At 47.7% G+C, this 62,234-nt stretch overlaps 1 protein-coding gene and 1 long non-coding RNA gene across 2 annotated transcripts; one reads left to right on the forward strand and one right to left on the reverse strand.

Annotated features, from left to right (window-relative positions):
* Window positions 1-6,869: 6,869 nt before the first annotated feature.
* On the reverse strand, window positions 6,870-36,237 carry LOC119106891 (glycine receptor subunit alpha-3-like). Its single transcript, XM_037230234.1, has 9 exons — window positions 36,210-36,237; window positions 32,209-32,282; window positions 30,775-30,974; window positions 30,287-30,369; window positions 24,593-24,724; window positions 10,050-10,125; window positions 8,477-8,581; window positions 7,613-7,727; window positions 6,870-6,887 (listed from the first exon to the last, which is right to left on the reverse strand). The coding sequence occupies exons 1-9, from the start codon at window positions 36,235-36,237 to the stop codon at window positions 6,870-6,872; spliced, it is 831 nt and encodes a 276-aa protein (XP_037086129.1).
* A 3,214-nt stretch (window positions 36,238-39,451) lies between these two features.
* LOC119106892 (uncharacterized) lies at window positions 39,452-43,033 on the forward strand. Its single transcript, XR_005095171.1, has 3 exons — window positions 39,452-39,525; window positions 41,490-41,550; window positions 41,844-43,033. It is a non-coding gene; the product is annotated as an uncharacterized LOC119106892 (long non-coding RNA).
* The last annotated feature ends 19,201 nt before the right edge of the window (window positions 43,034-62,234 follow it).

A 62,234-nucleotide genomic window follows, 5' to 3' on the forward strand; every position in this document is an offset into this window, starting at 1 on the left:
ACACCGTGCCGGTTATTCGACACTGCGCGCTCATATTTTCACCAATTAATTAGGTTTTGCGCGCGCTTTAAGAAAAGAGAAAAAGTTGTCGCACTTCAAAGCCCGAATCATTACCACAAATGCACACAGCGCGGGAAATAGCACTTACGAAACGCTCAGGTATCTGATGTGTTGAAGACAGGTGAAAGCGTTCAGACTGGAGTGAACCGCTTACGGTTCATCACGTCATCCAGTCATGCCGGCACCTCGGTGACGAGCGGCAGCATCATTTCGGGCGGTACGCCCCGCCACGGAGGTGCCGTGTTGAGGGATTTTCGGGCGTGACAACACGGACAAATTTTTCGCATCCCTCAAGCCAATAGGAGCCTAGGAGCCTAGGAGCCCTAGGAGCCTCAAGCCAACAGGTAGATCTACATATATATATATATATATATATATATATACATATATATATACATATATATGTATATATATACATATATACATATACGTATATGTACATATAGGTATATCTATACACACACACACACACACACACACACATATATATATATATATGCATTTTCTTATTCATTTATATAATAAATACGGAAACCCATTTTACCGTGCACAGCCTTGTAAAGCTACGCGTGCTACGCATGCATACGCCTAAAGCTCACTCATTTTCAACACGCCACGTCAAGTGCTGTGATTTTGACGCTAAGTGTTTCGGAACAACAGACAAAATAGAATTGAGTTGACTGCTAACAAGCACCAAAACGAAGTATGGGCTTAATTCCCAATTTATGTATTTACGGCCAGCCGGCTGTGCGATGTAATCAGCTGATGGCTGATGACTAATGCATAATTTTCCTTTGTTATAAAGGAGTACAACATATCCTAGCATTTAAAATATGTTAAGAACGTGATGCACTAGTATAGTAAGTGTAACACAATCAATAGCCAATGGAAATGACACATACGACGTCGGCGGCACGTCAAATTACGTTCGGCAACTGCGCGCAAATATTCATCGGCGCATATCCGCCTGCTGCTCTAAGGCGAAGGCACCAGGGCTAATAGGGGCGGAACCTGAGCGATCATGGGTGCCGCAGGAGGCCAACAAAGTGGCTCTCGTCAACAAGTATAGGGTCCTCAGAGCAAGTGAAAGAGACCCAAGACCAACGTGGTGGCCCCTAAACAATGGTTAGTGCCTCGGCAGGCTGACATATAGGCCCCGGCCATAGCGCAGGGCCCTTTGAGCAAATGGGAATTATCGAAGATAATAAATTAATACCCCTGTGCGATCAAGAGTGCACGGGCTGGTTAACAAGATTAGCCTCGGTAGGAGTGAAGAGTCCTCCGCAAATGAGACCAAAGAGAGCACTCAATCAAAATAGAGGGTCCCTGGGCTTCGATTGTCTCCCTGCCTTACCTTATAGGAGCCCTAGCAACAGCACAAGGCCCTCCAAGCCAGTCGAAAAAACCCGAGACTTTTATGAAGGGCCCCTGAGCAGCTGAGTGTACCCTGGCTATGGGGCCCGGAAAAAAGTGTATGGAGCCTTTCGGGCGAATGGGAAGAATCCGTGGAGGAAAACCTGATCGATGAACAGTGCTCAGGCATGGAGGCAGATAGCATCCCAACAGCACATTGGGCCCTATGAGAAAATGCAGAGATCAAGGGCACCGTGGAGAGCTCATTAGCGATCAGATCGACCCGGCGAGTGGACAAATGAGGCCAGGCAACAACGGCGTAATGTCTCTAGACAGCGTAATGAGCCACACAATTTCCCCAAACACTTTTTCGATCAGCGAAGAATAAACTTCGTTTGCTTATTTGCTAGAAATGGTTCTCGGTCGCCTGTATGCTCAAAGGCATCCAATTTTATTGTGTTTTTGTTGTAAGAAAACTGCATCCGTCCGGCCAGTTATAGACCCCTTCGGAGCCTTTAGGTCACCTCGGCATGGTCCATGGGCATAGTTCCGCGTCTCCCCCCCTCCCCCCCCCCCCCCCCCCCGACTCTCTGCATCCGCCGCCGGCTCGAGCAGCTGAATAGATGCGGCTCGCCAAGAAAGTAGGGCCATCCATTCAAATGAGACATGCTCACAACGCAATGTGTAGGGCTCTGAACGATAGAGTGCGCCCGAGCAGGTTAACATATAGGGCCTCCGTCAAGAGCGTAGGGCCCCCATTCAGATAGGAGGTACCCAAGACCCAATGTAGAGGGCCCCCAAATGATCGAGTGGACCCGAACAGGTTAACAGATAAGGTTCCCAAAAAGATCGCGGGGCTCTCCATTCAAATAGGAAGTATTCAAGATCTAATGCAGGAGGACCCCCGGATGATTCAGTGCGCCAGAGCAGGTCAACATGTAGGGCCCCCGTCAAGAGCGTAATGCCCGCCATGTCGACCAATCCACAAACAGTATGGAAAACTCCGCCTCGAAAAAAAGCCGGTTGATCCGGTTGACCCGCCGAGATGGCTTTGACGCGTCAATATCGTGTTAGCAGTTTGAAAGACAGAAGCTCGCTGATGCCCGTCGTTGTTATCGTAATTATGATATTTTGAAGGTATGGTGAGGAGATTTCCACACGATTCTCTTGTATTATGATTATTTATGGTGTCTTATTTACTACAGACATCAGTTGGTGAACAATTTAACAATTCAGCGTTAGGTACCAATGTGAACAATGACCGGCTTTAGGATTCCACCTCAGGCTGACCCCAATATGGGAGCTACTCGAGCCGAAAGTGGGCGTATCGCTGTGTGGCATTACGGAACAGGACATACTCCCAGGTCACTTCCGAGCCAAGGCTCTAGAACTCATTGGCTCATGTTCAGAACATCAGACTACTGACACGGATGGTTCTAATGTCTGCTGTCTGGTCGGCACTTTTATATGGCACCGCAGTTGAGACCTCATTACCAACACGCGCTTCGGTGTACACAACGAAACTGGCTGCTGCCATTAAGGCGCCCTCCTCTATTGAGGTTGGTGACAAGGCACAACACCTAATTTCATTTGACTTTAAGCAGCTGTTGGGTGCTCAAGAGGTTTTATTGGCAAAGTGCCTCCTTACAGCATATTCTAATGCGCCTTATTGACCTTGATGGAAAAACGATTGTACTCTCTGGATCCCCAGTCACGTGAGTGTTAAAGACAACGAGCTTGCCGAGGAGGCGGCGAAACGGGTGGTACACGCAACATGAAGACGATCTCTACCTCTGTCGAAAATAAATTTGTACCCACTCAAAACGGCTTACGTTAAAAGCAAATGGCAGCTTTGATGGAATGTCGAGGGAAATAACAGCATGACAGATGCATGACACGGTGCGGGAGCAGAGTGACTGCTGAAGTCGACGCGCACCCGAAACCCAATTATCATCGACCTCTCACGAAGAGTATATTTGGGATGCACGTATCCATATCCACTTGGAGTGCGGCATGCCAGGCTTGTCTGCATGCCCTGACTGGACATAGTTGTACCGTTGTATGTTTCAAGAGACCGTATGGTAGATTTCATCTCTTCATTGGTGCACAGACTAACAGTACGTACAAATAAGTAGCGTATATATATATATATATATATATATATATATATATATATATATATATATATATATACATCTCTGTGCCGGCGTAGCCATGTGAAAGCCTGGCCAAAAATGTGGAAACACAAAAACAGGTCGGTAGAAAAAACACAAACAAGCTGTCACACGATAAGTAGACACAATTCCTGTACACGAGCAAGTACCGCTAACGTCTCGCGCCACAGAACAGGTTATGTACGCAAATCTGACAGCTGAGGGCCTTTCAGCCGTCAAACCAGGAGCGCTAAAAACAGCACACAGGAAGGTAAAAGGGGCGAAAGCTCTGGAGCATTTTGGCGAAACGCAAAGTTTATTTTCACCATCTTCCTTCTCATTTGTGGTTGGAAAACTGTTACCACAGTATTTAAGATCTACTCCGGTGCATTATAAATTCCTTTGTGCAGGTTCTGTGATTGCTGCTCTCTGAGCAGCATCACTGGTGTTAGCCAAGCAATGCTATGTATGAGATGATACTTGCATGCCATTTTATGAACACCTTAGTGTATAGGTATAAATATAAGGTAAAATAATAACATGCATATTGCAATAAATTAGTTTCTCCGGATTAATGGGGGATCAGCATTGTAGCATAGGTTTTTCTTTGCGGGCTGGGTCACTAGCTAGGCAGAGCGGGCTTGAGTGCGGGCTGATATTTTGGAAAAAGTTGCGTCTCTAATTCCCACACACCGCGGTCACAAATCGCGGCTACTACTGCCCGCGCGAACATCGCACGCGGCGCTGCGGCTTCGGGCGCCCAGCGTCCTGGTCAGAGGTACCTGACGCTCCAGCTCCTCCAGACACCGCAGCACCTGCTCCATGACTGTGCCTTCAGTGACACTCCCCTGGCGCTCAGAAGAATCCTGAATGCCCTCACTCCGAGTGATATTTCTGACTTTGTCCACAGCCAAACATGAAGACGAGCTGAACCTCAGAGGACAGCCGCCTCCCGCCATCCGTTGCCAATCGCCAGTATGAAATTCGAACCACCTCGGATCTTTATTATTTCTAATTTGTTTAGTTACCAACCTTGACTTTTCTTGTTATTAGCACGGCAGCAGTTAGCACACACTATTTACACGACAGAGATTTCATTTTTCGGCACCCTTGCGGGAGTCTTGACCACGCGCTTATGTCAGACATCCCAGGTGGCACCACTGGCGCGCACCCGGGGCTATCACCGGGCCCGCTCTGGCGTGCCCGGTGAATCAGAGGACTGCTCCAGTGACATGAAGTGAGGCTGTGCCCTCGGGACATGCACCAGACAGAAGAATGCCTAAGAACGCCCTCTCTCAATGCCGCGGTGCTGGTCGGAACAGCATAGTTTTCATGACAAAGCGAGCACTCACCAGTTGCTGTCATCTCCTGGATAGAAGCCGGTCGATGTTAATCCAGCCGCGTGTCACTACTGAACCAAAGAACTCCAACGAAACAGTGACGCCCGACTTTGCCAATCGCCCAATCGACTATTCCACCGGGGTGGTCCAGCCACCTTGGATCCGACTGCTCCACCGGGGTGGTCCAGCCACCTTGGATCCGACTGCTCTACTGGGGTGGTCCAGCCACGTGGGATCCGACTGCTCCACTGGGGTGGTGCAGCTACGTTGGATCCGACTGCTCCACTGGGGTGATCCAGCCACCTTGGATCGGTGCCATATCAGTGAAGCATTACAGAAGGACGCCGTGGCTTACACTATCGAAGGCACGAATCAGGTCATTCGAGGTGACGGCGGCGCAATGCATGGTGCATTCCATTTTGAAGGTAGCAAGGGTAGTAGTGTGATAAAAGTACGCTGTTTTCTGGTTATGGGTGGTGTTACGGGCTGTGCAGGAGCCGTCTTATGTTGGCAGCTTTATCCTGATCGGCGGGTAAGAATTTCAGTGAACTTCCGATATGAACCACGCGTCTTGCGTCACGCGTCGGGCGGCGCATCACTGACAGGCGTGTGCATGACAGCAGATGGTGATTGGTGATTTAGGAGAGGCGGAGAGCAGCCTCTCAGTGTTGGGCCAGCCGAGTGGCGCCGACCGTGACGAGTGCACGACGGTCTCGTTCGTGCGCGAGATTCTGCACGAGAGAGACGCATGTGAACTCTTGTTAGCAGTGGTCGTCCTGAGGCGGCCACACTCCATGAAAATGCACCAATGAAGGCCGTGATACATTATTGAATGCATACGAAAATCGCAGCCCAGAACTTTCACGCTAATGTGGCTTTATGCGCTGTCACCGGCGAAATTGCACTAAAAAGCCTAATAACATTAGCGGTCATAGCTATCATAACTGTTGTTGCCCAGCAAATAAGGTGAAGCGAGCCGGTCTCTGCCTTATAAATTAAAGAAAGCGCGTCGCATCCGGCCAGTGCGCGAAAATAATGCACTGACAAAACATATTTTTCAAAAGAGAACCACTCTTCCCTGCGATGCTGCCCAATGCGTACCAGCAAGCATATGTAGTTGACTAACACGCGTTTGGGTAGAGCAGGTCAAGTTTACCCCAATCCGAAGGTTTTCCAGAAAGATTTCCGAACGGTTAACTCTGCACGACTGTAGGCACTGAACAACGAATCTTCTGGTTTACAAAATTAGGTATACCTTTTAAGGCTGCTGACCTATTGCAAGTCAAAGTCAGAACATGGCTGTCAGCGAATGCATCTAGGGAATCTTTAATTCCGACTCGACAGCAGAGTGTTGGATGAAGCCATGCATCTCTGAGATAGTTGCTTAGGCAATACAAAATTCAATTTAGAATCACAACAAATTTCGTTGATTTTAGGTCAGGTATGTAGGTCATCCCTAAGTCGAAACTAAGCTGCTTTTTCCTCCAAAACTACTGCAAAGGGTAGTTTCTGGTGGTCATTTAGAATATATTAATAACAGGGATCACAACAGACATGTTTCATAACCTTCTTAAGTCAAAGTAGGTCGCTAACCTAAACGATCCAGGCCAGCATTTTGCTTTTTTTAGAAACATACCGCCTAGCGTTATTTCTGTTGTTTATTCAAATGAAAAATATAAATAATCTTATAGGTTTTGAATCACCTTAACCTTCAACAGATAAAAAGGCTACTGAACTTAAATGAAGGTAGTGAGTTTTTGCCTGGAATAATTGTCTAGGTTCAAAGCGGCTGCATGGAAGGTCCAGGAGCATTTTGGACACCAACCTGGAGTGTGACCTCATTTGACCTTATTTAACCCCAATGCCACGTCTTAGCAGATAACATTTTGAGACAAGTTAGTCCGCATACAGTGTAACCCATCCTGTGAATAAGGTCCATCTAGCTCTCCTAGTTTTTGACATCTTAGGGGTCAACCTGACCCTCCAATAGAGCGAGAGACACTTAACCGGCTACCCGGGCGCATGTTAAAACCAGAAACGGACAGAGCTGTGTTCAAAACCAAACCAGAAGCAGCCCTCTTTCACCGAAGTGAGGACAATCGAAACTTATCACATTTTTGACAACTGAACCAGATTATGGGCGTGAGCACGTGCACGTGCGTTTAGAGTAGGCGAGCCAACTCATAATTTTAGGGAACAGTTTTGATGGATATTAGATATTACGAATTACCATGGAGCTTTTCGTCGCACCATTTTCACAGCACGTGTAACACATTTGTGTTGTGCATTGTAAAGTTAAGTCATATTAGAAAGCAACACTTATTATGGCCGGGCTGAATTGCCACAAAACAATGACAAAAAACGCAGCCTAACACAAAAATCGACGCTTTTTTACGCATTCAGACCAACAAGCCGAGCTGGGCATTTTGAGTAGGGCTAACCCAGCCCAGCAACGTAGGCGTGTTGTTAAAATTCAACTTCGTTGTCACAATTTCCCGTCCACCTGTTGCACACAGCACAGCGCAAACACATCCTAGCACTACCACACCGCATCAAATGCCGCGTGACCCTCGAAAGCCTTTAATCACTTCCATAATATGCCCAGTAGACCACATTGAAGGTAGCAAACAAGCAGGCGTAACAGCGAATGGACCACTTCTCAATGTTCCTGGCTAGTCTCTGGCTGTCCCAGGAGCAGGGCCTGACGCTCTGGCCCAGCGGCTGGACCTTGACCCCCCTGACACCGGTGGTGCTGGCACGGGCGGGCGCGGACGGAACTGCGAAACTCTCTTTCAGCTTCTCCTCCTGGCTCAGCCCCAGTCTGCGGTCAAGGGCATAACTCAGGCCCATTGGTGACACACTGCAAATGGGAGTCTAACCAGGGAAGCTTACAGATGATGAACAGTATATCTGGATATGTCTACCCTAGTGGCCCTCAAGCAGTGGATCGCCATCCAGGCTCGGGTCGTTTGGCGTCTTTAGTGCGGCCGCGCGGGATTTAAACACATTACAGGAACAGCCATGGCAAAATGGTGTGTGCTATTGGCCTTTACAATGAAGTTTCCTGCTTCGCAACTTACCCGGAAGGGTGTGCACCACGGAGAATCGAACACCGTGCCTTCGGTTCACGGGTGTCAATTTCTCAAAATGAGTGGGGCACACCTGCTGTCGGGTCGTCTGCACACCTGCTGTCGGGTTGTCTGTACACACGCTGTCGGGTCGTCTGTACACCTGCTGTCTGGTCGTCTGTACACCTGCTGTCTGTTCGTCTGTACACCTGCTGTCGGGTCGTCTGTACACCTGCTGTCTGGTCGTCTTTACACCTGCTGTCTGGTCGTCTGTACACCTGCTGTCGGGTCGTCTGTACACCTGCTGTCTGGTCGTCTGTGCACCTGCTGTCTGGTCGTCTGTACACCTGCTATCGGGTCGTCCGTACACCTGCTGTCTGGTCGTCTGTACACCCGCTGTCGGGTCGTCTGGACACCTGCTGTCGGGTCGTCCGTACACACACTGTCGGGTCTTCTGTGTGCCCGCTGTCGATAATCTGCACGTTTGCTGCTAGCGTCGCACCTGATGACCAAGGCGTATTCCACGGTGCTGTAGAAGCAGAACACCATGCAGCCGATCATCCACACATCCATGGCCTTGATGTAGCTAACGCGAGGGCCCGCCTGCCTGAAAACACGCCGCGTAACATGAGTTTTATGGAACCTCCAGTTGTGTTGTCCCTGCTCTGTCAACGAGTGTGAGCTGATGCGATCAGTTCAGGTGTGATATGTAAGCATAACGCATGTCCTTCAGGGCCTCAGGCTTGTGGCGCAGGATGGCTACAAAGTCACGTAGGTTCAGGGAGTGCAAAGGTAAGTTAACGCGCAAAGATGACTGCGTTTTAAATCACATCTAGTTCCACACAACATGCTCGCAAGACGCTCAGTTAGAAGGACGATCACCACCCGGTTGCTAACGGGTGCACAGAAATGACCTCGATGTCTCCCCGTTGTGAGTGACGGGAGAAAGGCCTGTGCCACTGCCCAGAACAGCCAGAACAGTATTGGGCACAACGGACAACAGCAAAATCTACATATCTCCACTGCAGACGACAGTCATGGAAAACGTCACAACAGCCCATGGCACCGTGTTTCGTCTGTTTGATTGGAAATGGTATGCTGAAAACGCTTGAGGCCTCGCGTGTGGGAAAACATGATTTAAAGACCGAGAGCCTTAAAGCATAGCTCATTGAAATCCTGGAATACCATTAAGTCCGAATAATGATTGACGCAACTGCTATTAGATAATTCACCGCCACTAATCCTTTGGATATGCATTGTAGCGGGTGGCCGAATTTGACCTTCAATATGTATTATACTTCCCTATTATGTTTTAACACCTGCGTTAACGTCCTCCTACCCGCATTATTTTCTGCCCTGGCTCAACATAACTGCTGCTAATTAGCATCGATTAAAAGGACACATGAATTGTGTACGTTTGCAGATCCGTTGTTTTCCTGCCCTAGCACTTGAAATACGAGGGATGTCTACGGTTACCATTACGGCTTTAAATCAAAGGCCGCATGCGACGCCAGTGTCTATAATTTATGACAATCGCCAGTCAGAAATGCGGAACAGCGGCTGAAATCCACTTACTGAGCCACACTGCCAGGTACGATTGCTTTCTGATTATGTAAAAGGGCCCCGCTTCTGCATGCTAGTTTAAGTAAAAAGGAATCGTAACAGAATGCATTAGATGACTGGCGCAGAAATTACATAGAGCAGGATGAAAACACTATCAGACAGCGTCGTTAGAACATCTGTATCCATGTATCGCAACGGAATATCAAGAAATTGTGAATGGTCGTTTTATTGAAGGAAATGTTCCAATAGTTGAAGATATAGAAACAAACAATGTGATGTAATAACCTCAGTTATAACCATTGGTTAACTATTTAGCTATTTTACTGACGTTTTCAGTTAAAAACCCAAACCACTATGGAACAATCTCTTTAACACATGTGGTCCTGTACCTCTCGGCGGCGAACATGGTGGTGACGGCGAGCAGGGTGGTGATACAGAGCACCATGCGGCCAGGCACTGCTGACGCCGGCACCAGGAACGACACACCGGCCACAGCCACGAGCAGCGCCGACGGCAAGTACGTCTGCAGCAGGTAGAACTGCACCTTGCGCTGCAGATTAAGCCGGAATCCGACCGCCGCGTACGTGCCTGCAACAAGGTCGGACACGGGACGATCAATGCCTCATGTTCGGGAGCAACAACACGACGCTGAGCATGCGTGGCGAGAGGGTGAGTCATGTGTAAACATTTCGTTGTCGTAAATAAACGGACAAAGCTTCAGTCCCGCCTCGTCCGCTCCATCGTCCGCGTATGGCTTAATATTCATGTCAAAGTCAGCCAACGCCTACTTGACGACGTTGCCTATCATGGCTGACGCACAGATCCATCGAAAATGTTTGATTTTGAACTGGCCGCCGCAGAGAATGAGCTGGAGTATTCGCTTATGCGAGCCAAACGATGGGCCTCGGTCGTAACAAAGAGAGTGAGCTGGAATATCCGTGTCCGCCCATGTGAGCCAAACGGTGGACAGCGGTCATAACATCCGGACATGAGATCATACCGACGGATGTCTTCAGAGGCTTCGCTAACATCAGATAATCTCCCAGATGCCCAAATGAGGCTATGGTAACATCAAGGCTCAACGAAAATGAAGACCTTCACGATATCAAAGGGAGTTTTCTTATTTATATGGGGTTTTGAAATGAAACAGCCGTCTTAACAATCATTTGCTGCAGATCACAGCCCTGCCCCTCTTAAAACCTAAACCACTCTAGTTGTTTAGTTACACGACCGCGAACATGTGCTGACTATTTTGGGAGACTATTTCAGGGTCAGCCAGGCATCTATGACGCCATAATAACGTCATTCAAACTCTGAAATTTCATAAGCCTTGTGGCGACCATGGCCAAGAGAAATATAAGTGTTACTCGTTCATATCTGGCGTTCGTAAGCACGATTTCCAAACATAATGGCCGTCAATTAACTCTCAATCAATGTCGTGCAGGGTGCGATGACATAGCCAAGCAATGCTATATTGAAGAGCCCAGCCACAAAACGAAGAAATTTTGATGTCTGAAGCATCTTTTCAACTAAAAGTATATCGATAGTTGTAAGTGAGCTTATTTCATCATATCTGACGCTTGTGTCAATATCTTCAAAGGCGGAACATTGCCTTTATGTGTCAAACCACGCATACTGTCGTTAAGCCTGCAAACGAACTAAGTGCTTAGCTAAGTGAAGTGAGCGCCGTCCAATGTTCGCTTTAAGTAGTGCATTCCCGAGTGTGTGGGCCTTGCTGTGCTCACCACACACACACACGGCGCGTGATTACTCAGTGAGTGTCAAAAGCCAGTGGGCGAGGGCGACCGAGTCGCAGCCTTACAGCAGCTTTCGCGCACGGCATAGACAAGAACAGATTGCAATCACCAAGGGTCCATGGCAAAGGTGGCTTTAGGCCTGGAACATCATGATCATATAACACAGCAACTGGAAAGGCCTGGACATTGCCTCCGCCAAACGCGCCGTACACACGATGAATACGAGCACACATAAAACACTTCAGTGACACCTAGAAAATACTGCACTGTTAAGGCTGACGCAAAATGACGGATTATGAGAATCAATATTGGAACGGCTGAACATTGCGACTCTGCCACTACGCAGTTGGCTTGCAGCCCACCGGCGCCGGCTAGAGCGCCAGGCTGCGATGAATGGTGCGTTTGCCGCATATTGTGGTCAAGTTCTGTTGTAATGGCATTGCAATGCACTGGTGGACGTGGGACCACCTGTCGCGAAACATGCCGCGCAACGCACACGGTATTCTACTAGTTCAGTCGCTTGCTTCCTACCGAAATGATTGGTAACAGCAGAGCTGTGGTCAAGGTGGCACCTACTGCGAACGATGTTGGCGCAAAATTTGGTGATATTTTTGCACTTGTAGGATTTAAGCAGAACTGCAGAACACATTTTTATTCATTAATTCCAGCGTTTTCGCAGAAAAGGTGTCGGGCGAGACTGAGAGCGATAAGAATGTCTGCGCAATTTGTAGTCGTGAGATCTGTGGTGTCACTTTCTTTAATTGGTAAGGGGGGGGGGGAACTAAACTGAGACGTCGACCTAGCTTACCCCCGCAACCTAATTCATCCCCGGATTTCGGCCGCCCTAATTTGCATCCTAAATGTAAATATCATTAAAACAAGCATTTGGTCGATTCTAAGATCGTTATGCTATTGAAAGCTTCCGTTTTAGGCCAATGGAAAGATGCATTAAGTGAAGGCTTGTGATGGTGCATAATCACGGAAAAAAACGTCTTGGCAAATCGCCTGGCTGTGATCAGAGAAACGATAGTGTTTTTCATTCAATAATGGCGGCCAGAGGCGCAGAAAGGATGGTTTTATGCAGAATGACGTAACCTGGCCGTACATACTACGCACTATAGTAAATATTTCGTGAACACCACCAGGATGTTCTTATATATAAAAGTAAAAGTGAGCTTCCCTAAACCGACACAGAGCTATTCGCTATTGATGATTCCTAACCGACACAGACGACCTCATCGACTGAGGGGTCCAATGGGCGTAAAAGCTCCTCGATTGGCCTTGGAAGGCCCGATACCGCGAGCAGGGCGGCCCCTTACTACAACCTCCTGTCACCCTTTCGGGCCCTCAGGAACACTGCCCCTGGCCGACTCGGGGCTAATGCCAACACAGGACCCCTGCCAGGCACGATCAACAGACGAGGTGTCTCATTGCCTCATTGGTCCTGACCACCGTAGATCGTGGGCTTCTTCCTTGCCCATACTTGTGAAATGGGCCTCAACACGCGGCCGGGTGACCGGCTAAATACCCTTTGCTCGGGTGGGGGGGGGGGGGGGGTCAGTTATACCCCCCTCAGGTCTCGGTGTACGTGAACTCACTTAGGTCAAAGTTTGAGATCACTAAGTCAGGACCTTTGGGTCAAATAAGGTCAAACAAGGTCAGATTTCAGGTTGGTCTCCAAAGTGACCCCAGAACCCAGATAACTGCTTCTTAGCAGGTCACAAGCTCATTTAATGTCAGTGACCTTTCTTGACTTTTTGAAGGTCATGGTGACCAAAATCATGCTAGACCGCTCTGAGTTTTGCATTTGAATAAGGGACAAAGATTACGCTCGGCAGTATGTTCTTTAAAAATGTTAACCTGGGTCATCTTAGGTCAATGACCTATTATGACATGTAAGAAGTCAACTGAATTTGTATAATCCGGTTCCTGCTATCAATGAATTCAAAATGAGCACCGGAAAATATCCCATACAGCAAGCCCCAGAGCAATAAAACATGTTGGTTTTGACCTTGGCCTGACCTTCATACCTGACCTTAGGTCAACTTAAGTTGCTCATTCAATGCTTGTGTTGCCTAATAAAGCATCTCAAAGATGTATAGCTCCGTCAAACACTCTGTTGTTGCATCAGATTGAACGATTCCTTAGAAATTGACTTTGCTGGAACCATGACCTGACTTTGACCTGCCATAGATCAGTGACCTTACAAGGTACACCTGAATTTATTACACCAAACGATCTGCTATTCAATTGTACATAGCTATGCAAACGTTGGTGCGGCTACACCGCACCATTCGGAAACCATTCTGGAAAAACTTTCGGGGGGGGGGGGGGGGGTCCCCACCCGAGCGCGCGTTAAGGCCCGGACCGACAGGAGCCGCTGGTCCGTGGTAGTGGTGCCTGACCGACAAAGACGCCCTCCCCGGCTCAGGTGGGCCCGGTTGGAAATGTCCCTGCGTTTGGTACTGGTAATGTCTGGCCAAGATAGAGGCCCTCATCGACTCAGGGCCCTGTCGGCGCAAAATGCCCTCTGTTAGGCATTTCAGGGTCAGGCCCCGCGGACCGGAGCCTCCTAATACGACCTCCGATCAGCCCTGCGGGCCCTTAAATCGGGCTCTTGATCGTCTTTCGTGCGGGACCGTTCAAAACCCTCGCGAACTGAGGGAAGGGGGCACTGCTCCTTGTGCCCCTCCCCCTGCCTGCGCCACTGGCTCAGAGACTTACATCACAACCGCTCTGATGACTCTCTGGACGGCCCCGAACCGACTTGACGCGATCGAACGGGACGGAGTGTGATTCCCGCAGAACGGGGTGACGTCACACACGGCACGGGCCGCATTGAATTGGTTGGAGGAGTATTCCCTTCGAATGCACGTGAGCATAAGACTGCCGTGTTTTGGCTTCTAACTCACCCGGCCTGTCGCCTCTGGGTTTAATGTTGTAGGGTAACCTAAAAACCCCGTCCACGTGGATAAATCAGCGAGCCTTCAAGAGCTCAAGACCATCTTCTTCAGACTTGAGATGGGAGTCTCATCTCATCATGTCTCATCTCCCACGTGGTGCTTTTGTGTCTATCACTAGAGCTTGCCGTTTTGTCATGTTGTCGTGTGGGTTTTTGTCATTTGAACAGGTAGCCATTTTTCCACGTCGCCATTCATTCAATCAAGCCCCTGAAACAGATCTCCGTTTAACCGTTCATCAATTTGGCAGGTCGAATTTGTCATGTATCGCCATGCTGCAGTTCACCACGTAGCCGTTCAACGTTTCGGCATGTCGGCCTTTTGGAATATGGCCATTTTGCAATTCACCTTTCAGCTGTTTGCCACTCGTCCATGTCACCATTTTGCAGTTCGCCACTGGCCGATTCGACTGCTCCGGCCGGCACGCCAACTTTTTTACACGTCGCCAATGTGGAAGTTGTCAAACAGCAGTCGACAAAAAGGCATTTGACAAAATGCGAGTCGACTTTTTGGCCGGAGATCTTCCGAGACCATTGATCTTCTTGGTGGCACCTGAATTACTTGTGCTACATCGCACGGATACCGAACACATCACTCCATCGAGACAGCCCCTAGCACCGTCACTGGTCACGTCCTCAGTAAAACAAAACGGGATTGTTGGCTATTCTGAACTTTTCGTAATGTGTCAATGCCGTGCCTCATTACGACTTCGGTCAGACTGTGTGGTGTTGATACCGCCTGGTTTGGTGGCTGTTTGGCAGGACACAGGCAGTAGGTGCCAGTACTAGGTGCTGATATTCCACACCTTTTGTCTCGGCCGAAGGTGGAAAACTTCGCGATATTTCGAAAAGGGAGCCTGAACTGCGTATTGTACGTGCTGTTTGTGAACGACCTGAGTTTCCACAAGCCCGATGGCGTTCCATGGGTCAGTTGGCTGACGACACTCAGATTTGGTAACCGGTGAACAGCAGATAAGGACAAATATGCATCTTATGATAATAGAGCAGGATTCTCTCCCCAGTGGTTTTCGCACAACGGAACGAAGGTCAGCATCACAGCAATCAAATGCTGGTACTTGACGCGCCAGCTACGTTGAGAAGCCCCCCGTCTCGTCCCCCCCCCCCTCCCCCGCCCTCCCGCACTGTAACTTTTGTGATACCGTGCCGCAGAATCTCAAAATGGCCAAGATTAAAGCCCTCCAAATGGATCGCCACCTCCATTACTAGTACACATTGATCTCGTCCAGGGCAGTGTCGCCTCTCAGATTTGATCAAGGAGAGGGGCACGCCATGTTGTGCCCCCCCCCCCCCACCGCCACTGCTTGGAATTTGGGCTTCCCACAAAAGTCATCCTACTGTGACCATTCAACTTCAAGATTCTTATGTATGGTGTTTGTGATACCAAAACCTACAATCCTGTGCGCAGCTCAAGAAAACCATGCATGATACGTATGTACAAGCATGGGGCATGCTCATTTTTTCCAGATGATGGTGGTTCCCGTCATTTTGAAGCTCAGCATTTCGGAGAATGTATGGCAAGACCAACTAAAGACAGCTGCTGATAACCATCGAAATAAAGAGCCACTCTTGATTTCAAGGTCAGTTACGGCTAGCCAACTGGTCGATGTGAACAGCTCATGGCTGACGACTAATGCAGTTTTTGCTTTGGCTGTTTTGAAGGAGTACAAATGTCCTAGGATTCAAAATGTGCTAAGAAAGCAACGCACAAGTAAGATAAGTGTCACAATTTCAATAACTAAGGACAATGACATAATATATGACAGCAATGACAATAGCACGACGTCGGTGGCGCGTGAAATTAAATTTAGCAATGGGCAATGGCAAATGCGCCTAAAAATTTGTTGACACATGTCCAGCTGCTGTTCTAAGGACAGTTTGCCAAAGGAAATCGTCATCGCTTAGATCTCGGAAGTGTGTGCATAACATAATCTAGCCGGACCCATACACACGAACAGATAAAACGTCTTTGCGCTCGCAAGCACATGTGGGGATATCGACAAGAGAGCAAGGTCTTTCTGACTTCATCACAAGAGCTTACGACCAATGTGGTGGGCCCGGAGCGATCAAAGAGTAGCCTGGCCGGTAGACATTTAGGAAGCCGTCAGTAACGTAGGCCGTTCAGTACATTAGCGAGGAACATTATTCAATTAGATAAGACAATACCAATAGCCTGATTCCTCGGTGACAAGCCAGGAGAATGGAAATATAGTTGGGTTGAAATTTCGGAGAGCGGTTGCCAGCCATTACCACGATACATTGCCTAATAATTAGAATGCACGGACACACGTGTACATGCAAACGAATTCAAGCAAAACGAATTTGCTTGAATTCGTTTCTACGTACACGTATATGCGCGCATGCTAATTCTTAGATAGGCACTGTATCGTGGTAATGGCTGGCAATCGCTGTTTGTTTAATCCCTGAATGTTGGTGCCCAGTTAAAATTGTGGCTTGTTTAAAAAAAAAAACTGAAAAATCGAGTAGGATCATCGGCAGGTAATGTTGAATTCACTTCTGATATGTTTTCGATAAAGGCATGTTGCCGAAATATCAACCCAAGTTTATCTCCATTCTCCTGGTTTTTCTCCGAGGAATAAGGCTAACACTGCTGTCTTATCTATGTCAATAACGTAGGCCCTTTCATATAACGGGAAAAGTAAAGACTAATGGGGACGACACCTGAGCGATCGAGGGCGCCGCGGAAGACCAACAAAGAAGCCTCTGTGAACAGTGCAAGTTTTCAGTTAGTAATTGTTAGTCATTGGGTTTTAAGGGCGCGTCAACTGCATTGGTTATTTGTGCCAACGGCGAGTTTCTCAGAGCAAGCGGGAAGAGCACGATACCAGTATAGTGGGTCCCTGAACGATTGGGAGTTTAACAAGTGATAGGAGGTTTTTTAGGGTTCTAGATCAATGATCAAATGCCCACGGGCACATTGCGAGTGTAAGGGAAGGTTGACCGAGATCAATGTGAAAGGCCCCTGAGCGACCGTGATCATCCTGGCAGCCCCCGGGGCCCCGGGTTCAGCGTATAGGGCCTCTCGGACGAGTGGGAAAAATCCGTGGATGGCCCCTGGTCGATAAGAGTGTCCCAGTAACAGCGTTAGGCCCCTAGACAGTTAAATGGGCCTTAAAACCTCCCCAATCTCCACCCTACCAATCAGCGAAAAATTGTTTTTGTCTGTTCATGTGACTTTTACCTGCGTTTGTGACTGTTCTTGGTCGTCTGGAGGCTCAAAGACGTCCAATGTGGTGGCATTTTGTGTAAAAAACTGCGGCTGTTCAGCCGGCTTTTGACCCCATCGGAGCCTACTATGGCCCCCTTCGGGACCCAAGGGGAGCCATGGCCCCGTGGTCAGGGCTCACACAAGCACTTCTTAGTGTGAGCTCTGATCTTAGAAGTCCATCCGTCAAAAAGGGTGTGGAAAAACTCTTTGAAAACCCTTTCTTAAGTATGCGTTGAAGAAATTTATCATTCTGCCTGACACCATTGAGGTAGGGTGCGCTTCGGCACGGCCGCCTTAGCTTTCCCCTTGCCTTCGCCTTCGGAACTGCATGGAAACACACCCTTTAGCTATTGGTATAGCTAAGGCGTGTTTCCACGCAGTTCAGACGAGCCGGGACTCATGCTGTTGTTCACAATGTCAAGAAGGGTGGTCGAAGCCGAGGTGGATTTTTTGCAGCTTTGTTATACTCATGCCATCTCACGCCGTTGGATACCGATGGCTTTATGCTAAGCAGTCACATAAAAATTGACATTATCTGTTGACTGGATCTAAAAAAAACACGTGGATACTGATGGCAGCCTGACTGCAACAGGTGCTATTGGCGCCGGTACTCTGGAGACCGTGGTTGATCCTGTAATGACGCCTTAGTCACGAAGTGCATCAGGTGGAACTCCCCCTGGTGACCAGGCGCCGTACTCTGCTCCCCTGGTGAACAGACGTCCTGGCCGCTCCCCTGGTGATCAGGCGCGATAGTCCGTGCCAATGGCCGCCCGGCACAGCCGTTTAACGCTTTGATACACGTCGCGTGACTCGCAAGCTAGCGTTTTGCGGCGGCTCCGCCGTAGTTCGCGTTGTTAGCCGATGCATGAGGTGCCGTTAGATGTCCAGCCGCCATTCGACCCCCAGACGCAACAGTTCCAAATCGGCAGTCTGACCATTGGTGTTGCATGTGCCTTTGACCTGGCTGCGGATCCTTGAAGCCATACCGCAATAAACATGCCGGTAGGCACGGTACCACGCCAAACATGCTGATGTTGCCATGGCGATCAGACCAGGGAGTATAAGCGAAGCCCCGTCAAAGGGAGTGGTAGAGCATCGAAGCCCAGTAGCGCGTGCATTTGTGTCCGACGCGTGGAACGGGGCTCTGGCGAGGCTCGCAATCGATCTTGCTGGCGTCGGCTGCAGAACTGGCTTAGTAACGTCGCTCGCGCGAATCTTTAATAAGGTCCAAGGAAACCACTGTTCCTTGTTATCAACAGCATGCAAATCTGGACCTCTTGAGAAGAACCTGACGGTGGCTGGCCACAGAAGCAGACGTAACCATCAGGTGTGATTTTGTCGGGACTTGACAACTTATTACAAAGCTTACTGAAAAATCCTCGTCCGTGAGGTATGAATAATTAACAGTACATTACTGTTTACGGTCTCGCCAGTGTGGCAGAGATCAGTGAATTCTAAAACGAACACTAACGGCATGACAGCGATGACGTACGATACCCAACTGGTAACTGCAGAGACAGATCCAGCATGCCGTCAAGGGAGGGACCACGCTTCATTGTGGTGACGTCTGAAACTTGATGCACACCACAAAAAGTCCACGAATTTCAGCTCATTTACTGATAAATTCCCATTGTAAATCGGTCAACTATCTTCCGCTGGAATGGTCCGCCGGATTTGGCTCCTTTAGTCTTAAAGGGTAAGCTTCCTTTTATATTTATGTCGCGCTTCTTTAACTGAAAGAGAAGCCAGACTAAAGCTACTAAAAGATATCGCTAATCACGTATCAAGAAGGAAATAAAATGAGATTAAGCAAGAATTCAATGATTGCATCAAGTAAACAGTGGACGTTATTCACCTTACAATGGTTCATTCGTGCCTTTCTATCAACAATCATAGTCAGGGGCGCTGCTGGATTCTCTCTGGGTTTTCCAAAAATGTTGGGGAGGGACGAAGGGGAGCTATGGATTGAACGCCAGCATGCATAGAAACAGGGTTCAAAAATGTTTGTTTAATATGCCCATCCTGTTTTGCCTGGGGAAGCTCATCCTTTCTTTAGAATGTTTCAGCGAATAAATATATACCAGTGCCCGAAAAGCTCTAAAACGGCATGTGTGATACGATTTCTGAAGCCAGGTGACCCAGCTGTGCCGTCCAACAAAACGCCCATATCCCTTCTCAGTGTGCTCCCTCAGATGTTAGAAAAGTTAGCCTACACACAGCTAACGGAATATTTGAACGCGACAGAGCTGTCTCATCCATCCCAGTTTGCCAATAGACCACACCTCTTCAACTGAGGATGCCGTGCTCACCGCTGTCGAACACCTGGTCACCAACACCGACGACGGTCTTTTATCGCCCGTGACGACGATCGATTTGCCAAAGGCGTTTGATAGCGTTGACCCAACAACCTCTCCACCAAACTGGATGGGTATGGCGTTACCTATGCGGGATGGTTCAGGAGTTATTTGAGTGGTTGAGGCCACGTGGCGCGTGAAGGCCGGCTCACTCTCCCCATGTCATGCCGTGTGCCCCACGGCTGGACCATCCATCCTATTTTGATCATTTTGTTTACCAACATTTTGTATGGATACTTGACTCATGGTTGCCTCATCCCCTACGCTGACAACATCGCGCACGGGTCTGTGTCTCGCCGACGTCAAAACCCGACTGGCGCTTACTATACGTGAGAGATTCAGGGCTGGTTCAGCGGCGATTCGCTCCAAATGAACGAACCAAAATACCCGACTGGCGCTTACTATACGTGAGATTCAGGGCTGTTTCAGTGGCGATTCTCTCCAAATGAACGAACCAAAAAACCCGACTGGCGCTTACTATACGTGAGATTCAGGGCTGGTTCAGTGGCGATTCGCTCCAAATGAACGAACCAAAAAACCCGGCTGGCGCTTACTATACGTGAGATTCAGGGCTGGTTCAGTGGCGATTCTCTCCAAATGAACGAACCAAAAAACCCGACTGGCGCCTACTATACGTGAGATTCAGGGCTGGTTCAGTGGCGATTCGCTCCAAATGAACGAACCAAAAACTGCTTTAAGCTCGTTGGGTCAAAGTAGAATTTAACAAGTCATTTGACTTCCACTTTGGAATAGCGGTTCGATTGTGCATGCCTAAAGTGACATCAAAATTATTGGCGCCATGGTTGATTCTATTCTGCTCTGGCGTGCCCATGCTTCAAGCGTCGTGAAAAGTGCAGTATCCTTGTTTTGTTGCACAAAATTCGTCATTACTTCACTTCAGACCTTCTCAGATTCATCCAGGCGTATGTTTTCCCTCATATCACGCACTGTTTGTGCGTATGGGGTGGGTGACCGATAGCCAACCACGCGCAGTTAAAACAGCAATCAGCTTTACTGCTTAGGTCATTGCCGGCCCTAAAAAGCACCATCACATAACTCCGGCACTAAATTCCCTTGGGTAGCCGAAGGTCAAGGTCGCGGTGGCGCACCGCGACGTAATTAAAGTGTTTAGTAAAGTGTGTAAACACTGAACGTAATTTAAGAGTTTATGACGCTGAGGGAAGCAGGCGCGCCTCACGATGTGCGCGCGCTTTTTGCCCCACGCGCCGCTATTTCGACCCGTGAAACGCGCGCCTCGGACAGAGGTAGTCTGCACCTGCGCAAACACCGATTGACCGCCACGCAGCAGACGTTATCGCTTCGGGCCGCAGCTGTCTGGAACCGTCTGGGCATCGCACGCCGATGATGCCATAACAATGAGGGCGTTTAGCACCATGCGTGATGTGATTTTGACCACTGACTACTGACTACTGACCACTGACCACCGACCACTGACCACTGACCACTGACCACTGACCACTGACCGCTGATATGATCCGACTCATAGTGCATAGATAGGCCTGTTTTAACCCTTTTACCATTGCTCGCACCATTTCATCGCATGCTTCTGGTTTGTACCTTTGTATACTGCATCTTTCTGGTGGATGGTTTTTAATATACCGATACTGATACTGATGCTTTTACGCATGTGCGCCCGCCGTAGACGGAACATCGATGCTCGGCGTTGCAATCTCCATGGGCCGCGCGGTGTGGGTCACATAGCCACACCTAGCGGCGGTCAGTGAACGGACGACAATGGCTACGCATTGGAGCGTGGCACTTCTCACTGCTTTCTGAAATCCATTGCGATGCGTGTAGAAGAAGAAGAAGAAGAAGGTACCCCGGTCCGCGCTTTTCACCTGTGCGGCCTTCAGACTGACACTCGGAGGTATTACCACGTACAGCACCACAAACTCATTACGCAATGGCGTAATGTTTCATGCTCGTGTTACTGCATCTGCTAATTTCGTTCAGAGCATCAACTTCGAAATTACGTCGGAAGCACGCTCTGACCTGTAGCTGAAGTTCGTTTTGTCTCATCCCGGGATCCCCAGAGACTATCATCCTCGCAGGACGGGAACTGCGGCCCGTGGTTGGTTGGAGACTCTCAGAGGGATGCATCTCACACCGGCCCTCTCCCTGATGTGGCAGGCCCTCTGACTTGGACATATGGCGCCTAATCGGCGCAAAAGCCCTCACTGAAGCCGAAGGATCCCTCACCGGCGCGGGGAGTCCAATGATTAGTGCTGAGACACCAGCTCGGCTCATCGGCCCCTGGTTGTAGCGGTGCAGAAGCCCTCCTCCAATACTGGTGCCTCTGACTGACGCGGGGCCTTCCCGCCGTCTCATTGTGAATGTGAGCCCTTGCATCGTCATTTCCTTTCCCTTCATTGCCAAGAGGGTCCCGACCTGCGCAACAGGCCCTTCGACATTTGGGATCCCATATCTGTCCCTATTCTGCAAATGTGCTCCTAGACGACCTGGGGCTCATTGCCGACACAGGATCCCCTGTCAGGCACTACGGACCTTGACCGACACATGGGGTCGTTCACTGTTTCAGGGGTCCAAGTCAATACAAGAGGCCTTCTGCTTGAGCTCTGCATGCCCAGCTTTGCCCCTGCTTGGGAAAGAGGCCCCCTAAGGCCCAGACCGGCACGAAACGGTTGGCCCCAAGGGGCCCAAAGTACCACCCAGGACTTTCGGGCCTAAGGGACGGGGGAGGAGACGGGGCTTGTGTGTCCCTGTGCCCCCCGCCCCCGCCCTCTACGTGCGCCCGTTATGGTGACGCCCTTGAAATTTTGTTCCTTGTGAAAATAAAAATATTGAGATCATTTCGGGTGCCCCGGAATTTACAGCTTTTTTAAATCAAGGTTTGGAGTTATATGTGGTCCCGCCTCCACCACATGTAATTTGTTGCCGCCTGAAAACCAATATTATGACGCCCCGAAATGGAAGTTTTTGTGCTCTATTACCCCAGAGTCCGATCCAGGACTTCATCAATATGAGAAGATTTCATTTCGAATGTATAAAAATCAACGTTTGTGTAGCGTCATGTTACCAACAAGGTCTTCATACATTTTCGCATGGAGTGCTGTACCTGAAATGTCCATAAATCACAAATTTACGAAGGCACATGCCACTTAAGAGCACCTGCTTAGAAAGCGTGTAATGTGTTGTTGCTTGAGGCAGGGCATGCTGAGATTCTAAGATTCCCGACGACCAATAAAGAAGCCGTCAATGGCTCCCCGGCGAAATGAGACGTCAAGCAGCGAGCCGAAAGCAGGCAAGACACCTCCAAAATTTCCCCATCTGTGCAAAACGGACTCGTCCAAGCGATCTGACGGCAGTGGTCGAGCTAAACAACCTATGAGCGAGCTCTGATAGTTTCTCAATACTGGAAAAAAGCCATGACTTGGGAGCTACAACATAGATGTGCTGCTTAAGTTCATGTCCATTAAAATGAAGGCTCGGAACCGTTTGTGTACTCTCTAGCATTAGGTGCTTGCTGAAAATAAAGGATGTGGCCCCCGAAATAAAGAGTTTGGTGCTACCTCGTCGAATAGACAAATCCAGGATTTCGTCACGGTACATGGAAAGGACGTTGTGGGCTTCTAAGACTTGGGGAGTCAGAAATGAGGATTTGGGGCCATTTGTAGTGTCCCTTAGATTTAATGCTTCATGAAAATAAAGGTTATGTAGTTCCAAAATGAAGGTTTTAGCGTCCCTTTACTCTTTGGTGCTTATTCCTGCCACCATATCCCCATGGGGCCCAAACGGGAGGGAAGGCCCTTTGTCTACCCTCTGGATCCACCCGTTTTTGGTGCCCCTGGAGTTGGGCCTCCGGAAAAAAACGTTTGTTATGCCCTGAAATGAACGCCTTGGTGGCCTTTCCGGTAACGGGCCGATCTGCAATGTCATCAGGTTAAAAGGTATAGAAATTGTGGTGCCCCTGGATTTTGGCCCCCTTTAAAAATCAAGGCTTTTGGCCCTTTAAATGACCCGTTAGGATACAGTGTCTCTTCAAAGTAAAGCTTCCGGTGCGCCAGAATGAAGGTTTTTCGCGCTCCTTAGCCCAGTGGAGCTGATTCAGGATTTGGTCAGGATGGGAGACACAACATTGTCTACGGGATATAATGCCCGTTGAGGATGAAGGTGTGAGGCCATTGTGGTGCCCTGAACTTCGGCACCTCTCAAAAATAAGGATTTAGGCCATTTGTGGTGGCCTGAAATTTTAGGGCTGTGAGAGATGAAAGTTATTTAGATCCAAAAGGAGGATTTCGATGTCCCTTCGCCCTGAGATTTTGGAGCCCCTTTTGCCCAAGGCGAGGGCATGGCCCCATGCCGCCTTTCTGATTCCACCACTAGGTAAGTGGCACGCTGCTGAAAACGGGCACTTGATAGACAATTATTCGCAAAGTACACAACTCCTCGCGTTTACTAGCATTTCCGTATGGATATCCTGAGCTCAATTATCTTATTCGTAGACAAGGAAACGGAAAAATCGAAAACTGAGTGGGTAACGCAGAGAAAACAAGACAAAATAAGGCGACCCTGTGAAATGAGCGCTATGTAATGATATCAAATGAAAAAAATTGGAGAGAGTAGTACACTAGCTAGCCAAGTCAGGAGGCTGTTTTAAGGCTCAGCGGGCGACAGCAGCCGCTTCAGCGGTATGGGCTAGTGGGTCCGCAGCGCTGACAGGCGGTCGACGGCCGACTGCGGGCCCGCGGCCCCGTACCTGACGGGTATGCCGTCTGGCTGTTGTAGCCGCTGCTGACCGACACCGCGAACTGATGCTGATGGAAGTCAGACGGCAGACGCACGCCGGCCGGGTGCCAGCTGACGTTGAGCCGCTCGGACGGGTAGCCGCCTGAGGGTCAGCGGACGGCCGGCTCTGTCACACACCGCCCGCGCCCGTGCGGCCCGCTCCGCTGCAGTTTAGTACGGCGATGGCACGACCCTTCCTTGTGCTGCCCCGCTCGCTAGTGCACTACTCTGGACATCACTTTGTAAGCGGGGAACAGAAGCAGGAGGTGTGCAGCAGGGGCGCTCGTCCTCCATTTTCTTTTGAACTAGAGGATACTGCCCTCCTCTCCGCAACTTTGACGGGATCAACCTTAAGGATGAGATGTTTAAAAAGGTGATCGTCTGACTCCTCGCGACGCCCCGCTTTTCCGAGGTAGGCTGCATTCGCCAGTTACGAGTGAGCCGAGAGATCTCCTGGAGGGGGACTCAGAAGGAAAACTTGTGCCGAATGTTATGACTAGCCGTTTCACGATCGGTTAATACACTGAAAAGTTTTTAGCATGCTTTTTATACAGGGAGCTAGAATCGCTTTTGAACTATTGTGGGAGTGAAAAATTTCCCCTAAAAAAGACCGTGCAGGAGCGAAAGAATGAAACCACAAAAGATGCAACTTATGAGCTTGTGATTGATGCTTCGGCAAACAAAGGCATTTATTTCAAGTTGGCATGGATGTAATATCCTAAACCTGACAAAACTGTTTTATTTCTTAGCATCTTAGGCGATTAAAGTGAAACAATACATACACGCATAACAATTTCATGACAGTGTAATGGGCATAACAGTTATTTAACACCAATAATTTGATGCTGCACTTTGCACTTCCATTCCACAGCATTTTTAACACAAAACAAAGCAAAGGAATTCGACAACAGAATAACAACAGAAAATTCGAAAAGCATGAAGCATTCAAACAAAAAACATTGGACTCCTACACATCAGCATATCACCAAGTCAAACACAATAGACACACCTCTGGCTTCTGTTAAGATGGAGTCAAGGAAAACAAGCATTTTGTCATTGTTTCTTCCAAAATACCAATGTTTATTTTCATGAAAGTAGCACTTTGAAAACACTTTCAATTACTTTGAACAACTTATTTTGATTGTCATGGTTAACCTATGTCAATGGCAAAAATGTGTAGAATATGCTCAACAAATATGTTCCACAAAACAATCTCTCTTCTCCAAAAGTAACATAACCTTTGAATGACCATGCCAGTATTGCTGCTTGCCTTTTCAGCTGCAGCAAAGGCATCTATTTAGGCCTTGTGGCAACATAATTTGTACTATGCCGAGAATCGATGGGTTAAGACAGAAAATGGATAACTCCGGTCATAAATAATGTGCTGAAGTAGGCAAGGTAAGCAATTACTTGCTCCATAAAATACTTACTGGCTTTTTTCAGGGCACACCTCCTTCCTCCCCCAAAACGAACTCAGTATCTTTCGCACAGTTTGCTGACAGACAGTCATCCCACTCACCCCCAAATATAAATATCAATCATGTCTACCAACCTACGAGATTAAAATGCGAAACAAGTAAGAGGTGTGCATGATAAACATTTCCGGAGGACAGAATTTTGCCATCAAACATTTCTGTAGTAGCTGCGTCAGGTCTGTCCCAAAGCTCTATATGGCAGCATGAGGACAGCCTTGTCAGGTAGCCTGGTGAGTTAGACACCCGGAAGGCTAGATTTATAAATATCAAGCACCGCCATGAACCAAGAAAACGACTAACCGAGGGCTTAACAGGGCAAAAATGGCGGTAAAAGTAAGTTTCGTGGTTCAAATTGTCTTCTTCATTTCCTGTAAATTGTTCACCCTTGGGTGCATTTCAAACATTTTTGGGCGGTTGGCGAATTGATCCAATTCATGTATGAAATACGTGCAAGTCTGCCGTTGGAACATCTTGCACAGAAGTTGGTCCACATTTTAAGCAACAAATGGTACCTCTAAAGGGGATGGGAAAGGAGGGAAGAATAAAGTGGTATCACACTCGTATGATACCAAGAAAAACAAAACTTGTTAAATAAATATATAAACTCATACTTTTTGGAAACACTTTGTTATCAGCTGATTTGACTTAAAATCTATTAACATGAGTGCTCAAATCGTGATATTCATCTTTTAAACTTCATTTAGAAGACAATTCTTGAATTTTTCACTCCTACATTTCGGGAGTGATGCAATTTAGTGGACAAGTTTCCTCAGGAAAGAAGAAATACGTGGAGCAAAATTCTCTAATAAGCCTTCCTGGTGTTTGCACCAGGCTCCGCTTTCGTGGTGTGGTGGTGAGACAAAAAAATATATATATATATGGGATCCGGGAAAACCTTGCATTTGGCATACAGCTGCCCATCGTGATGCATTTTGTAAACAAGCAAAACTTAATGCATCCAAGCGGCTGGAGTCGCTGGGGTTCTTGGGCTTGAGAGGGACCTGGCGCCCTTGCTCTGTTGTAGGTGAGGCAGGACCTAGCCCCAGGTGTCCAGGTTCTGTGGAGCCTCGTTTATTCTTGGTGGTTTCAAGTAAGCTAGGTTTTGGATGACATCTGAAAACCTCGGAAAGGGAAATAGGGGTTTGACATGTGTGATAAGGCAATGCCAGGCAGAAGTGTAAATCACATCAAATATGGGGAAAAGGAGTGAAAAGTTCCTCCTCACAGGGTATTGCTTTGCACCCAAAGTTGTAATATGTTTTATGAAGTTTTAGTGGATGACAAACACTCCGACAAGGGATCGTTGTTCTCATGCAGTTCCATTAGCATGCAATAGATAATCCATTAGGCAACCCACGCATATCCAACCAAGAACAAGCTTGTGGCATTAGGAAATACCCGTTGTAACAGCTCTTCAGCCCATGCCTTTAGTTCAACCAAATTGTAGGAAAATACTAGGCTTGGCAATCAGCAATGTAAATCAGTCGAGGGCGCTGAATGCTGGCTGCACCATTATTGTTTACATCGGTACTGTACGCAGCGAGGCAGCTTAAGTGGGTTTTGAAATATTTCGGAAGGGAGAGGCCTTTCATCATACCTATCCACACAAGCCGGACCTTGCTTACAGACAGCCAACCGGAATTTTATCAAGTTATGCGTCTTTATAAACATGTTTTTAAGTATCTGCTACACATTTCTAGCCGAAAATCGCTTATAAGAAGCGTGCGGTAAAACAGAAACGACGAAAGTGTTTTTTAAAAGCTTTGAAAAGTTTTGCGCGGTAATTTTTCGTGTAAACTGCCATTACAACTAGGTTGTGAAATTTGCTAACATCCGCATTGTGTTCTAAAGTGACACCAGTCACGCATAAGTAATATGGCTGGTAAAGCTATTGAACATAATTTAATGTACCGTGCTGCCGGCGTGCGCAATTATCTTAGGCATTGGGCTTTACAGAGAGTCATCGGAATATACGACTGATGCTGTGTGCAGCAACACGGCCAAGACAAAACACGAACCGTTGTAAAATTATCGGACTGTTGTAATTGCATCCATTTATTCAGGCTCCTACCAGCCGAAAATATCGGGTGGCACGTGTAGTTGGATACATGTCTGTTTTGTGTTGTTTGTCTCAACTTTGTCATTGTTTAAAATATTTGTTAGCAAGTGTGTTTGGACAAGATGGTGATGAAGAACGGCAAACGGGCTCCGTTTCTCGACCGCAAACCCCACTGCATACAGTTATGTCTGCGTAGGAAACAAAGCAGGAAACCCACGCGTCATCTGTATGGTACTAACCTCCCGGTTAGCGACGCCACGAGCGCTCCAATAGCGAGCCGCCCCTGGATCTGAGGCGTAAGGGACTTGCGTTGAATCCCGCGGTCAAAGTAGCGCAGGCCCTGACTGACCCTCGACATGACGCGTCGTTCCCGCGTTCGCTCATTCGCTCCTTTTTGTGAGCGGGAGCGCTGATCGTGGCCGATATGTCTGCGCATGAGAGACTGGCTGCGCGAGACTGACGTATGACGACATTGTCCCAGATTAGCATCAAACATCGTGTAAACTCGCACGGTCAGCGGACAACCTCAACCCACGCCAGTACAACATATCATCCGCACCCGAGGTGGAATTTGTGCAGCACGCCGCGGAACGAATCTCCTTGTGCGACGGCTCTCTGAAGATTTTCACGGATGTTTCGAATGTCACTGCTGGGACTGGGTGCGCTTGCGTCTCTAGTGACGTCACTCAGAAACTTTGTCTACATACTTTAATGACTGTGATTTCGACTTGGCCGTTTGCAATTCTTGCAGTGTTACAGTTCTTGCAATGTGGTTGCAAAAACCCTCTGATTCAACCTGGCTCCATGACCTCAGCACATTATCTCTACACCCATTCCTCGAGTCAAGCGGCCACTCCCATCTGGTCTGTCCAGCCTGGGACGAGTTCCGACTTGCGAGCGATCGCGATATTTGTGTTACGTTTATGTGAATTGCCATTCATGCTGGAATTTCCATTCAGTTCCCGAAACGAAAGCGCAGCCGCGGTAGCAAAGGTGACGGCTCCCCACGGCTGCCCTCTTCCTATCGAAACACAAGCCCGTGGCTTCCAGCAAGCCCTTCAGAGTGTGCGCGTAGAGGACGACAGAGGCGAAGCTCTATAAGACGGAGGAGATGGGATGCCATGAATAGCTCTTTCGTCGAGCTGAAACGTCCCATTTGCAAGTGAAAGGTGTTACAGCGTAAGGACAGGTGGGAAGATGCTGCTGTTCGGATGCTGCGACTGGGTCATACGCACGCAACCCACTCGTTTCTCCTGGCTGCCCAGCGTGCCTCAGCGTGTAATGAGTGCGGAAAGAGCTGACGGTCGAGCCCATACTGGTTCAAGCTTATTTGTTGTGAATACGATGAAATTGGAATTACATGCTTCCAGGCAGCGACCTTTCCACAGCTGGTTGGAGAAACTCAATGCTGCCAAGAGCAACGTCTCATAGCATTTCTAGTCAGCGTTGACTTCCTCTTGACTTACAGGCATCCAGCATCATTGTCCCCATAATTTCATATGCGTGTAGCTGCATTCCCGCATTAGAGCGCTTAATTATTATCTCAATCGTACTTGTTATTTATCACACCAACGTGACTTAACTTTATCGCGTGATTTTACTCCCAGTATGTTGACTATTTCTTGATGACGCAAAAGGATCAGTATAGTCGACTATCCTTACGTCACGAATTCCAATAAAAAAAAAATGGCAGGTAGCGTGGACGCAGCGCCGAATGGAACCCGCACCCGTTGTCTTCAACATGTACGGCTTTACCACCGCACTGCAAGCGCCCAGTATGCTGGCATTAGGGGCAATATCGCTAAGTGGCCGGAGCACTAAGCTGGCGCGACGCTCCAAGGCATGTCTTACGGTGTTACATTTGGATGCAAGGCATGCGAATGCAGCGAATGAATGGGCAGGTAATGGGCGTGTGCTGTCATTTCATTTCATTTCAAGCCTCTCAGGGGTCTCTATGTTGAAGAGTCTCTATACAGTGAATATTGATAAGATTACACTTGGTCTTTGTTGCCTACTCAGTCTAAGCACTGCATGCCACTCACGTGTCCGCGCAAGCCCGACAGCTTACTGAAATTGTTAGGTCTTGGTGCACAGTATATTGACTTCACAGGTGAACACGTCACACACTCACTGCTCTCCATGAAGACGTCGCAGGATTGCCGGTCCAGAGGATAGGACATGTACTTCATAGGGCAAGTATACTCCACCAGCATCCTGGAAGCAGACCCCAACAAGTCAGGGACACTGCAGGTGTGGTGTCAAGTACACATTGATGTAGGTGGTGATGCACCAGTAATTAAGGTGCACACAGCGCATTGGTAAACAATTTTCAGCGGTTTGGTGCACGCAGCAACTCACTTTCACCCCTAGCATACAGGCAACTAGCATACAGGACATCACGTCTCACGTCTCAAAACCGATAAGGGTAATTTGGAAATGCTCAGACCATTATAAATTGTAACCCTACATCTCGAAGACATTTCGAAGCTTCTACTTTACGTAGAGGGCCAAGATCAAGTGAGTGGTCGGGGAAACTCATATGCTTCGGCTATTCAGAGCGCCAAGCAACATGGCATTCGAAAGCGAGGCGGCCTGACGCGTCGCACGAGCTTGACCTACAGCGAGGACAGAAAGACGGTGTTGTTGGCGTAGATTTGCAGAGCCTCGCTGGGGGTGTACAGCTGCAGCTGGCGGATGGAGGTGGCGTGGACGAAGAGTAGGTCGGGCACCCATAGTCGCTCACGCAGCAGCGGCGAGAACGAGAGGTGCGCGTCCCCCGCCATGCCTGCGATCCAGTCACTGTTAGTGGCTGGTTGTCCCTCGCGGTGCACGGGCGAGACCAACCCGTGCTAACTTTATTTGGAAAAGGCAGGAGCTGTCGGGTTCTCAGGCTGTAATTATCATTTATTATATAGTCTCATCCCAATTTAATATCAACGCGTCGTCATGGCACCGCAGAAGGATTGCCGTATCCCTGGTGCATGCGACTTCCCCTAGTTGTTCGACCCGCCATTTCCTCTCAGCGTTTGCACACCGTGTTGCAGCATTTTTGAAACGTCAGAATGTCGTGGCGCGAAAACTGAAGCCGCACTGTGCTGGTGTTAAGAATTTCCGCATGGGGACGAGGTTAGCTTCCAGTCTGCGTCAAGGTATAGTTAGGGCAGCATTATCGTTAACCGGCATTTTAACTAAAGGTCTCCGGGTTGTTTCTACCGCGGGGAGAAACAACCAGGTCTCCTGGTTGTTTCTACCACCAGAACTTAAGGTCTCTTGGTTGTTTCTACCACCAGAACTAAAGGTCTCCTGGTTGTTTCTCCCACGGGGAGTTCACGCTGATGGTGTGCTAATGTATACACACGCCTGATGAGCACGACCATGACTAACCTTTGGGCAATAAGATGCGGGGATCCGTCCAAATTGAACGTATCAGGAGAGACATGTGAATAGACTGAAAAAGAAACGTCATGCATTACGATGCCACACGAGCATGAACCCGAACTCCCATGTGCGCACCTTCAAAATCGCTGTAGTGGGGAAGGCACTTAAAAATATAATTCCATATGTCATCGCACAACTCCATGAGGTAAGGAGCTTGACGCCCCACCTGGTTGCGTGTCTTCCCCAAACGGCGTTAAGTCAAAATGTTCAGGTCGCCTCACATTCCATGTTCAATAGAACAGTCACAAGTTACGGTGGGACAAGCAAAATGTTGAGGAGAAGTTGTAACCCCTAACCTCCCCCCCCCTCACCAACCCGCCTCCCTGAACTGTTAAAAACCGCTCTGTGGGGAAACCGTATACCAGTCAGAGAAGAAACCATCAGCAAGTTATCAATTTAAAGAGACCATTTACAACACTTCGCTGCCTTGTATGCGCAAGCTGCCAGTCGCCCGGTGCTACAATAGTTCCGTCATTTACATCCGAACACTTGCTTCAGTTTTGTTAACGACTATAAACTATATGGTGTTTTATGTACCAGCTGTGACGCGGACTCAACACGAAACGCTCTTCGCCTATGAATACCTGGGTCCGTTCAGCATGGCAATGCACTCACCGACTTTTCCTCGTCGATCGTAGAGATGCTCACGATGGTGAGGTAGACCTTGATGTCCAGCGTGCCCTCGTAGCCTGGGAACACGAACACCAGGTCAGTTGGTCCGGAATGTCGCGCCGAGGCCGCACCGCGCTACAGTTTTGTTACAGGGCCTTTCGATGGCTGATGTCAGCTGTGTGTTGCCTCAGTGCGTGATAACCTTTGATCACTTAAGTCAGTGCATGGTCATTTTCCAAAAAAGACTAACCAAAGGTTTCCAAAAAGAAATTAAAATGTACCTCTCAAAAAACATTGCAATTATATTTTTCTTTGAACAAGAAAACGTCATGATTCCCAAAGATGAACGTCTGGAGTGCCGTCAGTTCCAGCGTTGTCTCTAGCCGGAGCGAAATTGTCTAAAAGGGTATCACCAGTCGGTACTCGCCTCCCACCACGCACGGGCAAACACCGAAAGTTACAAAATTATCGCTGAGCAAGGACAAAACTCGTCACAAAGTAAATGTGTCATCGCAATGACACATTTACAAAGCGCAATGAAATGTTGAGAATTTCAGCTGCCCATGTTTTCAGTTGCAGGCACGATTCTTTAAAACTTCACAGACTGACTCAAGCATTGTCTATATAAGTTCTGATCCCTCGATTAGCCGATTCATACGTGACCCTACACAAAACACCTTGACTTCAGACTCCTACAGACCAAAATGATGTCACCTTTATCTTGGATGACAATACGTCGTTGGGTGAACACCAACTGCCGATCGGGTCTATGAGACACATCATAAATCGCGACCGCGGCGTAAATTATGTAAACATCATCAACAACAGAGCATATGTTGACTGTGGACGTTAAGAAATGCTTAAATACACACTACACAAGATCACGGAACATTTGTGGACATTAGAAAAAAATACTCAACTCCACACTACATCACAGCATAGAACAGTTATGATGGCCAGACTGAGAGATAATCAACTGGCTATGTTCCTTAGAAAGTCAGGCCCTGAGTGGAATGCCCTTGAGTGCGCTGTCCCTAAGCATTTTCCCCACTGCCTTGCCGGACTGTGTTGGAGTAAAGCTTTTATGGGTAGCCGTCGTTGCGAAATGTATGAATGATGCTGCTGATGCGTGTGTCTGCTTGCAGTGCAAATGAGAAGTGAGAGGCTCGACGGAGTTGGTTTCTGAGTTTTCTTTCGTGAGGCGAGGATGGACGGACTGAAACTGCATTCATGCCCCAGCGTGTGTGTCTTTTGCGCGCAGGTCTGTACTGTAAACGCTGTTTGGTGAGTTAAAAGTCCAGAAAGGGAATGAAACCGTAGCCGTCTTGCAGTGCTACAGGAACATCTCACAGGGGCTAACGAACTAACCCGACGACCAAGTTCTTTTTACAAGCATTGGCTGCATTGATAGCGGGGTGTTCGGCAGCTGATGTCCGTACTGAGGTACCGTAGTTCACTGGTCCAGGGATGCAACTCTCGGGAGAAGTTAGAGGGAAGGACGTACTGAGGATGCTCACCAACACTGGTCCAGGGGTGGAATTCTCAGTATAAGTTAGAGGGAAGGACGTACTGAGGATGCTCACCAACACTAGTCCAGGGGTAGAACTCTCAGGATAAGTTAGAGGGAAGGACGCACTGAGGCTGCTCACCTCGACTGGTCCAGGGGTGGAACTCTCTGGAGAAGTTAGAGGGAAGGGCGTACTGAGGATGCTCACCAACACTGATCCAGGGGTGGAACTCTCAGGATAAGTTAGAGGGAATGACGCACTGACGATCCTCACCTTCACTGTTCCAAAGATAGAACTCCCGGGAATAGTTAGAGGGAAGGACGCACTGACGATCCTCACCTTTACTGGTCCAGGGGTAGAACTCCCGGGAATAGTTAGGTGGAAGGACGCACTGATAGGACGCACTGAAGGACGCACTGAAGGACGCACTGATGATAAATACTCACATTGACTAGTCCAGGGGTGGAACTCTCGGGAATAATTGGCGGGAAGCACATCGAGCTCCTCGTCATAGAGTGCCCAGGCAACGTGCATAAACCTGAAAACACAGCTTGAGTCACATGAATGTTCACAATGGAAGCGAGTGAATGCAGAAATATCTAAACCCTGGATGGAAAACATGTGAAATGGCGTCTCTCGGCTGCAGTCACAAATAGGTATGCGTGCAAATTGGCACCAGCTCTCACCAGAATTCTCCACAAAGTCTTCACTTTTGAACAAAACACGCTACATCGGCGCGCACTTAAGTTCGCAAAAGTAAAAAAAAATGTGGAGTGCATACCGTGTGAATACGGTCGTTCTGCATAAACAGAATTTTAAATTCGTGACAGATGCAGTTGTGGAGAAAGTAAATTGGCATGGTGAATAAATGGGTTTACGTAGATGCTCCACCACTGACATGACAAAAACTAAATATTCTATAATAAATCGCGCTCCGTGGTTTACCAAACTACTGGCTCACCTAAAGAAATCCCACCAAAGCAGTGCTAGCACTCCCAAGCCAAACGATTTCCCGCCTGTGAGTACCTTCTGATAATGCCGTCTTCCTGTTCATTAGAGCTAAAAGTCTTATGTACGCATGCATTCAAACGCCTAAAGTTCTTTCCCTTTAGCACGAATGACTGCCTTTTGTTCTAACATTTGAGTCAGAGCTCCGTTCGTGAAATTATAGCCACGGCCATGTTGCTCGCGCGGTCAGTACGCAGAATGGTTATGCTTGAACGCAAAATATAACCATTCTGCGCAGAATGGTCATATAATGACCAGTAATTGAATGGTAATATCGCGGTTGTACTTTGCACTGTGCAAAGGTTTGACGGCGATATGCGTTCCCACCAGATGGAGAAGCGCTAAGCCCGGTGCCCGGCCGGCCGTAGCCGGAACACCAATGAAAAGACACCGTCTGCAGCCGGGCCACCGGGAGGGCAGACCTGTCCGCCCCTCGGCTGCGGGGCGGCCACATGGACTCACACATCAGATAGAGGCGCTCGCGCCGGGGCAGAGAGCCATACAGACCAGCACATGTCACAGACGGTTGACACAATCAAACACAAAAGGCGCTTATCAGTCAAGTGTCTTATTTGAATACAGGGTACTCGGTGACAAACTTCCCTTTCTTCAGTCCAAAGTTGTTTTTTTTGTTCCTAAAAGATGTTGACTTTCAAGCCACTTTCACACTACACTAGTAAAATAAAAACACCGTTATTGGCGAAAAATGAGCAATGTACTTGACGCACCCGAAAACACCAATAAACAGCAACAACGACCGCATCACATTAAGTAATGAGGCAAGTCACACAGCACTCAAAAGCTTATTCACAGCCAGTCACGTCATGCAAAATGCGAAACATACGATGCGAAGTCATCGTCGTGCGAAACATAAGCTAAAATGCTTCCCAAATAGTCTGGAGAAGAGGCGCTTCGGTCGTTATATATTGGACTCGGCACATTCTCCAGACGTCCAAAGCATGGTCTGCACATGTCGTGTTTAGTCTTTAAATGTTATTTACTTGCCTAACCCCGCTCATTCGTGACCGGGTATGAATCGTGACCAGCTTGATGGCCGGCCTCGAAGCGTTGAATTCTCTCAATGTTGTCAATGCAAGATAGACGGCCTGGACCGACCGGGCAGACGCTTTATTCTGGAAATGCAGGGGCTTGGCAGGGGCCCAATTACCAAGGAAGAAGAAGGCAGGGGCTGGCGATTACATTGGTTGGGTCCCTTATGTCGGTTATGTCGGCCAGGAGCCTAGAGTACCAACAGGGGATCCTGCGTTAGCAAAAAGCTTCAAGTCAGCGAGGGCCAACGTCCGAGGAGACATAAAGAGAGACCCGAAGGACGTTTTGGGAACGACGACCTGGGGTTCGATTCGAAGGCTGAAAGGCCTAAAGTTCCGGCAGTGGGTTACATTAAGGTGAGTGGCCCGTAGAGCCATAACCTCGAATACCTGTCAGATGGCCTCTTGCACTTATTAAGAACCCCGAGAAAATGCGAACCTCCATCCAGGTCAGAGACCACCGACATGGCGCAGTTGGCTCTGTGCCGGTCTGAGCCCTGATGGCCCATTTCCCAAGTAGGGACGAAGCTTGGGCCGGCGACTGACGCTGGTCCCGGCCCCTTTGACGATGGGGGCCTGCGTGAGGTACGAGACCACATTGCCTAACAAGAAGTCCTCTGTCGGTAAAGGATCCCGAGACATTCAGGAACACACTTCCTGAACATGAGGAGCTAGTGGACGCCGAATGACAGAAGGCCTCTGGTATTTCCCGGGGGCATCAGTCAATGAAAGGCGATATGAGAGCTTGTGATGACGGTCCGCAAAAGGCAATGGAGGGGTCAGAGGAAGGGGTGTCAGTCAGAGCCTCGAGGCCCGGGTTCAGGGTACTCTTGGCCCGAGTCAAACTAAGGGCCAATTCATCCGAACTGGGAAACCTGTGCCAATTAGTAGACCGGCGATATGAGATCTTTTTGCGTCATTGAGGGCCCCTGCGTCTCTCTGCAGCTGCCCGGTCAGGGAGCTTGCCCATCAGGGAGAGGACCACTGCATGATGCATCCATGTGAGGACCTTCGGATCGACCAGGAGATCTCGCTCCCTGTCGCCAGACCGGCGGTCGGTACGTACCCTGCGCTGCGACAAAATGGCCTTTGAATTGAACATGCGACCACGCATGACCCTTGAGTCTGAGCTTGCGGGCGCGCGTATTCAGCATTATGCTTTATGTGTTTACAGTAATCGCTCGGACGTCAGGCTGAGCGTCCCTAGACGAATGTGGGTTGGCCATGCTGATGCAATTTCCTATGCTTGATTTCGATCTAAGGCCAACGTTCACGGGGTCTGTCTGTCCTCAATGTCTGTAAAACCCAGAACAATATCTGGAAAAGCCTCTGGGTTTTATCTGTTAAGTAAAAGTCCATTTTAACAATGTATAATTAATAGCACCGTCGGTTTAATACATGCAGCCATTTAACAACCGTTTGCTAATGCTATTGACTTCAAAATACAAACATAACAGCATCTTCCCCTTGCTTCTCTGGCTTCTGTTTCAATCAAAGAAGCCATGAATAACAACATAGCGGAGAAAACCGTGCCCTCTCGAAATCAAATCGATCAAGCCGATGATCTTTTTCGAGGGGAGGGGAGCTTTCACCACCAGTGGCATCATCATCATCATCATCATCATCGTCGTCGTCGTCGTCGTCATCGTCGTCATCATCATGATTTTAAAACAGCACGTGCAATAGAAAGATAGCGTAAATCAGAAAGGCGCAAAGCAAAAGCTTAAATCGCACCACCTTATCTAAGGCACACACAAAGAAATGTTAAACTGTGACCGTCGCCACAGTAGAGCTCACTCCGCTACTTAATTAGGCTGGATGATCAGCCATCACACGCCTCATCAGGGATATCACGTCCATATAGTAAAGTGAGAGGATAACTAACAGCACTAAAGGTCGATAAATCGTCTAGATTTGGGCAGAAAAGTTCGTAAATGGTGAGCCACCACTGGACCATCGTCGTCGCTGAGATCTGCGCCATGTAATAGAGTTTTTAGCTGATGTGGAGATAACTTGTGTCTACAAGCGATGTGTAACGTTTGAGATATGCTGTCAAACAGATCGTGTCATTGTTCTACGTACCTTTGGCACAGAGCACGAAATGGCAAATGCTTTCAATTTGGTATCCACACTAGCGCGCCGACGAGGCTATTTTTTGAACAAGAAATAAATGAGAATTCCAGTGGGACATGTCCATTCTTAGTCTGGCATGTAAAACATTTGCTGCATCTTGATCGCACCACGTAGTAGCGGGGTGGATCGAGCAAAGCTGTCGCTCGCAAAGCTGTTGAAGGCGGAGTCGCTGAGGTGTCGTGTGGTGTCGTGCAGTCCATTCCATTGCGTACTTGTTCTTGGATTAAATGATTTGTGGTACGATAATGCACGACTGGTGGTTGTCGTGTGCTTGCTCGCATTTATGACATCTCCGTTTGTGTTTTGAGTGCGGGCATTAGGCATGATTGCTGTGATATTGTTCAGTGGACGTTGCCCAAGGTTGTTGAGCTCATGATAGAGCGTCAGTCGGTGTATGTGTCGCTTCGTTGTTAGTCTATCCCACGTCAAGCCAGCTCGCAGTTTATCCGATGGTGTTCTGAATGGTGCCCCGGTCACCAGCTTCACGACTGTTTTGTTGTGTCTCATGTCCGATAGTGTCTTGTATTGCGATGCGTCCGTCGTAAATGGCGTCGCGGTACTCAAAACGATATTTGATGTACACTGTAGGTTTGGTCGAGAATGGGCCTGCTGTGCTATCGGATGCAGAGATCTGAGGGTTTTGTTCATTTTTTGGCATGTTTTGTTTATGTGTTGGTGAAAACAAAGATCTTTGGAAAATGTCATGCCAACGTGTGTGTGTGTGTGTGTGTGTGTGTGTGTGTGTGTGTGTGTGTGTGTGTGTGTGTGTGTGTGTGTGCGTGTGTGTGTGTGTGTGTGTGTGTGTGTGTGTGTGTGTGTGTGTGTGTGTGTGTGTGTGTGTGTGTGTGTGTGTGTGTGTGTGTGTGTGTGTGTGTGTGTGTGTGTGTGTGTGTGTGTGTGTGTGTGTGTGTGTGTGTGTGTGTGTGTGTGTGTGTGTGTGTGTGTGTGTGTGTACTTGTCTTTGCGGCGAAGTCGGGACAAACGCCCGCTAAACGTACGCCAAGTGGGGACCGTTCCGAAGTCGGGACCGAAAAATCGGTCCCCACTTTGTTGACCATTGGGTGATGCTTCTCAACTCATCAGACGACGCTCCTATCAATCTCAGACCGGTCCCCAGGAAGTGGGGTTTAATCAACTTGTGTTTATCCGCTGGCCACGTGACCACCCGTCGCTTTACACAAATCCGCCGGCCGCTACGGGAAGATTCCCGCGGAAATGTGCGACGTCATTGTGTGGCGCGCGCTAATTGGCTGAACGCAGTAGTATCAACCAATCAGGAGCCGTAATCATGTGGTGGACAAAGCAATGTTTGGTTGTGTTGTAAGTATCATTTGTAAAGATGGCATACTTCGATTTTTTCATAATAATTTAAATCAAGATCGGAGGAACTTTATTTAGAAGGTCATATTTTGTTCCTTGGTTGTTAAAAAACCATTCGCTAGCCGGTGCTGCTATCAGACAGATTATGTAAGTACCAGATCAGTTACCTTACCTGGTGCCGTTCCTTCAAGGCCATCCCTATTCCCACGAACCGACTTCCGCGTTATCGTGACCGGTACGGGAAGGAAGTGCAATTAAGAAATAGCAATCCGTGGAGTGAGGAATCGGTTGACAAACTCTAGGTGAGTATGGATTCATATTTGTTGTAAGAAACGAGGCTCGCACAGTTTATATAATAGAAGAGGTGGCTCTTTTGTAGGTTGTGTGGCAAGCCAGCAGTTTGATTGTGAAGCGATTAGTCGCAGCTTCTGTCGTCATTGCAATTCAATAGGCATAGATTATAGTAAGCTCATTGAATCCATGCACAGGCAGATCCAAAAGTTTGTTTATGGGTTATCAGCAGTCTGGGGGACAGTATAAATACTGCATGGTTTTGGAAACTCAGATTTTGGTGATATATGCCTCTAGCCAAGTTAAAATGGTATTGGTATAGATGTGTACCTTTTTCTGATTTATCTTTAACTTCAATATGTTACTCATGTTATTCTGTCATGCTTAACATTACTATGATGATCACTTTGATTGCAAACCAATTATTAAGTTATTTTCCCATACCCCATCTGATATGGGAAACCAGTGCTATGTTGTGCCATGTTTGGTTAGATTGTGCATTGTTTGGTTTGAGTTGTTAGATGAGGTTAGGTTAGAAATGCCCAAAGTAATTGTCAACCCCACTTTTCTTTGAAAATAGAGAAGGGTGTGGGGTATTCTCCAGGACTTTTGCCGCTAATGCAAACACTGAAAGTTTCTTAAATTTTCTCCTATTCATAAACATGTGCCAATTTTGCACCAATTTCAGTCATTTTTCTAAAGCACAGACTGTCCCCCTTGGGGTCCGCAAGTGGGTATTTTAAATGGAATATGGCTGTGTCTTTGAATATACACATGTTATTAAATAAAGACTCATGTTTATTACTTCAGGTGTTGACAGAATCACCTCCTCCCCCTTGCATGCACCAGTTTCCCATTATTAAACCAACTAAATAGTGCCCGTGTCAATTCCGAAAATTAGCTGCACCTTTGTGGCCCCTTGTCTGTGTAATTCATAATCATTAACAATCATTGTGGACATTACTTCCTATTGCAGCATCAAGTCTGTGACAGGTTCAAGTGTCCATATACAGTGTGATTTCATATTCCTATTGAGCCAGTAAGAAAGCTTGAAGAAATTAATTAACCTTCAACATGGGGAATAGAACTGAGATAGTCACCTTGTAGACAGTGTTAGCCCCCCACCCTGCTGCTCTGGTTGAAAGCACTTTCCAGCCAAAGAGCTTTGAACTTCAGAAATTGAAATGAAGTTCACATGAAAGAATGCAGGGAAATTGTGCTTATAGGCCCATCAGCAGACACTACATAATTAGCCAATCCTGGGCAGAATAACAGCCTATTAGCTCATCAGCCAATCAAATTGATGCTTCTCCACCACTTTCAGCATTGATTGGATGAGCCACAGTGTTGGAACTTGGATCATTTTCTGTTCTCTAAGAGGACCAAAAGATTTTGCTCCCTTCAAAAAATTACCTTTTTTGGTGAAGTTAAAATATGTGTTAAGAATATTTCTTAGGGTGAACTATTTCCTTTTAAGGGAACAAAGTTGCCTGATTTGTTAGCAAGATTTATCTAACATGTACACACATGTCTGACATTTTATTGTGAAAATCAGTCTCTGCGCGGTCGTGTTTCTTTTTTTAAACCTCTGAAATGGGGTATTTTGTTTTTGCATTTTAGTTGTTCTGGTATTGCTTTAAAAACACGTCTTCAGAAATGAAAGGAACTATATCATATTACCCATTAAGATAATTGTATATGAGTATGGAACCAGATAGGAGTGACTGAAATGCTTGTTCAATTTTCACTGCTAAATATGCTGCAACTGTGGGATCCTAATGGATCTTGGATCTGTAGGATGTGTATTGCCTTGGGATTCTGTGAATGTATTTGCATGAGATCCTGTGCATCTTGTGTCTTGAAATTTTGGTTTGTAGTAGCATCTTGCATATCCCAGATCCCGATTTTTGCCACCGCACAAGTCTGGTGGGAACTCAGAGGGTCCCTTGAAATTGCAGTGTTCTTTGTGTTCCAGAACCATGAGACGGAGGAAATTCTTTTTTACTCGTGTACAGAAGAGGAAACGCAATTATCAGGTAAGGCTAGCGGAGTCAACAAACATATTTGCCCTGCAAAGGTTGTACTGTTTCATGCCACTTCAGGTCGCTATATAACCAATTACAGTAAGCGAAGGCTATCCCTTACATAGCTCTCAGTTTCAGACCCAATTGGGAGTATATCCCCTCGCTTAGAGGAGTGTCAAAAATTGATTCAACCAGCTTAGTTCTTGAATCAGTTCCTTGCTGCCAGTGGAGGAACATTTCAAAAGATGTATAGGTACGACTTTCGTGGAACTGTACGAATCTGACTGGAACGTGATGGTTTCCAGCCGCGCGCTTGGCACCCTGCATGAGAGGCGGTGGAACAAGGTTGAAAAACTGCCAAAAAATGACGATGTACTGCGCCTGCAACTGGAAATAGAGGGTGCCATGGAGAAAGTGAGGGATAGCTTGCAAGAAACAAGCAGTCTGCTCAACTACGGCAAGCTGGCTCAAGCTGCGCTCACTTCGCTGATCTTGTTTAATCGGCGGAGGCCTGGTGAAACAGAACGACTGACGGTGGATGATTATCGGGCGAAAACCTACAAAGTTAATAAGGATATTACTGATGATTTGTCTGTGCTCGAACGCGAACTATGTACAACCCTAGGCCACGTAAAGATACGTAGAAAGCGAGGAAGAGAGGTCCCAATGCTCCTGAAAGGCAGGATAACCGAGGTCCTTGACCTTTTGGTTGCCTCCAGAGAGGCTTCTGGCATTCATGAAAGCAGCCCGTACGTGTTCACTGGTGATGCAGCCAAGGACGCCCGGCCACTGAGTGGGAGCAAGTGTATTTCTCAGTTTGCTGAGCGTGCAGAAGTTGTGAATGTGACAGCTACATCTATGCGAAAGCATATCGCAACAATGATACAACTTTTGCATTTGAGCGAAACGGAACTGGACGTTGTCGCGAGGTTCATGGGACATGACATCAGGGCTCATCGGGAATATTACCGCTTGCCCGAGCGGACGGTGTATGGCGCTTAAGTCAGCGAGCTGCTCCTGGCAGTGAACAAGCCTGGCAGTGCATACGTTGGTAAGGCGTTGGAAGAACTCGACCCCTGCACAAGTGATGAAGACAAGAGCGTGGTTGAAGACCTGGGTGAGAGCTACGACAATGAGGCGAAAAGACCAAAACGACAAATGGAAGAAAGTGAAGAGGAAAAAGGAAAACGTAAACGGCAGAAGACAGAATGTGATGTGATGCCTGCAAGTGGTGGACGTGATGATCAGGGCTCACCTTCCACTAGACATTCCACTAACCGCCTTCCTGTCCCCGAGAGAAAGATACGAAAGATCTCATGGACCGTTCGTGAAATGCAAGCAATTGAAAGTCAGATGTCCAGGTCTATGAGCGACTTGACCTGTCCCGGTATGGCCGATTGCATCGCCGCTTTGCACGCCGAGCCAGATTTGTGTCGTCGCTCCTGGACCGACGTGAAGTACTGTACATATAACCTCGTGGTAAAACATAGGCGTAGCCTGAATCTGTGAGACTAGTTTCACCATGCTGCAGTAATATGCAAACAGTCAAGGGCAGCCACCCGTTGAGGCCGCTCTTTGACCTGTGCTCAAGGTTTTACCAGCTGCATTGTTCAGATCAGACTAGACCAACTTAAGCGTTGGTGGCATGTGGAAAAGTTCTTGACATAAGCTGTCTTGTGTTGGTGAACTCGAGAGCCGCTACGTAATATACCAGTATATTACCAGTATGCTCACGTTTTTCTCGATACCTGGGGCCACACGGATTTGTGCTTCAATGTGAATAATGGAAGTGAGCGCAGCACGGGCCAATATAACTATAACATTCAAATAAAAATTTAAATTTGCACTGCGCTTGTTTCGAAGCGAGGTAGTTTGCGTTGGTTATGCTGTTTTCTCAATACCTTCTGCAGCACCATGAAATGTGAAACATAATATTGAATCATCTGGCTATAAATGAAGCAGCGCTCATTTTTGGTGTTCAGGGATATTCACTGAAAACTAGATATCCAAATACATTTAAGTTAGTAGAACTTTAATGTTGAATGACAGAGTAAAGAGAGTTCATTGCATTCTTCTGCGGCACGCGATGTGAAAGAGCAAACGCCCCGCGCACGTAACATCGTTTTAAAATAGTCGTAGTACGGACATTTAAAATGTCTGTTTGAATACCATAGTTGTCTGTACCCATTGTAAACATGACCATGTCGTGTATACCTTCATCTTCTCTGGAGCAAGCGTATTGTGAAGTATGCGTCGTTTGACGCGCTCACCGATACTGGAAAATACATGTTTCGCTGTCTGACATTTTTGAATGTATAATTTTTTCTGCACACTGAAACATGAAAATGTTTCAGAAAAATGACCCTGGGCGCGGCGTACGATACTACATTATTGTGCTCCGTTTATCGTAATAAAGAACGGAATTAAAGTGTTGCCAACGATTTTGCACGGTTTTTTGCGCGTGGGTCATTATTCGAGTGTCCTGTAGCCCAAAAATTACCGATGTCATGACCGGCGTCATTTTGGTGTTGCGGTAATGTTTTACGCGGTGAAAAGTTTTCATATTGTTTTACTTGTATTTTTCATTGTCTTTTTATATCTTTGATATGTTTTGGTACCTACTTACCAATGAATGAAAAATCTAATCTAGCGTCTGGAAGGATTCTTGGGGCACAAAGCAGGGAAATTGTTTATAATGTAAACAATTGTAAAAATATAATCAACATTTTGTCGAAGACTGGGACATGAAGTTGAAGGCGGGAGACGACGACGCCGTCCGGGAGAGTCCACTATTAAGAACTGCAGCTGTAACGGGCGTTGGGAAGACTACAGTCTACCGCATACAACGTGAAGCCCAGAATGGTGCCAGACTGAAATCTCCAAGCCGATCCCGACCAGCTGCAGCAAGACCAAGGGTGGATCTAGATCCGTTCGATGTTTGCGCGATGATGAGAATGGTGCACCAAATGTACATCGATGGAAAACATGTTACTCTGGACACCATCACGGATGCTCTTCACAAACAGCTCGGCGTCACCATGTCTAGATCCACCGCAAGAAAACACCTAATCGCGAACGGATTTAAGTACGGAGGGATCGACAAGTGCGAGATCCTGATCGAGAAACCTCATATTGCAGCAACGAGATGCCAGTTCTTGCGGGAGATGAGGAGGCTGCGTAGAGAAGTTCCCGATAGCAAAATCATTTATACCGACGAGACATGGTATAATCAGTACGATATGGAGGACTTGGCGTGGCTGGACGGCAATCAAATTAACGGACGGAAGAACGCCATTGGAAAAGGAGAACGTTTTATCATAGTCCATGCCGGCTCTTCAGAAGGATTTATACCGGGCGCACTTCTCCACCTCAGGACCGATGGCAAGAACGCCAACTATCATACGTCGATGCACGCCGACTGCTACGCTACGAGAACTGCTACGGGAAGTGGTTCGCCGAGTGCCTGCTTCCGAACGTGCCCGAGCACTCTGTGATCATCACAGATAATGCCTGATATCACTCCCGTTTGTGCCCAAAAGTGCCAACTTCTAGCTGGCGTAAAGCGGAAATCCAGGAGTGGTTGCAGCAGGCAGGTGTGACCATCCACGAAGAGATGCGGAAGGTGGAGCTGCTGGCGCTAGTCAAGTCCCAGAACCGGAAGAAGGAATATTTTCTGGACAACCTTGCTAGAGATCATGGTCATCGGATCGTTCGCCTGCCGCCGTACCACTGCGACTTGAACCCCATGGAGTTAGTGTGGGCACAGATGAAGCGCGCGATAAGACGGGGAACTTGACGGGGCGGATGGAGGAGGTGGAACGGCTGGTGGAGGCAGGTGTTGCAGCTGTCTCTCCAGAGGACTGGAGTAAGTGCTGTGGGCACGTCAAAAGGCTGGAGCAGCAGTACTGGATGAATGACGGGCTGCTAGAAGATCTCCCACCGGTTGTCGTAACAACCGATGATAGCAGCGACTCCGGCACCGACTCTGGCAGCGACAACGATGAATGAGAACAGTATGACACATCGATCATGACAAGTGTTTCCGCTTCGTTCTTTTCAACTGACTTCGTAGCGTTTACGTGGATGTGGCATGTAGTTACGTGTGGGGTGTTTGAGCTGGATGTATTGTACATATATCTGCAGCTGAATGCTCAGCGTTTTGTGGAATACCTTCAATAAAACTGAGCGAATTAATTTTCTGTGTTTGGGATTTTCCCATGTTATTCATGTAACAGCACCAGTTTGGAGCAATTACCGAATGAAAGTATAGCATTACTTGCTTCAAAGGTAGGCAATGAATTTAGAACGTAAAAATAATTGCCAACGAAAATAACCCCAGTGCCAATATATATATATATATATATATATATATATATATATATAAATCGATCAACCATATGAACATGAAGTTGCCGCAAGCAATGCAAACATTCAAAACTGCTATTGCTTCGAGAGATCCGCAGTGCTGTCCTGCAGGCCTTCCGACCAATTTTGAGTTTGAAAAAAAATTCAGCGTGATGCTCGTGACGAATTGATTGGCCAGCTTTAATTCCGTTCTTTCTTACGATAAGCAGAGCATAGTAGTGCTCCCAGGGCCTCGTTTGTCTTCTCCCAATGCTTCTCAGTTTTGGTTTGGATGAATAACAAAAGCTAGGTGGTTCAATGCTATGAATGTATAACTCAGATTCGGAAACCCCCAGAGAGAATCGCGACGACGGTGTAACTGGCTGAGTACCCCAGCGCGGCACGGGGTGCAAGGTTAAGCCATCGATATATATAACACCGCTAAATGATAAAAACTATAAGACGTCGGATACACCAAGCAAAATAGGAGCCGGTCCCTACATTGCGGTTTGTGTAAACCGTGACGTCATTGTGATGTCATGCCAATCGGTCCCTACTTCACTGCATTACACGGGTTCGTTTCCGTCGTGCGCAGCCCTTTAATATGTTTGCCATCGCAGCCTACTCGTCTCCCGGGTATCAATGAACTTATTCCCATCGTCCTGCGACCAATGTAAAGGGGCGTCGAACCGGTCCTCGCTTCGCCGCATTTCGATGGGGTCCCGACTTCGCCCCGCAAACCCGTATAGGTGTGTGTGTGTGTGTGTGTGTGTGTGTGTGTGTGTGTGTGTGTGTGTGTGTGTGTGTGTGTGTGTGTGTGCGTTTGCGTATGCGTGTGTGCGCGTGTGTGTGTGGCGTGGATTGGTATTATTGGGTCACCTCCGAATGTAAGCGCTGGTGACAGATGTTTGCGTTTATATGAGAATGTATGTTGGATCGTTTTTGTGAAATTGAATGCGTTGGCCCCTTCTCGACCATGTTTGTGTATTTCGTCGAGGTCGTGTTGGAGTGAACGTTCGGTCGCGCGTAAGCCAGCCGTTGTGTGCGGGGTGTAGAGAGGTGTCGTTAGCGAAGAAAACAGCATCATTCTGTGTCCGATTTGAGAGTCCGTCGAGATAGGTGAGTGCTAGTTAAGGTCCGAGTACAGAGCTCTGCGGACAGCCCGCGTTTATGGTTTGGGTCGTCGAAAAAGTGTTACGCATCCGTGCTCTCTGTCGTCTGTCTTGTAAGTACGATTTAAGTCAGTCTAGAAGTCGTCTTGTGATTCCAAACTCGCTTTCGCTCTTGTGCAACAGACCTTTCCGCCATATCTTGTCAAAGTATCTAGATATGTCGAAGTGCATTGCCGTAGAGTTACGTCCCATGTCAAGCGATTTGCGTAGGTTGTGCGTCAAGTACAATAGCTACTGTTGAGTGCTGTGGCTCTGCCAGTATCCTCTTTGGTTGTCCGAGAGAAGAAGTTTTCGCTGAAATGGTCTTACGTATTTTCATACACTACTTTATCGAAGACTTTTGAGAGCACCCGAAAGGATGCTTATTGGTCGATAGCAGGAATAATCCGATGGCGAGCCTTTGTTTTTAAATACTGGTTTGATGTCTGCTCCTCCAAACTTACGAGGAAACATTCCTGACGGTATTGATTAATTAAACAACTATGCTAATGGTTTGAAGATGAGAGGCGCAATAAGCTCGAGTAATTTAACATGTATGTGGTCCAAGCCAGCATGCATTCCGAAAAGCGAATATACAACCGTACCCAGTATGTAATAACCGTCCGTGTATCAGCCAGGCAATCAGCATGTCGAGCATGTAATACTCATCCTTGTATCACTAATGTAGGATGTCATTCGTGATGGCAGCAAAAAACTAAAGCTTCCAGAGCAAATGCATGCATTCCGTTTACAGCTGCACGCAGGTGCTGAAGGGTTCCCAGAGGAGGAGGACTTTGCAACGGTGGCAGGGACTGCACTGCTACAGCTCAAAACAGTGACTGCAAGGCCGTATAAAGGTGGTAAAACCGCCGGTGATTATCACCTCATCTCTCCTTAAAGAGAGTGTGCCACCTTTTCATGGTTTTCACTGACTGTTAGATCAGAGGTGTCCGATTGTATCAGTAAGTACAGTTTTTTCGAAATCCCTCTGAAAAGCCCAGAATTTCAATAAGAAGTCGCTTCTGCGGTAAAAATCTCATTGGACTCCTCTCTCACCACTATGAAATTAGTACATTTAAACACATAACGTATTTCATTTGCCTAGCTTTTTTGCCTCGTTCGTGTTCTGTAATGTTTGCAACGCACTAAATTGTCATAATGCTTGCGTAATAGATGCCGCGAAAGCTCAAAACACTTCAGAGAAAATACTCAAGCATTAGGTTATTATCCCGAAAATTCAACGAAACGTCATCTTATGGCTTTGATTTCTCCACTAGGCGTTAACCATAGTGGCTCTTTTTGAGGCCCCCTTTGGCTTTGGGAAACGAAGCATGACATGGTCTATAGTAACGCACTGGTTCAAACTTCAACCAACGCACTTCTTGGTAACTAACCGCTGCCGCTCGCTGTGCCAATTACAAACGTTTATTTGCATTGACGTCAGTCATATCAGTGAGGGTACCACTTTTAAGCCCGTATGCCCTAAATGTGCGGCTCAAAATAGCCCAAAAGTGGTACCTCTAAATTATAACAGCTGCAAGCAGCCTTCAGCAGATTCTTTCGTCATGACGACGACGGTCACGACAGCTGCGGTTGTCGCGGGCTCGGCAACGCGGACGAAGAAGTGTAATGCTGCTACATGACGTTGCCGTAGTGGTTTTAGCGTGAAAATAATCCAAATTTATATCCTTATGATGTATTGATGGTGCTGCAGTGGCCGTACCAAGTGCTCCTACCAGACTAAATAGTCCTAAGGATTCACTTGAGTGTTTTTTTGAAAATATGCCCCTAGGGTGGGACGCTCCCTTTAACGTCAGCGTGATGCTACTGATGCCGAGCCTTCAGTAGGCCGCTAGGCCGCTAGGCGCCGGACGTCATGCTGGGAGGGTATTCGGAACGACGAAAAATTCGTGCAGATTATGGAACCAGCGAGCCGCTTACGCATAATTTTATGACAATCAGATGTGCTTTGTGGCCTGATAAGCAGACCATTAAGATGAAAAAGCCTAGAAAGTGAAGACGTACGCACAAGACTGACTCGCCATAGAGCGGCAAAAACATCGGGCTATTCTCTTACCGGTACCGAACCGATTGTTAGTGGTAGATACATATGACCAGCTAGCCGACTGCGTACCATTTAGCGACGAGTAAAATGGTGTACGTGGCAACCTGAAGCGGCAGGCCATGCACTTTGATCTCACGCGACCTTGCACCCTGCGGTCGCATCGCCGCCGGTGGCGCGAGTGAGCGGTGAACGTGGTGAGTCGGTCGTCTGCTACAGTGGATTTTTCTTTCATACGACATGGACCAAATATGACGGGATAGATATCTGCCTATCTACGTGGCGCCGTGCTTGGTCTGTACCTGTCTACGGGGCTGGCTGTGTTCGGTCCGTGCCTGCCCAAAATTTTGGCCCGCTCGGTCTGCCTGTCTGTGAGGCCGGTCATGCTTGGTCCGTGCCTGTGCGTGGGGCCGACAGTGCTTTGTCCTTGTCTGTCTCATTACTCACTCAGTCACTCAGACACTCAGTCAACGCTGTGCGGTATAAAACTAATAAAGATGGACAGTCTCAGAAAGGGTCTACAATCGTTAGATTAGACTTTAGGTCACTTCGTCGAAATTCAAAATGGTCAGGTTCCAAAAGTGACACTTCCTTGAATGAGTTGGCAGGGAATAGCTATGATATAGAGTGCATCAGATTCCAGAGAGAAAGATGCACTAGCTGGACACGTTTTCATGCACCCTCTTTGAGAATGACCTTGTTCGCACCAGACTAAAGATTGCCAGAGAGAAGTATTCCTAAACCATATGCAGGATAGGTAGGAATAACTCACTCGCGTTCATATCTGACATAATTCCCGGAAATCCACAATCCACCGAATTTGAAGAGATGCTGGTGAATGATTTGGTACACTGGTGGTCGTGCTGGCCTGGAAAGTCTTCATAAAAGTGTCACCCACCAACTTGATGACAATTTTCTACATGCATCGCCATCGGCTTTTACAGGCGCCAAAGGCTACAGGTTCACCATTCTCGGAAAGGGAAGCGCACGCACAACCATCGCTCATGCCTATGCTGCTCACAAACCTTTGCATCCGCAGCTTTTCAAACCAGCTTTCTCCACTCCGAACAGTGCGCACAGGCATTCATTACGAGCAATTGGGTACTAACTTTGTGCATACGAAGTTTGCCCTGATGAACTATAACCAATGCAAACATTTTCCAGGCATGGTCTAAAAACCGGCATATGACGTAGGCACGCAAGTTTTCCGAAGCGGCTTGTTCAGTCGCCTTGAAACCTTCACCAATCGATTCAGTGCATTGAGGTGGGCCATGGGAAGACAATATGGAGACCTGGCCTGAAGTCGAACACCTAAAACGCGAAGCAAAAATTTTACTTGCAAATGCAGACAACTCAGAACTCGGAGCCTACTGGACCGATCACTGTGGGACCTTCACCACTGGATGCCCCATACCTGATACTCTATTGCAGTTCCGAATGTGGTGACCCTAGGTCAGATCAAAGATTATGAAATTTCACAAAGTCCAGAATTTTTGCTTGCAGACTACATATAGCTCAGAATCCATCACGCCGATGGCTGCCAAACCTTACCATTCAGTACGCCATTTACCCTAATTCTCTGTTAAAGCTGCAAGTATGGGGCACTTTGTAATTATGCCTTTTCCTTAATGTTTGTTCCCAAGGAAAAGTACAGCTTGCTTAGGCTGGCGATATTCAGTTGACTCTGTTTTTAACGGGGTGTTAATCGTGGCGACACCATGCACAATTCAGCGCGTGATTTTCAGCACAACAGCTCCGCTAGGGACAAATTCAGCCCAATAACTCGGCCTGACCAAGGTGCACTTTTTCTTGGGAGCAAACATAAAAGAAAACGCATAATTATAAATGGTGCCATACTTGCAGCTTCGACAGATAATTAGGATAAATGGCGTACTGAATGATAAAGTTGGCAGTCATCGCCGTGGTACATTCTGAGCTATAAGTAGTCCACAAGCAAAAATTTTGGACTTTGTGAAATTTACGACTTTTAACCTGACCTGGGGTTACAAAATCTGGAACCGCAAGTGGGAATCAGGTACGTGGCATCTACTGGTGAAAGTTTGGCAGTGATGTGTTTGGTAGGTTCTGAACCATTACCTGTCTGCAAGCAAGAACTTTGGCCTTTGTGAAATTTGACGACTTTTGACCTGACCTAGGGTCATCACACCTAGAACTGCAAGAGGGAATCAGGTCTGGGGCATACAATGGTGAAGGTTTCATAGTGATCAGTCTAGTAGGCTCTGAGATCTGAGTTGTCTGCATTTGCATGCAAAATGTTTGCTTCGCGTTTTCGAGGCGTTGGACCACAGATCAGGTCTCCATATTGCCTCACCATGTCTCACCTCAATGTACGGAATCGATTAGTGGAGGTTTCAAGGCGATCAGACGAGCCGTTTCGGAAAAGTTGCGTGCCTGCGTCATATTCCGGTTTTTAGATCCTACCTATTTTCCATTCGAACATTTGCATATCAATTATTGCTTGCGAACAGTCGCAACGTACTTTTTGCATACGTACTGTGTTTAGTGCTCAGAATGGGCATTATGCGAACTTCAAGGGGTTGGAGTTTCTGTGGATTTGCTCGATGTTTCCGGTAGATGGAGATTAACCCGAAGGAACAAACAGTCTCGATGAGCTAACGCTAGCCAGCGTGAGCCCAGTACGTTTATGTGTGCCGCCCTGCTTTGTGCATGGCGTCTGACGACATTGGCAACTGCGTGGAGATGGAAGACGGACATTGGGACCGTCAGCCAGATGTGATCACGTAGAAAGTCTGATCTCATTCAAGAGAGAGGGGCAGCCGGTCAGAGGAGATATCACAGTACAGGAACGGTGTCCAGAAGACTTCCTGGAAGGTGCGACTCGGCGAAGTCGCCACAAGTTTCTCGTAAACACGTCTAGGAAATATGTCGTTCTCGCGCGAAGACGGCATAATATTCCAGTCGGAAATCTCTGAGAGGTTGGCATTGGGAAGGCAAGCCTTTCTTAAATACAAGGACGCTAAATGGGCGACACTGAGAATGAAGAGTCACCCCAGGCCACAGGAAAACAACGTATAAGCTGTGCGCTGTTGCCCCGCTTTTTGCTAGTTGAAGCCAGGATTTACAGTCTGGGTGGCCCTCCTAAAACAGAAACAATGCCCATAAGACGTTGCTGAAAGTGCTACCCGGCAGTCATCACATGTTTCTTATAGAGGCGTTCACAAAAGATGCCGTGCTCTCGCGAAGACGGCATAAAATCCCAGCCCGAAATCCCTGACGTGTCAAGATAAGGAGGAATGAACATCGCAAACGTGCGTTCAAAGCTCCTGTAACCCCGCTTTTAGCAGCATATTGAGTAATGGTACTCTACCTTGACTCTGTGTGCAACTGGAGAGCACTAGAGGGTTAACATTGTTGGGGCCAAAGTTGACTAGGGGTGCGACGAATGAATGTAGCGTGTGGCCATAGTGGAAACAATTTATGGAATTAAATAAAAACCAGTAAATTACAGGGACCTGTGGAGGCACCGGCCGCTCAGCAGAGGAAATGGATAGACGAATATAATAATTTCTAATGGCATCAAAGCCAACTTATGTTGAAGCTGAAGACAAACTAGGGAGAATAGGCGAGATGCCGGCGGGGCGTTTCGTAACCCAAGACGCGTTAAGCGGGTGTAGCAGGGAAAGAACCACTCTTCGGACTCGTCCCAATATTATCGTGTTCCTAATCTTAACCTAAGCCTCCACGCTAAGCAGTAAAGTAAATGTGTGCCTGACAAGGAATTGGCCAGTCTTACACTTGTCTACACTTCTGAAAGGAGCACAGGGTGCAGCACATTTTTGACCGCAGTTTTCGTTGCAAGATTGCATCTTCACATGAGGACACCATTAGTACTGAATGAGATTGGCATGCAGGAAAGGAACGTCATCACCGACCTCGCAAGATTTCAAAGTTCAGGAGTTCAACTATCAAAATAAGTGCAAAAGGCTGCAGACTGTTGCAGAAGCAGTTTATGACCAAACAAATTTAACGCCTTGGAACAACCTTCAGTGGTTCCACAAGGCACAAGAACTACTGAAGGTGAATTTTGGAATTTGTTGCAAGGTATTGCATCATGTTGCAAAGACGACTTACGACAAAATGAAGCAAGGTAGCGCTTCAGAACCACCTTCAGTGTTCTCGCAAGACACAAGAGCTTTTGAAGGAAAGTTGTTGAAACTGTTGCAAGAAATTCCAGGATGTTGCTAGAGCAAGTTACAGCAAAACGGAGCATCGTAGAGTTCTAGAACCACCTCCATTATCCATGTAAGGCCCGAGAGCACCAAACAAGTGATTAATAAAACGTTGGAAGATTAAGGATAACATTTGTGCGCAATGCGCACTCCGTCGCGGCGCTACAACAGGCTTCTTGATTAGCTGATACGTGTCTTGAGCGACGGGTCAAATATCTTACAGTCATATGCTTCAGTGATCATAGCGCCTATGTGAGTGTTTCAGATGATCATAGCACTTATCTAAAAGACTACACCAACATAACGCAGACATGTGAACACTAGAACAATGGCCTTTTATGATTTCCTTGTGCCGAACAGTAACACAAAGCAATACTTTCTTGTCATCTTTTTTAAATGGCAGTTTTGTGAACTCCGCGGCTATCTCTTGAATATGCTCAGAGTAAAAGACCAGTCATCAACTGACGCGGCTTTGTTTTTCTCGAATCGGAGCGAATCCTCTGACCCTTGGATTGAGAAATCGTGAGCATGGCTCAGAAAATGTGCCGTTGCTCGATATAATCTTTACAGCTGCAGCATTGAGCTTATTAACACCAACCCCGCATTACTGAAAAGATGGGTAGGCGATGCTGTGACGTCATCACGGAACTACATCACATCGCACCAACGCTACAGTCTGTGTAAAAGAGTACGGCATACAACAACATTGGGTGGGGATGAGAAACGGCGGGCCAGACGGGCTCGTAACACCGTGAGACGCGCACTGAGAGGTTGGAATGCACATCCTATAGCCTTAGGAGAGGCGTTGTCAGAGTAAATGCAGGGTTGGTCTGCTCTAATGGGGTTAATGGCTGGTGAACCTGGTAAGGCGTAAATGCAATGCGTGCTATTTCAGTTCAAGATAGCAGATTTTCCTGTAAAATGGGACGATTTCTGGCAAGTTTTGCAATTTCTGCCATTAAAAGAGTCGTGGCCCATATTTCACGTGGGAAATGGCCTTGGGGATGCATAAGGGCAGGCGTAATATTATTCCCTGCGCACCGTTTTCACCTAAACCATCCGACATTGTCGATCTGTAAGTCAACCAACGCCTAGGAAGATCGTAAGAAATCATAGCACAGTAACAGCAAAATTATTGGCATCTGCCCTTCCCTCCCCCACGTTAACTTATTTTTACATTTTACTCCCTATAGCTACTGCAGTGCGATTATAAATATGCAAATTTCGCCCGTAGATAAATTATATAAGGCATTGCATGTTTTTTGTATATATATGAGTATCATTTCACCACCACTTATCTTTATCCATGCCTCATTTGTTTTCATTGTTTGAGAGCAATCCTCTCACTGCAGTCCGTTGAGCTGGGCGACTTTTATGACTGATGACCCCTGGACTGCATAATCCTCTGTCACACCTATCACTTTCCCCGTAACTAGCTCTTTCATCCTTCACCCACCCAGTGCCTCAAGCTGCCTTCCCTTTCCACCTCATCGTCTTGTTTTTCGTCTCCTTGACGGCCGCATTAAAAGTCACCAATCAGTTGTATATGCCATCTCATAGTGTAACAGCAAGATACACAAGATACGCGCCCTACGTAAACATGGAAAGAAAAAGCAGAGATAACAAAAGATGTACTTAGAAGCTCCGTTTTTTCGAATATACATTCATACCACCTGCAGTAATATTCCAAATAATCATAACTACATGTTTCCACGCTCCATCCATGATTTTCGTTCTGCTGCACCATCCATGGAAGCTTTCATGACAAAGTGACCTGTCAGAAACATTTTTCGGAACAAATACGCCATTACGGCTACACAACTCCTACGCAAACCCTCAAGCAGCTCAAACTCACAGTTCACATATCACAGTCAGCTTATATAGCCTGTCGGCTGCGCAACTGCTACGCAAACTCTCAAACCACTCATACTCACAGTTCGCATATCACAGTCAACTTACATAGCCTGTTGGCTTTCATTTATAATATCAGCTGACCAAGAACCCAATAACCAATATAACACACCCTGTGCAAAATTTGGCGGACCGTCCGTTTTTGCCAGCCCTCTGTACTCACAGCGTCAGCACGGTGGGCACTAACGGCCGCATCACGGCACTCCTGTTGAATGGACGCAGGGCTGAACTATACTCGAGCCTGGTCACACTGCACGCGAGCCTGGTCAGGCTGCACGCGAGCCTGGTCAGACTGCACGTGAGCCTGGTCAAACTGCACGCGAGCCTGGTCGGACTGCACGCGAGCCTGGTCAGACTGCACGCGAGCCTGGTCAGACTGCACGCGAACCTGGTTAGACTGCACGCGAGCCTGGTCAGACTGCACGCGAGCGGGGCCGAACTGCCGTCGTGACGAGTCAGATTGCACGCAAAACGAATCGGACTACACGCGAACCGGGTCAGACTGCACGCGAGCCGGGTCGGACTGTCGTCGTGACGGGTCAGACTGCACGCGGGCAGGGCCAAACCGTCGTCGTGACGGGTCAGACTGCACGCGGGCCGGGTCAGACTGCACACGAGCCGGCTCGAGCTGCACGCGAGCCGCGGGCCGCCGGCTGACTGCAGCAGGTGCCGCCAGGTCGGAGCCCGTCATCGGCATGGGCTCTGATGGCCATGTACCTGGCCGCTCGATGTACCGCGGTGCAATACTCACCAGACAGTCGACCGACCAACAGCGGAGCGGCGAAACCAGCGATTGGGGCCGTGCAGGTCCGACTGGCCCGGTTCGTTCCATGGAGAACAATCCATGTGCTCACAACAATCTAACGGCGCTTGTTTGCGATATCCATCGCGGCATACAAGCCTTTTCTGAATTATATTTGGCTGGGTTTGCATCAGGCGCCATCATCATTTAGAACCGCGAGCAATAGATCCGGTAAATTGTGGTTCTTTGTCCCCATGTTGACATACTATAACACAAATGGTGCAGGAGGTGCAAGTCAAACAAGATAAGGATGTATTGTTTTGCCGCTCGAGACGGGTCAATGAGGAAAATACCTACCGCAGTGGCATGCTGCCCCGGGCACCACGGTCACGATCCGTGACAACTCTGCTGCCTCCCGGCGCGGGAGGGTGACGTGATCAGCGAACTCACGGTCACGAAGCCATTATTAGCCCCTACGTAGGCAGGCGAACAACCACGCCACCGGTGGTTCCGCTCGGTGACTTTGTTCCGTGGAGTGACGCGTCGAGCCGTTGGGTTCTAAAACAACTGCGTCGACACATTGCGCGAGCTGTCTCCGCCTGCCGTGGACTGGGCTGTCTGTCTGTCTGTCTGTCCGTCTGTCTGTCTGTCTGTCTGTCTGTCTGGCGTCTGTCCTGTCTGATGGGGCTGGCCCGCTACGCTGCTTTGCAATTGTCTGATGTGAGCCATCTACGTTGCTAAAATGGACATAAATGTGATCCATCTGGTGTTGGGGGTCCCAACGAATCGTCTGGAGATGGCGGCTTAGATAGCTACTTTCCATGCCAGCAAACCGTAGCTTTCAACTCGTAAATATACTTTTAACTTGCTCCCTTGTAAGAGCAGCTGAACGAGTTCTAGCATTTCGATGAGAATAAATACAAAGATGACGATACTGATGTCCGGTAGTTAAGTAAATACCTGAACAATTGGGTTTGTACCCGGCTTCTTTCCTTTTGATCTCCTTTTTCTCTTTCTCTCACTCTCTCTCTTTCACTTTCTTATTTCTTCTCTCTTACTTTATTTAAGGATATCCGCGTTTTAATTAGAGTGGGGGTGAGTGGATGCAGACTGAACGGCTCAGGCTGCATTTTGGTAAGGAAGGTTTTTGAACTAAATTTTGCAACCTCATCAGTTTTCGACGGAAACCCATATCTAACCGAAATGAGGGTGCCATGTTCTCTTACCCCACCTGATTTGTTAGTACATTGTACGCAGTGATCACACCTGCCGTCAGGTGTACAGTTACACAACATGAGTTTGGGAAAGGTTAAGTAAAAAATCATTTTAACTTTCCACGGACACGCGTAATCTTATTGACGCTCCCGGATTTTTTGATTTTCCATTCATGTAAAACTGCTCGCACATCATGTTTTTTGACCTGAATTCAAAAGAGCCAGTCGCGTCCAATCTACTAAAGCCTTCAGGTGTGCATTGGACCTCTACAGCCTCCTAAATTGAATGGTGGAAGCTGTATTACTTGCATGAAGCACGGTAGTGGTCAAAAACCATAGATTGTGAAAAATTAGTGGTTCTCCGGCGACTCTTTTCAGTCAAACAGTCGCCCACGAAGATATCAATAGTGCCTTTATTTACTAAGGCACTATTGATATCGGCCTTGGGAAAATTAGCTAGCTGACGCTTGATACCGAACCGCATCTAGAAGAACCATGGTTCAAGCCACTCATAAAGAATCAATAAAGTCCTGTCACACTGCAATTTTATGTCGTATTCCTTTTCACCAGGCATTCGCTTTTCTGCTGCGGTATTTCTGCACAGGTTCGAATCGACCATGTGTCTGCGAGAGCCTGGTATGTGATAGCCATAGCAGCATGCCGGCAACTTATTCATGAGATGGCTGTACGCCGCAGCGAGTCGGGCTCACGTCGCACCCGGTGTCCTGGAAGCTGTGTCGTCATGCTCGCAACTTAGGACAAAGATTAACAGATAGCACCATGTCCTTGTAAATGGCATCCGTGATATGATGCGCTGCCAAAAAGTGAACGGACGGCATTTATTTGTATGGTAAGAAATCCTTTGACAGCGGCGAAGACTAGTGAACACGGAATAAGGCGCGCCGGCACCGCGGAACGAGTTCTATGGTTTGTTACTTCCGTTATTCCGAACAGCTTAGCAGGCAAACGCGCTCACTGATTAACGACAACAAGCTAGTTTACGATCCAGTTTCCGTGGAAGCTGACTGGTAATGACCCTAATCATTTCAGCTTACGAAAGTGGCGAGCTTGCATTAATCAACGTTTGCGCTTCCACGTCACGCTAACAAAATGGCATGTTAGAAATGTCGCCAGGTTAGCGTGACACTTCAGCGAGCAAAGCATCCTCTATAACAACGGTTTGTGTGTCTTGACTGGGAGGATGTGTTCATAGAAGGCGTAGTTTTAACTCGCCTACGCCTTTTCTAGAAATTTTTCATTTGCCACACTTTCCCGACGTAAGGTAAGACGCGAGGTGGCAATAGGGAGACTTGACCTGAGCTCAGACACCTGAAACATGTGAAAGGAATATTTCACATGCAAAAGCAGACAACTCAGACCTTAAAACCTACTGTACCGCTCGCCGTGAAGCCTTCACCATTGGATGCGCTGTACCTGATTCCACCTTGGAGTTGCAAATTTGGTGACGCTAGGTCAGGTCAAAAGTCATCAAATTTTGCAACTTCCATTTTGTTTCCTGCAGGCAACTCACATAGGCCTCATTGCTCCGATGGTCTCCAAACCTTTACCATTCGATGGGATATATCTAGCATTTACGATGCGTGCTATGAAGCCATACGCTATTCTTTGTGGTGCCCAAGTGCGCAGGCATTTGTATTTTTGCGCTCGTGCACATTTAGTAACAACATTTCGACATATTTTGTGCGCAAATGCAAGGCCATCTTCTTCTTTTTTGGTGACCAAAGACAAGCAACATACACTGTGCAAGACATATCCAATTTTCGACACATCGGGACAGTCGTAATCATCGAACCACTCATTGACACGGCTGTGCATGACATGCGCGGTGGAGCTCACGGTTGACCAAAGCAGTGACGTACTTTCCGTCATTTTTACCACCGCTTGCTTCTGGGACTTGTACCTAGATGACAAGCTATACACGGAGTGCAGAAAGGAAATCATTGACCTGCCACAGCAGGACACTGATTAAACCGGTTTGTTTCGGTCAGGTCCATTGGGTCTGCCCTCACAACCGGACACGCCAAATCTGCAACATCCGTCACAGCCTTTGGATCAAGCTCATTTAGATTCGGCGGACTTCTGAAGGACGTGGAGCCAGCAACCAATAAAAGGATGCTGAGCAGGCATGTACAAAGTTACGGCGGAGCGGTATTCGCACACCACACACATTGACCAGTCACGCACCCCATGTTCACCATGGCCATGGCGTGGATATGGCTACGATTTTTTATCGCGGCGACACCATGCACAACTTAGCACGTGACCTTCAGCAGAACACCTCCGCTAAGGTGAAATTCAAGTAACAAATGACATCGCTAACCTAACAGGGCCAGCCCAGCCAAGCTGCGCATTTTCTTGAGATTACACGTAAAAAGAAAATAATAATTGTAAATAACACCATACTTGCAGCCTCAACAGAGAATCGGTTACGGCTGCATGCCTGGTAAGGTTTCGCAGAAGTCTAACAATAAAGGAATACATTGTGGATGGCGCCATATTTTAACGAAGATTAAAAGGAAAAGACAATCGTAACTGGCGCTATGCCTGCAGCTTCAACAGGGGATGAAGTGTGGCGTACTGGATGGCAAGGTTTTGTAGCCATCGGTGTGGTAGGTTTTGAGAACTGGGTTGCCTACAAGCAAGAATTTTGGAATTTGAGAAATTTGATGACATTTGGCCTGACCAAGGGTTGCCAAATTTTCAGCTGAAGCAGGGAATCAAACATGGTGCACCCAGTGGTGAAGGTTTGGCAGCGATCGGCTTGGTAGGTTCTAAGAACTGAGTTGTCCGGAAACAATAATTTTGGAACTTGTGAAATTTGATGACATTTGACCTGGCCTTGGGTAACCAAATTTTCCATTTCAAGATGGAATCCGGTACGGTGCATCCAGTGGTGAAAGTTTTACATCTAGCGGCAGAGTGGGTTCTGAGATCTGAGTTGTCTGTTTTTCCATACGAAATTCTCCCTTTGCGTTTTTGAGTGTGTGATCACAGGTCAGGTCTCGATATGACTATGACTATGACTCCACTCATTGCACTGAATCGATTGGTGAATGTTCCAAGGCAATCAGAAGGCAAGTTTCAGAAAACGAGCATGTCTGCTTCATATGTCGGTTTTTAGACTCTACCCCAAATGTCTCCTACCGGCCTCGGTCTCTGGACAAGGCAGGCGACAAAGTATCTCCTGCCGACTGAGTTGCACACGACAAAGTCTCTCCTGCCGACTGAGTCGCACACGTGTGTCGCGGCTTATCACAAACATGGCCCCCAGAATATCAGGCTCGCCGGGCAGCAGCATCTTTTGAGCCAGGAAGACCATTTGGTCTGCCATGTGTCAAGGCGACATCCATCGAAGTGGCTCACGCAGGTCAGACACATGGTCAAATCTACATCGGCCAAGAATCACTCCGGCAGCGAAGTTTAGGTTCTTTTGAATATAACCAAAGTTTTTCTGTGTACAATTGCCATAGACCATGAGACAAAATCTGACCTGCGTGAGCACCAACGATGCTGGTAGAATTTTGATGACGTCATCTGAAGGTATTGTCGCGCATGGAACAGGCCTATCTACACGCCCATACACCGGCGGCTGAGCTCGGACACGTGCGAATCGCAGGACAGGGCGCAGTGAAAGACAGCGCCTCGGTTCTGCGCCTCCGCACGCGGTCGCAGCGCAGCGCCATGAAAGCTTACGGTAAAGTCCGGAGGGGCGCGTAAATTTTGACGACTGCCGAAAGCATAAGTTGCGTTTTGGCTGCGTTCACTTTAAGGGCATGTGAACGCATCCAATAGCTAAGTGATACAAGCGATACTTGCATGTGGGAGTTATGTTTTCTAAGGTCGTTCTTCGGACCGCTCACCAAAACCTGGGTGTCATGTGCATATTGAAAAACGTGTGCGCTTCTGCGTACAAAGGCAGATAAGTTGTTCAGTGCATTAGCGAGGAACATTATTCACATAGATGAGACAGTGGCAATAACCCTATTCCTAGGAGAAAAACCATGAGAATGGGGATATGGATGGTTTGCTAGAGTTTTGATATCTCTATTCTCCTGCTTTTTCTCCGAGGAATAAGGCTATTACTACTGTCTTGTATATGACAGACCGTTTAAGAAAACTCCCAAAATAAGTGGGCTTAATGCTGGACCTTGGAAGACACCCATGTTGTCGGCACGCAACCGTGACAACATCCTGAGTCTGGACATATCACTCAGGCACAGACTCTGGATGAGCTCCTGAGGATAGGCAGGAAACCAGGTCTCAATACCATGCATCCATATCTCCTAAATCCAAAATTTGTTGGTCAATAATATCAAAAGTTTAATGAAACCAATGCAGCACAGAAGCGAGCCTCCCCCTATGTGTGGCACCAAGAATGCCGTCTGAGACCGACGCCAGCGCGGTTTCCGTCGAGTGACTAGGATGGACGAGTGAGAGTGACGAGTGACGACTGCATGAAAGTGGCAAAGCTGCCGTTGGAGGACCCGCTCGACCACTTTGGTGACAACAGGAGCGAGGGATATAGGATAAAATACAAATGGGTCAGATGGGCTACCAGCCTTAACTGGGATAGACCTGGGATTGTTTCTAAGTACTGACATCTGAATGGGTAAGGCAAGAGTTAGCAATTGCGAAGGGTCGACGCCATCGATAGCTGGAGAAGTCACCGGTGACGTTGGAATTCACCGGTGAGCTCCAGAAGTTTGGAGCTTAAGATTTTGATATCTAGAGCTCCGATGTGCATGTTGGCGTCGACCGTCTTCCATCTACCGCTGTGACACCTCCGTCCGCGGCGCTGGGTCGCGGGGTGTCGGCAGTGTAGTGGTTAACGCGTCTGCGTTAAAGGGAGCATCCCGCCTTTTTAGTGTTTTTCACTTATGATTAGATCAGACGCGTACGATTTGAACAGCGATACTGGCCTTCTCGAAATCCCTTTGAATAGCTCAAAACTTCGATTTGAAGTACCCGATCCTGCAGGAGAAATCTGTTTGGACTCCCCTGCTCATCGCCATGAAAGCAATGCATTTCATTTGCCTTGCT

The sequence above is a fragment of the Pollicipes pollicipes genome, unplaced genomic scaffold, assembly GCF_011947565.3.
Source record: "Pollicipes pollicipes isolate AB1234 unplaced genomic scaffold, Ppol_2.1 Scaffold_6383;HRSCAF=7572_pilon_pilon_pilon, whole genome shotgun sequence".
NCBI classification, from domain to species: domain Eukaryota; kingdom Metazoa; phylum Arthropoda; class Thecostraca; order Pollicipedomorpha; family Pollicipedidae; genus Pollicipes; species Pollicipes pollicipes.

Bases quoted from the DNA above. Each gene is read 5' to 3' on its own strand.
- LOC119106891 (XM_037230234.1), bottom strand. From the start codon at position 36,237: ATGTCGGTGGTCTCTGACCTGGATGGAG. The intron at 24,725-30,286 runs GTGAGTGTGTGA...GCTGACCCTCAG, and splicing joins CGACGTCTTCATGGAGAGCA to GCGGCTACCCGTCCGAGCGG. The intron at 8,582-10,049 runs GTCGGCGCTGCT...GCGTGTTTTCAG, and splicing joins CTGCTGCAGACGTACTTGCC to GCAGGCGGGCCCTCGCGTTA.